Genomic DNA, 72,089 nt, shown 5'->3' with positions numbered 1-72,089 from the left:
CATTTCCAGCACATCCATCCTCCTGCGCACAACTCTATCCATAGCCCACGCCTCGCAACCATACAACATTGTTGGAACTACTATTCCTTCAAACATACCCATTTTTGCTTTCCGGGATAATGTTCTCGACTTCCACACATTTTTCAAGGCTCCCAAAATTTTCGCCCCCTCCCCCACCCTATGATCCACTTCCGCTTCCATGGTTCCATCCGCTGACAGATCCACTCCCAGATATCTAAAACACTTCACTTCCTCCAGTTTTTCTCCATTCAAACTCACCTCCCAATTGACTTGACCCTCAACCCTACTGTACCTAATAACCTTGCTCTTATTCACATTTAATCTTAACTTTCTTCTTCCACACACTTTACCAAACTCCGTCACCAGCTTCTGCAGTTTCTCACATGAATCCGCCACCAGCGCTGTATCATCAGCGAACAACAACTGACTCACTTCCCAAGCTCTCTCATCCCCAACAGACTTCATACTTGCCCCTCTTTCCAAGACTCTTGCATTTACCTCCCTAACAACCCCATCCATAAACAAATGACTCATGGTGAGGTGCCTGAGGATTGGCGGAATGCGTGCATAGTGCCATTGTACAAAGGCAAAGGGGATAAGAGTGAGTGCTCAAATTACAGAGGTATAAGTTTGTTGAGTATTCCTGGTAAATTATATGGGAGGGTATTGATTGAGAGGGTGAAGGCATGTACAGAGCATCAGATTGGGGAAGAGCAGTGTGGTTTCAGAAGTGGTAGAGGATGTGTGGATCAGGTGTTTGCTTTGAAGAATGTATGTGAGAAATACTTAGAAAAGCAAATGGATTTGTATGTAGCATTTATGGATCTGGAGAAGGCATATGATAGAGTTGATAGAGATGCTCTGTGGAAGGTATTAAGAATATATGGTGTGGGAGGCAAGTTGTTAGAAGCAGTGAAAAGTTTTTATCGAGGATGTAAGGCATGTGTACGTGTAGGAAGAGAGGAAAGTGATTGGTTCTCAGTGAATGTAGGTTTGCGGCAGGGGTGTGTGATGTCTCCATGGTTGTTTAATATATATATATATATATATATATATATATATTATATATATATATATATATATATATATATATATATATATATATATATAAGTACCTTCCATCAAATTTACTGTACAAAATGAAAATAATGGTATGTTACCATTTTTAGATTGCATGATCCATAGGCAAGGAAACAAGTTCAAGTTTAGACAGAAAAATTACCAGTGTATGCTCATATATATATGTTATTACTCATCTCAACATGACGGAGTTCAATCATCATCATTTTAATCTCTGTTCCTTAGGTCACTACGTATTTGCAGTCCAGTGTTCATTGATGATGAGTTTGAGAAGATATATTCTATTGGATCTAAGTTAAAATACCCTATATCTTTCATTGATAAATCCCTTAAGTTAGCAAAGAAATCATTTTATAGAGATGAGCCCAAACTTCCCATTAACACCAAGAATCTTTTAGTTCTCCCTTTTGATAATGATTTCACTTTACTTCCCATGTTGCTTAAATCCTTTCATGTAAATGTTGCCTTCAGCACCAATAATACTATAAAGAATATTTTAATCAGGAATTCACCAGAAAATTCTCTTGGATGCATCTATAACGTGCCTTGTGGAAATAGTCATTGATAAAATGTTGGTCAGACTGGTAAGGATCTTTCTGTTAGACTTTAGCAACATGAATATAGTATAAGAACGGGACACGAATCAAATGCCTTGTTTAACCACGTTAAAAACTTTGATCATTGTACTGACTGACGTAATGCCATCTCAGCTATTAACTCTAATTATATTGCCACGAGAAATATCATTGAATCTTCTATTATCAAATACACAAAGAATTAAAATCTTAATATTAGTGATGGTCTATACAATTTAGATAACCTTAAATTTGTAAAAATTTGTAAAATTATAGGTTTATGAACGCTCGTTGTCTATCTTGGACAATCGCATGTTTACCAAATGGCATCCTAGCTTCGTCTCTTCGATGTATATCAACTGACTCATATTTCTATCTTATGTCTCCCTTGATGATGTGATTATTACACGAAAGTGCACTTGGGAACCTGTCGTGTTTCATTTTCCCCGTGGACTCATAGGAATATATATATATATATATATATATATATATATATATATATATATATATATATATATATATATATATATATATATATATATATATATTTTTTTTTTTTTTTTTTTTTTTTCATACTATTCGCCATTTCCCGCGATAGCGAGGTAGCGTTAAGAACAGAGGACTGGGCCTTTGAGGGAATACCCTCACCTGGCCCCCTTCTCTGTTCCTTCTTTTGGAAAAAAAAAAAAACGAGAGGGGAGGATTTCCAGCCCCCCGCTCCCTTCCCTTTTAGTCGCCTTCTACGACACGCAGGGAATACGTGGGAAGTATTCTTTCTCCCCTATCCCCAGGGATAATATATATATATATATATATATATATATATATATATATATATATATATATATATATATATATTATCCCTGGGGATAGGGGATGAAGAATACTTCCCACGTATTCCCTGCGTGTCGTAGAAGGCGACTAAAAGGGGAGGGAGCAGGAGGCTGGAAATCCTCCCCTCTCGTTTTTTTTTTTCTTTTTTTTAATTTTCCAAAAGAAGGAACAGAGGGGGGCCAGGTGAGGATATTCCACAAACGCCCAGTCCTCTGTTCTTAACGCTACCTCGCTAATGCGGGAAATGGCGGATAGTTTAAAAGAAAGAAAAAATATATATATATGTATATATATATATATATATATATATATATATATATATATATATATATATATACATATATATGCATATATATATATATATATATATATATATATATATATATATATATATATATATATATATATATATATATATATATATATATGCATATATATATATATATATATATATATATATATATATATATATATATATATATATATATATATATATATATATATATATATATATATATATATGCATATATATATATATATATATATATATATATATATATATATATATATATATATATATATATATATATATATATATATATATATATATATATATATATACTTTGTCGCTGTCTCTTGCGTTTCCGAGGTAGCGCAAGGAAACAGACGAAAGAAATGGCCCAACCCACCTCCATACACATGTATATATATATACACGTCCACACACGCAAATATGCATACCTATACATCTCAATGTACACATATATATACACACACAGACATTTACATATATACACATGTGCATAATTCATACTGTCTGCCTTTATCTATTCCCATCGCCACCTCGCCACACATGGAATAACATCCCCCTCCCCCCTCATGTGTGCGAGGTAGCGCTAGCAAAAGACAACAAAGGCTCCATTCGTTCACACTCAATCTCTAGCTGTCATGTAATAACGCCCGAAACCACAGCTCCCTTTCCACATCCAGGCCCCACAGAACTTTCCATGGTTTATCCCAGACGCTTCACATGCCCTGATTCAATCCATTGACGTGCTAGCACGTCGACCCCGGTATACCACATCGATCCAATTCACTCTATTCCTTGCCCGCCCCTCACCCTCCTGCATGTTCAGGACCCGATCACTCAAAATCTTTTTCACTCCATCTTTCCACCTCCAGTTTGGTCTCCCACTTCTCCTCGTTCCCTCCACCTCTGACACATATATCCTCTTGGTCAATCTTTCCTCACTCATTCTTTCCATGTGCCCAAACCATTTCAAAACACCCTCTTCTGCTCTCTCAACCCACGCTCTTTTTATTTCCACACATCTCTCTTACTCTTACATCACTTATTCGATCAAACCACCTCACACCACATATTGTCCTCAAACATCTCATTTCCAGCACATCCACCCTCCTGCGTACAACTCTATCCATAGCCCACGCCTCGCAACCATACAACGTTGTTGGAACCACTATTCCTTCAAACATACCCATTTTTGCTTTCGGAGATAATGTTCTCGACTTCCACACATTCTTCAAGGCTCCCAGGATTTTCGCCCCCTCCCCCACCCTATGATTCACTTCCGCTTCCATGGTTCCATCCGCTGCCAGATCCACTCCCAGATATATATATATATATATATATATATATATATATATATATCATACAAACCTCCAACAGCCAGGATCGAACCCGGGACCCCTGTGTAAGAGGCGGGAATGCTAACCGCTGGGCTATGGGCCTGGCTAATAAGAAATAACTATTCGAATACCCTTCGTCTCACGTTGGTGAGCATAGGGGTCTACACCAGTCATTTCCCAACAGACGCACATAGCCAGTAGATAGCACTTTACCGAACCTAACCGTACAACGCGGAGGTATATGAATACGAACATAGTGTATAGAAACGCGCACCTTCATAGAACATACAATCCTCCAACAGCCAGGATCGAATCCTGGACCCCTGTGCGAGAGGCGGGAATGCTAACCGATAGGCTATGGGCCTGGCTAATAGGATATAAGTATGAGTGCCTGTTGGGAAATGACCGGTAAAGACCTCGTTGCTCACCGACGTGAAACGAAGGGTATTCGAGTACATAGTATTCGAATAGTTATTTCCTATTAGCCAGGCCCATAGCCTAGCGGTTACCATTCCCGCCTCTTGCACTGGGGTCCAGGGTTCGATCCTGGCTGTTGAAGGTTTGTATGTTCTATGATGGTGCGCTTTTCTATGCACTTTATTCGTGTATATATATATAAATATATATATATAGTATATCTTGTAATTATACTTTGACGCTCCCTCCCGCGTTAGCAAGGTAACGCAAGGAAACACGATAGAATGAACCAACCCACACACATACACATGTATATACATACACGTCCACACACGCACATATATACATATAAATTTCAAAGTATATATATATATATATATATATATATATATATATATATATATATATATTCATATATTTTCCTATGAGTCCACGGGGAAAATGAAACACGAATATCATAGGAATATCTTGATCACGCGCAAAATTGTGATATATATATATATATATATATATATATATATATATATATATATATATATATATATATATATATATATATATATATATATTATCCCTGGGGATAGGGGATTAAGAATACTTCCCACGTATTCCCTGCGTGTCGTAGAAGGCGACTAAAAGGGGAGGGAGCGGGGGGCTGGAAATCCTCCCCTCTCGTTTTTTTTTTTTTTTTTTTTTTTTTTTTTTTTTTTTTTTCAAAAGAAGGAACAGAGAATTGTGCCAGGTGAGGGTATTCCCTCAAAGGCCCAGTCCTCTGTTCTTAACGCTACCTCGCTAATGCGGGAAATGGCGAATAGTTTGAAAGAAAAGAGAAGAAATATATATATATATATATATATATATATATATATATATATATATATATATATATATATATATATGTCTAAATGTGTGTGGATGTAACCAAGATGTGAAAAAAGGAGAGATAGGTAGTATGTTTGAGGAAACGAACCTGGATGTTTTGGCTCTGAGTGAAACGAAGCTCAAGGGTAAAGGGGAAGAGTGGTTTGGGAATGTCTTGGGAGTAAAGTCAGGGGTTAATGAGAGGAGAAGAGCAAGGAAAGGAGTAGCAGTACTCCTGAAACAGGAGTTGTGGGAGTATGTGATAGAATGGTAGAAAGTAGATTCTCGATTAATATGGGTAAAACTGAAAGTTGATGGAGAGAGAGGGGTGATTATTGGTGCATATGAACCTGGGCATGAGAAGAAAGATCATGAGAGGCAAGTGTTTTGGGAGCAGCTGAATGAGTGTGTTAGTGGTTTGGATGCACAAGACCGGGTTATAGTGATGGGTGATTTGAATGCAAAGGTGAGTAATGTGGCAGTTGAGGGAATGATAGGTATACATGGAGTGTTCAGTGTTGTAAATGGAAATGGTGAAGAGCTTGTAGATCTATGTGCTGAAAAAGGACTGGTGATTGGGAATACCTGGTTTAAAAAGCGAGATATACATAAGTATACGTATGTAAGTAGGAGAGATGGCCAGAGAGCGTTATTGGATTACGTGTTAATTGACAGGCACGCGAAAGAGAGACTTTTGGATGTTAATGTGCTGAGAGATGCAACTGGAGGAATGTCTGATCATTACCTTGTGGAGGCTAAGGTGAAGATTTGTATGGGTTTTCAGAAAAGAAGAGTGAATGTTGGGGTGAGGAGGGTGGTTAGAGTAAGTGAGCTTGGGAAGGAGACTTGTGTGAGGAAGTACCAGCAGAGACTGAGTACAGAATGGAAAAAGGTGAGAACAATGGAAGTAAGGGGAGTGGGGGAGGAATGGGGTGTATTTAGGGAATCAGTGATGGAGTGCGCAAAAGATGCTTGTGGCATGAGAAGCGTGGGAGGTGGGTTGATTAGAAAGGGTAGTGAGTGGTGGGATGAAGAAGTAAGATTATTCGTGAAAGAGAAGAGAGAGGCATTTGGACGATTTTTGCAGGGAAAAAATGCAGTTGAGTCTGAGATGTATAAAAGAAAGAGACAGGAGGTCAAGAGAAAGATGCAAGAGGTGAAAAAGAGGGCAAATGAGAGTTGGGGTGAGAGAGTATCATTAAATTTCTGGGAGAATAAAAAGATGTTCTGGAAAGAGGTAAATAAAGTGCGTAAGACAAGGGAGCAAATGGGAACTTTAGTGAAGGGCGCTAATGGGAAGGTGATAACAAGTAGTGGTGATGTGAGAAGGAGATGGAGTGAGTATTTTGAAGGTTTGTTGAATGTGTTTGATGATAGAGTGGCAGATATAGGGTGTTTTGGTCGAGGTGGTGTGCAAAGTGAGAAGGTTAGGGAAAATGATTTGGTAAACAGAGAAGAGGTAGTAAAAGCTTTGCGGAAGATGAAAGCCGGCAAGGCAGCAGGTTTGGATGGTATTGCAGTGGAATTTATTAAAAAAGGGGGTGACTGTATTATTGACTGGTTGGTAAGGTTATTTAATGTATGTATGACTCATGGTGAGGTGCCTGAGGATTGGCGGATTGCGTGCATAGTGCCATTGTACAAAGGCAAAGGGGATAAGAGTGAGTGCTCAAATTACAGAGGTATAAGTTTGTTGAGTATTCCTGGTAAATTATATGGGAGGGTATTGATTGAGAGGGTGAAGGCATGTACAGAGCATCAGATTGGGGAAGAGGAGTGTGGTTTCAGAAGTGGTAGAGGATGTGTGGATCAGGTGTTTGCTTTGAAGAATGTATGTGAGAAATACTTAGAAAAGCAAATGGATTTGTATGTAGCATTTATGGATCTGGAGAAGGTATATGATAGAGTTGATAGAGATGCTCTGTGGAAGGTATTAAGAATGTATGGTGTGAGAGGCAAGTTGTTAGAAGCAGTGAAAAGTTTTTATCGAGGATGGAAGGCATGTGTACGTGTAGGAAGAGAGGAAAGTGATTGGTTCTCAGTGAATGTAGGTTTGCGGCAGGGGTGTGTGATGTCTCCATGGTTGTTTAATTTGTTTATGGATGGGGTTGTTAGGGAGGTGAATGCAAGAGTTTTGGAAAAAGGGGCAAGTATGAAGTCTGTTGTGGATGAGAGAGCTTGGGAAGTGAGTCAGTTGTTGTTCGCTGATGATACAGCGTTGGTGGCTGATTCATGTGAGAAACTGCAGAAGCTGGTGACTGAGTTTGGTAAAGTGTGTGAAAGAAGAAAGTTAAGAGTAAATGTGAATAAGAGCAAGGTTATTAGGTACAGCAGGGTTGGGGGTCAAGTCAACTGGGAGGTAAGTCTGAATGGAGAAAAACTGGAGGAAGTAAAGTGTTCTAGATATCTGCGAGTTGACCTGGCAGCGGGTGGAACCATGGAAACGGAAGTGAATCATAGGGTGGGGGAGGGGGCGAAAATCCTGGGAGCCTTGAAGAATGTGTGGAAGTCGAGAACATTATCTCGGAAAGCAAAAATGGGTATTTTTGAAGGAATAGTGGTTCCAACAATGTTGTATTGTTGCGAGGCGTGGGCTATGGATAGAGTTGTGCGCAAGAGGGTGGATGTGCTGGAAATGAGATGTTTGAGGACAATGTGTGGTGTGAATTGGTTTCATCGAGTAAGTAATGTAGGGGTAAGAGACATGTGTGGAAATAAAAAGAGTGTGGTTGAGAGAGCAGAAGAGGGTGTTATGAAATGGTTTGGGTACATGGAGAGAATGAGTGAGGAAAGATTGACCAAGAAGATATATGTGTCGGAGATGGAGGGAACGAGAAGTGGGAGACCAAATTGGAGGTGGAAAGATGGAGTGAAAACGATTTTGAGTGATCGGGGCCTGAACATGCAGGAGGGTGAAAGGCGGGCAAGGAATAGAGTGAATTGGATCGATGTGGTATACCGGGGTTGACGTGCTGTCAGTGGATTGAATCAGGGCATGTGAAGCGTCTGGGGTAAACCATGGAAAGTTCTGTGGAGCCTGGATGTGGAAAGAGAGCTGTGGTTTCGGGCATTATTGCATGACAGCTAGAGACTGAGTGTGAACGAATGGGGCCTTTGTTGTCTTTTCCTAGCGCTACATCGCACACATGAGGGGGGAGGGGGATGGTATTCCATGTGTGGCGAGGTGGCGATGGGAATGAATAAAGGTAGACAGTGTGAATTGTGTGCATGGGTATATATGTATGTGTCTGTGTGTGTATATATATGTGTACATTGAGATGTATAGATATGTATATTTGCGTGTGTGGACGTGTGTGTATATACATGTGTATGGGGGTGGGTTGGGCCATTTCTTTCGTCTGTTTCCTTTTTTTTTTTTTTTTTTTCAAAAGAAGGAACAGAGTGGGGCCGGGTGGGGATGTTCCAAAAAAGGCCCAGTCCTCTGTTCTTGGCGCTACCTCGCTAACGCGGGAAATGGCGAATAGTTTAAAAGAAAGAAAAAAAAAATATATATATATATATATATATATATATATATATATATATATATATATATATATATATATATATATATATATATATATATATCCCATTTTAGAAAGTTAATACAAGGAGGGGAGGATTTCTGGCCCCCCGCTCCCGTCCCCTCTAGTCGCTTTCTACGACACGCGAGGAATACGTGGGAAGTATTCTTTCACCCCTATCCCCAGGGATAATATACATATATATATACATACACACATACACACACACACACACACATACGCACATATACACACACACACATACATATATATACATATGAGAAATGTAAGAAACAATTTAGAAAAACTGAAACTTCTAGCTTGAAATGAATGAAAAAAAGAATGTCACATAATGGTTCAACCTCTGGCTATGGAAAAAAGGAAATGTATAATTTATTTACACAAACGTCAATAGCAGTTCTCATCAATTTAACCACTGTATCAATAAGCTTCAATGTCTAAGCTACATTTTTTCCAATTTCACTATTTTCCTTCACATTTTCAATTGTGTCTGAAGGTTCTACTTCAAGAGTGATTGTTTTTCCAGTAAGGGTCTTCACATCTTGGTTACATCCACACACATTTAGGCACCCCACTCTGAGCCTTCGAGGAGGATGCTTTACTTGTGGTGCTGACTTCCCTCTTTAAATTTGATCGCCGTTTCCCGCGTAGTTCACTTTCTGTAGATGATGTGTATGTCTTGGTAGGAATGTAGATGCAGCTGTAGAGGATGTACGCGCCACTTGTCCTCATCCTTTGACCTCCATGGTGACCTTAGCTGGCACCCCAGCCCAGGCCGAGGTCACCTGAGGCTCCCAGTGAGGTCCAGCGTTATCTTCGCTTTCATCAGTCGTCGACTTCACAACTCCAGCCTCTCCCACGGAGCGCACATCACTCTTCGCGTCCGCCACAGCCCTTATACTGCAGATAATATCTCAGCAGGAGGGTGAAAGGAGGGCAAGGAATAGAGTGAATTGGAGCGATGTGGTATACCGGGGTTGACGTGCTGTCAGTGGATTGAAGCAGGGCATGAGAAGCGTCTGGGGTAAACCATGGAAAGCTGTGTAGGTATGTATATTTGCGTGTGTGGACGTATGTATATACAAGTGTATGGGGGGGGGGGGGGGGTTGGGCCATTTCTTTCGTCTGTTTCCTTGCGCTACCTCGCAAACGCGGGAGACAGCGACAAAGTATAATAAAATAAAAAAAATATAATAATATATATATACATATATATATATATATATATATATATATATATATATATATATATATATATATATATATCTTTCTTTCTTTCATACTATTCGCCATTTCCCGCGTCAGCGAGTTAGCGTTAAGAACAGAGGACTGGGCCTCTGAGGAAACATCCTCATCCAGCCCCCTTCTCTGTTCCTTCCTTTGGAAAAAAGAAAAAAAAAACATATACATATATACATATGTACATATTCATACTTGCTGCCTTTATTCATTTTGTCGCCGCCAAGCCACACATGAGAAAACCCCCCTCCCCCTGCACGTGTGCGAGGTAGCGCTAGGAAGAGACAACAAAGGCCACATTCGTTCACACTCAGCCTCTAGTTGTCATGTATAATGCACCGAAATCACAGCTCACTTTCCACATTCAGGCTCTTCAAAACCTTCCATGGTTTATCCCAGACGCTTCACATGCCCTGGTTTAATCCATTGACAGCATGTCGACCCCGGTACACCACATCGTTTCAATTCACTCTATTCCTTGCACGCCTTTCACCCTCATGCATATTCAGGCCTCGATCACTGAAAATCCTTTTCACTACATCCTCCCACCTCCAATTTGGTCTCCCACTTCTCCTCGTTCCCTCTACGTTTGACACATATATCCTCTTTGTCAATCTTTCCTCACTCATTCTCTCTATGTGACCAAACCATTTCAATACACCCTCTTCTGCTCTCTCAACCACGCTCTTTTTATTACCACACATCTCTCTTACCTATTCATTACTTACTCGATCAAAACACCTTACACCACATATTGTCCTCAAACATCTCATTTCCAACACATCCACCCTCCTCCGAACAACCCTATATATAGTCCACGCCTCGCAACCATATAACATTGTTGGAACCACTATTCCTTCAAACATACCCATTTTTGCTTTCCGAGATAATGTTCTCACCTTCCACACATTCATCAACACTTCCAGAACCTTTATCCCCTTCCCCACCCTGTGACTCACTTCCGTTTGCATGGTTCCATCCGCTGCCAAATCCACTCCCAGATATCTAAAACACTTTACTTCCTCCAGTTTTTCTCCATTCTAACTACTGTACCTAATAACCTCCAATTTGGTCTCCCACTTCTCCTCGTTCCCTCCACGTTTGACACGTATATCCTCTTTGTCAATCTTTCCTCACTCATTCTCTCTATGTGACCAAACCATTTCAATACACTCTCTTCTGCTCTCTCAATCACACTCTTTTTATTACCACACATCTCTCTTACCTATTCATTACTTACTCGATCAAAACACCTTACACCACATATTGTCCTCAAACATCTCATTTCCAACACATCCACCCTCCTCCGAACAACCCTATATATAGTCCACGCCTCGCAACCATATAACATTGTTGGAACCACTATTCCTTCAAACATACCCATTTTTGCTTTCCGAGATAATGTTCTCGCCCTCCACACATTCTTCAACACTTCCAGAACCTTTATCCCCCTTCCCCACCCTGTGACTCACTTCCGTTTGCATGGTTCCATCCGCTGCCAAATCCACTCCCAGATATCTAAAACACTTTACTTCCTCCAGTTTTTCTCCATTCTAACTACTGTACCCAATAACCTTGCTCTTATTCACATTTACTCTCAGCTTTCTTCTTTCACACACTTTACCAAATTCAGTCACCAGCTTCTGCAGTTTCTCACACGAATCAGCCACCAGCACTTTATCATCAGCGAACAACAATTGACTCGCTTCTCAAGTCCTTTAATTCACAACAGACTGCATACTTGTCCCTCTCTTCAAAACTCTTGCATTCACCTCCCTAACAACCCCATTCACAAACAAATTAGAAAACCATGGAGATATCACGCACCCCTGCCGCAAACCGACATTCACTGGGAACCAATCACTTTCCTCTCTTCCTACTCGTACACATGCTTTACATCCTCGAGAAAAATTTTCAATGATTCTAGCAACTTGCCTCCCACACCATATACTCTTAATACCTTCCACAGAGCATCTCTATCAACTCTATCATATGCCTTCTCCAGATCCATAAATGATGCATACAAATCCATTTGCTTTTCTAAGTATTTCTCACATACATTCTTCAAAGCAAACACTTGATCCACACATCCTCTACCACTTCTGAAACCACACTGCTCTTTCCCAATCTGATGCTCTGTACATGCCTTCACCCTCTCAATCAATAACCTCCCATATAATCTCTCAAGAATACTCAACAAACTTATACCTCTGTAATTTTAATACTCACCTTTTTCCCTTTACTTTTGTACAGTGGCACTATGTATGCATTCCGCCAATCCTCATGCACTTCACCATGAGCTATACATACAATGAATATCCTCACCAACCGGTCAATAACACAGTCACCTCCTTTTTAATAAATTCCCCTGCAATACTATCCAAACCCGCCGATTTTCCGGCTTTCATCTTCCGCAAAGCTTTCACTACCTCTTCTCTGTTTACCAAACCATTCTCCTTGACCCTTCCACTTCGCACACCTCCTCGACCAAAGCACCCTATATCTGAACTCTATCATCTAACACATTCAACAAACCTTCAAAATAGTCACATCACCACTACTTGTTATTACCTACCCATTAGCCCCGTTCACTGAAGTTTCCATCTGCTCTCTTGTCTTGCGCTTTAATTTACCTCCTTCCAAAACATCTGTTTATTCTCCCTTAAATCTAATGATACTCTTTCACCCCAACTCTCATTTGCCTTCTTTTTCATCTCTTGCACCTTTCTCTTGACCTCCTGCCTCTTTCTTTTATACAACTCCTAGTCATTTGCACTATTTCCCTGCAGAAATCGCCCAAATGCCTCTCTCTTCTCTTTCACTAATAACATTACTTCTTCTTCCCACCACTCACTACCCTTTCTAATCTGCACACCTCCCACGCTTCTCATGCCACAAGCATCTTCTGCACAAGCCATCACTGCTTCCCTAAATACATCCCATTCCTCCGACACTCCCCTTGCGTCCCCTTTTCTCACTTTTTTCAATTATGCACTCAGTTCCTCCTGGAACTTCCTCACACAAATTTCCTTTCCTAGCTCACTTACTGTCACCATTCTCTTCACCCCAACATTCTCTCTTCTTTTCTGAAAATCTCTACTAATCTTCACCTTCGCCTCTATAAGATAATGATCAGACATCCCTCCAGTTGCGGTGTTTGAGGCTCCAGTCACGGACTAAAGTCTACTTCAAGATATGTGCACATATTTCATCCATACCAATGTTGTTCCTCGGTTACTTGAGAGGCATCATAACTTCGCTTTTTTGTTCTTCACCTGTTGCAAACTTCAATTACCATGTAATTTGTCAAATAATTCATTGTGTTACCCAAAACACATTGACACTTTTCTCACTATGTAACGTTAAATGTATTTCAGTCCTTGAGGCCCAGCCCTTGGACCTTTTGTGTTCTCTGTATCCTCATTATGCCACTGACCACAGGATAGGTAGAAGTGCATAATAGATTATCCGCTCTTGCATCAAAGTTCAAAATGAATAGTGCACCGAAACATTTCTTTTCTATGTTGATACCTTTTGTCACGTACAAAAGTCCACATCAAGGCCGGGCCTTAATTGAAAGATAGAGTGAATTATGAAATAGAAAAAGAAAAGACAGAGAAAGTAACTACGAATTTTTAAGAAAGTGAAAAACCTGTCTTCTGAAGTGTGCTTGGTCATAGTTATTGGGAAAGACATGAGTGGGTAGAGAGTTCCAAGGTTTCGACGTGTACTGAAAGGAGATATCAAAAGAGCCCACCCTTGAGTTGCTGATGGCTACATAATAATCAGGTGACGCAGCAGCATGCTGAGTATTGCGTGGTCTAGCTAGTGGTGTCGGCACACAAGTAGCCACCTCTAGGGAGAAAAAAAAACTAAAGTAATACCTATAGAAGAGGGAAAATGAACCAACATTTCAGCGGAGGGCAAAGGGATCATCAAGTTTGGAAGTTAGCCTGGGACAGCTTATATGGCGGATCGCTTTCGACTCAACTCTGTCAAGTAAGAACGCAGAGCTAGAACCACCCCAAATGTGAGAGCATTACTTCATAGAAGAACGAATCAGTCTCTCGTATAAACGGAGCAACTGTTCAGAAGATTTGACATCTAAACAGGACATCCAGTTTCTTAGAAGACAGACTTAGCCATTCGTGTAAAGTGGGGTTTCCAAGAAAGAGAGGATGTTACAATTATACCAACAATGTTCATTGAGTCAAGAGGTGGAATTACAGAACCGTCTAAGGAGAGAAGAGTGTTGTGAGGAGTTATCAATAGATATCACAGCCCCGCATCCACAAACAGGCCTCACGGTCCTACCCGTGGTTTCCCCTGGCCGCTTCACATGTCCTGGTTCAGTCCATTGACACATAGTGGTAGTTAAAGTTATTTCAACAAAGTCGTCATTGTGCTGTGGGTATGGTTTGCGGCTAAGGTGGGCGGAGCTTATGGGTTGTGGGTGAGTCGGGTTGGGTCGGGGGTGGGAGGGGAGGGGATAGATGACGCCGGGTCGGCCGGGACCACACTCGCCACAGTTTCACTTGTCTTGTCCGCGCACTACTGGCTCCTCTGTGTCGCCAACGGCTCCCAAAGCTACCCTGAGTTGCTGGGAGCTTCACTCAAACTCTCTCACGTTCAGTGTTCATAATTGTTCTGCAACGCGACCGAGGAAGATATTAAGATATGTTACCTACTTATGCCTTAGTCACATGTTTCATCCATACACAATATCACAGTTATTGGACTGGTAAACTGCGTTAAACAAACTGTGATCTTTTAGCCGAGTTTACAAACTCCTCAGAAAATCGTTGGAATTGTATGTGTGCCTTATAACCATTAATATTCGAATATAACAACTATGACCTTACATCGTGTGTTTGTGCTCATCTCAATGTGAAAAGAAAAAAATATGACAAAGTCAAAGATGGAATCAGAAAACGCTCTCCCGTGCCCAGACACTCCACTCCTCCCTGCTCAAGTCTCAGAATGTATCGTCCATCGTCCTGAAAATGTTTCTGATGTGAAATTGCACGCCAGTTTTTCAGATGTGGAAATGGAAGAAAACTGTGTGCAAGGAGAAAGTCGAGATATAGCCAGGGTAAATAATTCGGCTAAAGAAAATACAGAGGACGACAGTAAAGTCAAGAAAGACACAGAGGAATTAAAGCAAAATGGTGAAAAGAAGAGAGTTGGTCCGGACGGTGGCTGGGCATGGGCTGTCCTCCTAGGGTCGTTTGTTGTCATGGTGAGACATTCTTCTACTTTGTGCATGACGATGTTCACCGTGTGTGTTGCTGCTATGGTCCGTTGGTTCTAGTTTAGCATCGTTAGTTTAGTAACCAGTTACGCCTGTGATGTGTGAATAAAAACGATGTGCGCTTGATCATGGAGAGCTTTATCTAACCATGGCAGAGAAATTGATTATCGTAGATCGTTATGAAAGAACTTAATTGTATATCGCAGATGTTTAGTTTTGGGCAGATATACTAGACTGTTGAGCCTAACTTCCGACGAGAGCAGTGCATTCCCACTTTGCGGCTAGTTCAAAGTTCAATTGGGTACGTACCCGTGGTCCTACGAGACAAGTGTATTAACGAACGCAGTCCAACAAGACTTGAGTGGATGTCCAAGGTCTAGCAATACATTTCTATGCTCAGGGTCAAATAGGAAGTGCCATTGCATTATCATATTCAGTGGTGTTTGATGGTGTATTCAGGATCCAAACAGAAATATATATATATATATATATATATATATATATATATATATATATATATATATATATATATATATATATATATATATATTTATTTATTTATTTATCTATTTTTTATTTTGCTTTGTCGCTGTCTTCCGCGTTTGCGAGGTAGCGCAAGGAAACAGACGAAAGAAATGGCCCATCCCACCCCCATACACATGTATATACATACACGTCCACACACGCAAATATACATACCTATACATCTCAATGTACACATATATATACACACACAGACATATACATATATACACATGTACATAATTCATACTGTCTGCCTTTATTTATTCCCATCGCCACCTCGCCACACATGGAATAACATCCCCCTCGCCCCTCATGTGTGCGAGGTAGCGCTACGAAAAGACAACAAAGGCCCTATTCGTTCACACTCAGTCTCTAGCTGTCATGTAATAATGCCCGAAACCACAGCTCTCTTTCCACATCCAGGCCGCACAGAACTTTCCATGGTTTACCCCAGACGCTTCACATGCCCTGATTCAATCCATTGACAGCACGTCGACCCCGGTATATCACATCGATCCAATTCACTCTATTCCTTGCCCGCAAATTCCTTTCACCCTCCTGCATGTTCAGGCCCCGATCACTCAAAATCTTTTTCACTCCATCTTTCCACCTCCAATTTGGTCTCCCACTTCTCCTCGTCCCCTCCACCTCCAAGACATATATCCTCTTGGTCAATCTTTCCTCACTCATTCTTTCCATGTGCCCAAACCATTTCAAAACACCCTCTTCTGCTCTCTCAACCACGCTCTTTTTATTTCCACACATCTCTCTTACCTTAACATTACTTACTCGATCGAACCACCTCACACCACATATTGTCCTCAAACATCTCATTTCCAGCACATCCACCCTCCTGCGCACAACTCTATCCATAGCCCACGCCTCGCAACCATACAACATTGTTGGAACCACTATTCCTTCAAACATACCCATTTTTGCTTTCCGAGATAATGTTCTCGACTTCCACACATTCTCAAGGCTCCCAGGATTTTCGCAACCTCCCCCACCCTATGATTCACTTCCGCTTCCATGGTTCCATTCGCTGCCAGATCCACTCCCAGATATCTAAAACACTTTACTTCATCCAGTTTTTCTCCATTCAAACTTACCTCCCAATTGACTTGACCCTCAACCCTACTGTAGCTAATAACCTTGCTCTTATTCACGTTTACTCTTAAGTTTCTTCTTTCACACACTTTACCAAACTCAGTCACCAGCTCCTGCAGTTTCTCACATGAATCAGCCACCAGCGCTGTATCATCAGCGAACAACAACTGACTCACTTCCAAGCTCTCTCATCCACAACAGACTTCATACTTGCCCCTCTTTCCAAAACTCTTGCATTCATCTCCCTAACAACACCATCCATAAAAAAATTAAACAAACATGGAGACATCACACACCCCTGCCGCAAACCTACATTCACTGAGAACCAATCACTTTCCTCTCTTCCTACACGTACACATGCCTTACATCCTCGATAAAAACTTTTCACTGCTTCTAACAACTTGCCTCCCACACCATATATTCTTAATACCTTCCACAGAGCATCTCTATCAACTCTATCATATGCCTTCTCCAGATCCATAAATGCTACATACAAATCCATTTACTTTTCTAAGTATTTCTCACATACATTCTTCAAAGCAAACACCTGATCCACACATCCTCTACCACTTCTGAAACCACACTGCTCTTCCCCAATCTGATGCTCTGTACATGCCTTCACCCTCTCAATCAATACCCTCCCATATGATTTACCAGAAATACTCAGCAAACTTATACTTCTGTAATTTGAGCACTCACTCTTATCCCCTTTGCCTTTGTACAATGGCACTATGCACGCATTCCGCCAATCCTCAGGCACCTCACCATGAGTCATACATACATTAATAACCTTACCAACCAGTCAACAATACAGTCACCCCCTTTTTTAATAAATTCCACTGAAATACCATCCAAACCTGCTGCCTTGCCGGCTCTCATCTTCCGTAAAGCTTTTACTACCTCTTCTCTGTTTACCAAATCATTTTCCCTAACCCTCTCACTTTGCACACCACCTCGACCAAAACACCCTATATCTGCCACTCTATCATCAAACACATTCAACAAACCTTCAAAATACTCACTCCATCTCCTTCTCACATCATGACTACTTGTTATCACCTCCCCATTTGCGCCCTTCACTGAAGTTCCCATTTGCTCCCTTGTCTTACGCACTTTATTTACCTCCTTCCAGAACATCTTTTTATTCTCCCTAAAATTTAATGATACTCTCTCACCCCAACTCTCATTTGCCCTCTTTTTCACCTCTTGCACCTTTCTATTGACCTTCTGTCCCTTTCTTTTATAAATCTCCCACTCAATTGCATTTTTACCTGCAAAAATCGTCCAAATGCCTCTCTCTTCTCTTTCACTAATAATCTTACTTCTTCATCCCACCACTCACTACCCTTTCTAATCAACCCACCTCCCACTCTTCTCATGCCACAAGCATCTTTTGCGCAATCCATCACTGTTTCCCTAAATACATCCCATTCCTCCCCCACTCCCCTTACTTCCATTGTTCTCACCTTTTTCCATTCTGTACTCAGTCTCTCCTGGTACTTCCTCACACAAGTTTCCTTCCCAAGCTCACTTACTCTCACCACCCTCTTCACCCCAACATTCACTCTTCTTTTCTGAAAACCCATACAAATCTTCACCTTAGCCTCCACAAGATAATGATCAGACATCCCTCCAGTTGCACCTCTCAGCACATTAACATCCAAAAGTCTCTCTTTCGCGCGCCTGTCAATTAACACGTAATCCAATAACGCTCTCTGGCCATCTCTCCTACTTACATACGTATACTTATGTATATCTCGCTTTTTAAACCAGGTATTTCCAATCACCAGTCCTTTTTCAGCACATAAATCTACAAGCTCTTCACCATTTCCATTTACAACACTGAACACTCCATGTATACCAATTATTCCCTCAACTGCCACATTACTCACCTTTGCATTCAAATCACCCATCACTATAACCCGGTCTCGTACATCAAAACCACTAACACACTCATTCAGCTGCTCCCAAAACACTTGCCTCTCATGATCTTTCTTCTCATGCCCAGGTGCATATGCACCAATAATCACCCATCTCTCTCCATCAACTTTCAGTTTTACCCATATTAATCGAGAATTTACTTTCTTACATTCTATCACATACTCCCACAACTCCTGTTTCAGGAGTACTGCTACTCCTTCCCTTGCTCTTGTCCTCTCACTAACCCCTGACTTTACTCCCAAGACATTCCCAAACCACTCTTCCTCTTTACCCTTGAGCTTCGTTTCACTCAGAGCCAAAACATCCAGGTTCGTTTCCTCAAACATACTACCTATCTCTCCTTTTTTCACATCTTGGTTACATCCACACACATTTAGGCACCCCAATCTGAGCCTTCGAGGAGGATGAGCACTCCCCGCGTGACTCCTTCTTCTGTTTCCCATTTTAGAAAGATAAAAAGATACAAGGAGGGGAGGCTTTCTGGCCCCCCGCTCCCGTCCCCTCTAGTTGCTTTCTACGACACGCGAGGAATGCGTGGGAAGTATTATATTGTGTATATAATTGTATATATATATATATATATATATATATATATATATATATATATATATATATATATATATATATACATATAAGTATTTATATTTCTATTTATTATTTATTTACTTATTTTCCTTTGTCGCTGTCTCCCGCGTTTGCGAGGTAGCGCAAGGAAACAGAAGAAAGAAATGGCCCAACCCACCCCCATACACATGTATATACACCCACGTCCACACACGCAAATATACCTACCTATACATCTCAATGTACACATATATATACACACACAGACACATACATATATACCCATGCACACAATTCACACTGTCTGCCTTTATTCATTCCCATCGCCACCTCGCCACACATGGAATACCATCCCCCACCCCCCTCATGTGTGCGAGGTAGCGCTATGAAAAGACAACAAAGACCTCATTCATTCACACTCAGTCTCCAGCTGTTATGCAATAATGCCCGAAACCACAGCTCCCTTTCCACATCCAGGCCCCACACAACTTTCCGTGGTTTACCCCAGACGCTTCACATGCAACGATTCAATCCACTGACAGCACGTCAATATATATATATATATATATATATATATATATATATATATATATATATATATATATATATATATATATATATATATATATATATATATATCCAAACCTGCTGCCTTGCCGGCAAGGCAGCAAGTTTGGATGGTATTGCAGTGGAATTTATTAAAAAGGGGGTGACTGTATTGTTGACTGGTTGGTAAGTTTATTTAATGTATGTATGACTCATGGTGAGGTGCCTGAGCATTGGCGACATGCGTGCATAGTGCCATTGTACAAAGGCAAAGGGGATAAGAGTGAGTGCTCAAATTACAGAGGTATAAGTTTGTTGAGTATTCCTGGCAAATTATATGGGAGGGTATTGATTGAGAGGGTGAAGGCATGTACAGAGCATCAGATTGGGGAAGAGCAGTGTGGTTTCAGAAGTGGTAGAGGATGTGTGGATCAGGTGTTTGCTTTGAAGAATATATGTGAGAAATACTTAGAAAAACAAATGGATTTGTATGTAGCATTTATGGATCTGGAGAAGGCATATGATAGAGTTGATAGAGATGCTCTGTGGAAGGTATTAAAAGTATATGGTGTGGGAGGCAAGTTGTTAGAAGCAGTGAAAAGTTTTTATCGAGGATGTAAGGCATGTGTACGTGTAGGAAGAGAGGAAAGTGATTGGTTCTCAGTGAATGTAGGTTTACGGCAGGGGTGTGTGATGTCTCCATGGTTGTTTAATTTGTTTATGGATGGGGTTGTTAGGGAGGTGAATGCAAGAGTTTTGGAAAGAGGGGCAAGTATGAAGTCTGTTGGGGATGACAGAGCTTGGGAAGTGAGTCAGTTGTTGTTCGCTGATGATACAGCGCTGGTGGCTGATTCATGTGAGAAACTGCAGAAGCTGGTGACTGAGTTTGGTAAAGTGTGTGAAAGAAGAAAGTTAAGAGTAAATGTGAATAAGAGCAAGGTTATTAGGTACAGTAGGGTTGAGGGTCAAGTCAATTGGGAGGTGAGTTTGATTGGAGAAAAACTGGAGAAGTGAAGTGTTTTAGATATCTGGGAGTGGATCTGGCAGCGGATGGAACCATGGAAGCGGAAGTGGATCATAGGGTGGGGGAGGGGGCGAAAATTCTGGGAGCCTTGAAGAATGTGTGGAAGTCGAGAACATTATCTCGGAAAGCAAAAATGGGTATGTTTGAAGGAATAGTGTTTCCAACAATTTTGTATGGTTGCGAGGCGTGGGACTATGGATAGAGTTGTGCGCAGGAGGATGGATGTGCTGGAAATGAGATGTTTGAGGACAATGTGTGGTGTGAGGTGGTTTGATCGAGTAAGTAACGTAAGGGTAAGAGAGATGTGTGGAAATAAAAAGAGCGTGGTTGAGAGAGCAGAAGAGGGTGTTTTGAAATGGTTTGGTTACATGGAGAGAATGAGTGAGGAAAGATTGACCAAGAGGATATATGTGTCGGAGGTGGAGGGAACGAGGAGAAGAGGGAGACCAAATTGGAGGTGGAAAGATGGAGTGATAAAGATTTTGTGTGATCGGGGCCTGAACATGCAGGAGGGTGAAAGGAGGGCAAGGAATAGAGTGAATTGGAGCGATGTGGTATACCGGGGTTCACGTGCTGTCAGTGGATTGAATCAAGGCATGTGAAGCGTCTGGGGTAAACCATGGAAAGCTGTGTAGGTATGTATATTTGCGTGTGTGGACTTATGTATATACATGTGTATGTGGGTGGGTTGGGCCCTTTCTTTCGTCTGTTTCCTTGCGCTACCTCGCAAACGCGGGAGACAGCGACAAAGCAAAAAAGAAAAGATACATATAAATATATACATTTATTATTTATTTATTTTGCTTCATCGCTGTCTCCCGCGTTAGCGAGGTAGCGCAAGGAAACAGACGAAAGTAATGGCCTAACCCACCCACATACACATGTATATTAATACACGTCCACACACGCAAATATACATACCTATACATCTCAATGTATACATATATATAAACACACAGACATATACGTATAAACACATGTATATAATTCATACTGTCTGCCTTTATTCATTCCCATCGCCACCCCGCCACACATGAAATAACAACCCTCCTCCCCCCAAATGTGCGCGACGTAGCGCTAGGAAAAGACAACAAAGGCCACATTCGTTTACACTCAGTCTCTAGCTGTCATGTAATAATGCACCGAAACCAAGCTCCCGTTCCACATCCAGGCCCCTTAAAACTTTCCATGGCTTACCCCAGACGCTTCACATGCCCTTGTTCAATCCATTGACAGCACCTCGACCCCGGTATACCACATCGTTCCAATTCACTCTATTCCTTGCACGCCTTTCACCCTCCTGCATGTACACGCCCCGATCACTAAAAATCTTTTTCAATCCATCTTTCCACCTCCAATTTGGTCTCCCTCTTCTCCTCGTTCCCTGCACATTTGGCACATATATCTTTTGACACATATAATCTTTCCTCACCCATTCTCTCCATGTGACCAAACCATTTCAAAACACACTCTTCTGCTCTCTCAACCACGGTCTTTTTATTTCCACACATCTCTCTTACCCTAACATTACTTACTCGATCGAACCACCTCACACCACATATTGTCCTCAAACATCTCATTTCAGCACATCCACCCTCCTGCGCACAACTCTATCCATAGCCCACGCCTCGCAAAAATACAACATTTTTGGAACCACTATTCCTTCAAACATACCCATTTTTGCTTTCCGAGATAATGTTCTCGACTTCCACACATTCTTCAAGGCTCCCAGGATTTTCGCAACCTCCCCCACCCTATGATTCACTTCCGCTTCCATGGTTCCATTCGCTGCCAGATCCACTCACAGATATCTAAAACACTTTACTTCCTCCAGTTTTTCTCCATTCAAACTTACCTCCCAATTGACTTGACCCTCAACCCTACTGTAGCTAATAACCTTGCTCTTATTCACGTTTACTCTTAAGCTTTCTTCTTTCACACACTTTACCAAACTCAGTCACCAGCTCCTGCAGTTTCTCACATGAATCAGCCACCAGCGCTGTATCATCAGCGAACAACAACTGACTCACTTCCAAGCTCTCTCATCCACAACAGACTTCATACTTGCCCCTCTTTCCAAAACTCTTGCATTCATCTCCCTAACAACCCCATCCATAAAGAAATTAAACAAACATGGAGACATCACACACCCCTGCCGCAAACCTACATTCACTGAGAACCAATCACTTTCCTCTCTTCCTACACGTACACATGCCTTACATCCTCGATAAAAACTTTTCACTGCTTCTAACAACTTGCCTCCCACACCATATATTCTTAATACCTTCCACAGAGCATCTCTATCAACTCTATCATATGCCTTCTCCAGATCCATAAATGCTACATACAAATCCATTTACTTTTCTAAGTATTTCTCACATACATTCTTCAAAGCAAACACCTGATCCACACATCCTCTACCACTTCTGAAACCACACTGCTCTTCCCCAATCTGATGCTCTGTACATGCCTTCACCCTCTCAATCAATACCCTCCCATATGATTTACCAGAAATACTCAGCAAACTTATACCTCTGTAATTTGAGCACTCACTCTTATCCCCTTTGCCTTTGTACAATGGCACTATGCACGCATTCCGCCAATCCTCAGGCACCTCACCATGAGTCATACATACATTAAATAACCTTACCAACCAGTCAACAATACAGTCACCCCCTTTTTTAATAAATTCCACTGAAATACCATCCAAACCTGCTGCCTTGCCGGCTCTCATCTTCCGTAAAGCTTTTACTACCTCTTCTCTGTTTACCAAATCATTTTCCCTAACCCTCTCACTTTGCACACCACCTCGACCAAAACACCCTATATCTGCCACTCTATCATCAAACATATTCAACAAACCTTCAAAATACTCACTCCATCTCCTTCTCACATCATGACTACTTGTTATCACCTCCCCATTTGCGCCCTTCACTGAAGTTCCCATTTGCTCCCTTGTCTTACGCACTTTATTTACCTCCTTCTAGAACATCTTTTTATTCTCCCTAAAATTTAATGATACTCTCTCACCCCAACTCTCATTTGCCCTCTTTTTCACCTCTTGCACCTTTCTATTGACCTTCTGTCCATTTTTTTTTATAAATCTCCCACTCAGTTGCATTTTTTACCTGCAAAAATCGTCCAAATGCCTCTCTCTTCTCTTTCACTAATAATCTTACTTCTTCATCCCACCACTCACTACCCTTTCTAATCAACCCACCTCCCACTCTTCTCATGCCACAAGCATCTTTTGCGCAATCCATCACTGTTTCCCTAAATACATCCCATTCCTCCCCCACTCCCTTTACTTCCATTGTTCTCACCTTTTTCCATTCTGTACTCAGTCTCTCCTGGTACTTCCTCACACAAGTTTCCTTCCCAAGCTCACTTACTCTCACCACCCTCTTCACCCCAACATTCACTCTTCTTTTCTGAAAACCCATACAAATCTTCACCTTAGCCTCCACAAGATAATGATCAGACATCCCTCCAGTTGCACCTCTCAGCACATTAACATCCAAAAGTCTCTCTTTCGCGCGCCTGTCAATTAACACGTAATCCAATAACGCTCTCTGGCCATCTCTCCTACTTACATACGTATACTTATGTATATCTCGCTTTTTAAACCAGGTATTTCCAATCACCAGTCCTTTTTCAGCACATAAATCTACAAGCTCTTCACCATTTCCATTTACAACACTGAACACTCCATGTATACCAATTATTCCCTCAACTGCCACATTACTCACCTTTGCATTCAAATCACCCATCACTATAACCCGGTCTCGTTTATCAAAAACACTAACACACTCATTCAGCTGCTCCCAAAACACTTGCCTCTCATGATCTTTCTTCTCATGCCCAGGTGCATCTGCACCAATAATCACCCATCTCTCTCCATCAACTTTCAGTTTTACCCATATTAATCGAGAATTTACTTTCTTACATTCTATCACATACTCCCACAACTCCTGTTTCAGGAGTACTGCTACTCCTTCCCTTGCTCTTGTCCTCTCACTAACCCCTGACTTTACTCCCAAGATATTCCCAAACCACTCTTCCTCTTTACCCTTGAGCTTCGTTTCACTCAGAGCCAAAACATCCAGGTTCCTTTCCTCAAACATACTACCTATCTCTCCTTTTTTCACATCTTGGTTACATCCACACACATTTAGGCACCCCAATCTGAGCCTTCGAGGAGGATGAGCACTCCCCGCGTGACTCTTTCTTCTGTTTCCCATTTTAGAAAGATAAAAAGATACAAGGAGGGGAGGATTTCTGGCCCCCCGCTCCCGTCCCCTCTAGTTGCTTTCTACGACACGCGAGGAATGCGTGGGAAGTATTATATTGTGCATATAATTGTATATATATATATATATATATATATATATATATATATATATATATATATATATATATATACATGTAAGTATTTATATTTCTATTTATTATTTATTTACTTATTTTCCTTTGTTGCTGTCTCCCGCGTTTGCGAGGTAGCGCAAGGAAACAGAAGAAAGAAATGGCCCAACCCACCCCCATACACATGTATATACACCCACGTCCACACACGCAAATATACCTACCTATACATCTCAATGTACACATATATATACACACACAGACACATACATATATACCCATGCACACAATTCACACTGTCTGCCTTTATTCATTCCCATCGCCACCTCGCCACACATGGAATACCATCCCCCTCCCCCCTCATGTGTGCGAGGTAGCGCTATGAAAAGACAACAAAGGCCTCATTCATTCACACTCAGTCTCCAGCTGTTATGCAATAATGCCCGAAACCACAGCTCCCTTTCCACATCCAGGCCCCACACAACTTTCCGTGGTTTACCCCAGACGCTTCACATGCAACGATTCAATCCACTGACAGCACGTCAATATATATATATATATATATATATATATATATATATATATATATATATATATATATATATATATATATATATATATATATATATATATATCCAAACCTGCTGCCTTGCCGGCAAGGCAGCAATTTTGGATGGTATTGCAGTGGAATTTATTAAAAAAGGGGGTGACTGTATTGTTGACTGGTTGGTAAGTTTATTTAATGTATGTATTACTCATGGTGAGGTGCCTGAGCATTGGCGGAATGCGTGCATAGTGCCATTGTACAAAGGCAAAGGGGATAAGAGTGAGTGCTCAAATTACAGAGGTATAAGTTTGTTGAGTATTCCTGGCAAATTATATGGGAGGGTATTGATTGAGAGGGTGAAGGCATGTACAGAGCATCAGATTGGGGAAGAGCAGTGTGGTTTCAGAAGTGGTAGAGGATGTGTGGATCAGGTGTTTGCTTTGAAGAATATATGTGAGAAATACTTAGAAAAACAAATGGATTTGTATGTAGCATTTATGGATCTGGAGAAGGCATATGATAGAGTTGATAGAGATGCTCTGTGGAAGGTATTAAAAATATATGGTGTGGGAGGCAAGTTGTTAGAAGCAGTGAAAAGTTTTTATCGAGGATGTAAGACATGTGTACGTGTAGGAAGAGAGGAAAGTGATTGGTTCTCAGTGAATGTAGGTTTACGGCAGGGGTGTGTGATGTCTCCATGGTTGTTTAATTTGTTTATGGATGGGGTTGTTAGGGAGGTGAATGCAAAAGTTTTGGAAAGAGGGGCAAGTATGAAGTCTGTTGGGGATGAGAGAGCTTGGGAAGTGAGTCAGTTGTTGTTCGCTGATGATACAGCGCTGGTGGCTGATTCATGTGAGAAACTGCAGAAGCTGGTGACTGAGTTTGGTAAAGTGTGTGAAAGAAGAAAGTTAAGAGTAAATGTGAATAAGAGCAAGGTTATTAGGTACAGTAGGGTTGAGGGTCAAGTCAATTGGGAGGTGAGTTTGCTTGGAGAAAAACTGGAGAAAGTGAAGTGTTTTAGATATCTGGGAGTGGATCTGGCAGCGGATGGAACCATGGAAGCGGAAGTGGATCATAGGGTGGGGGAGGGGGCGAAAATTCTGGGAGCCTTGAAGAATGTGTGGAAGTCGAGAACATTATCTCGGAAAGCAAAAATGGGTATGTTTGAAGGAATAGTGTTTCCAACAATTTTGTATGGTTGCGAGGCGTGGACTATGGATAGAGTTGTGCGCAGGAGGATGGATGTGCTGGAAATGAGATGTTTGAGGACAATGTGTGGTGTGAGGTGGTTTGATCGAGTAAGTAACGTAAGGGTAAGAGAGATGTGTGGAAATAAAAAGAGCGTGGTTGAGAGAGCAGTAGAGGGTGTTTTGAAATGGTTTGGTCACATGGAGAGAATGAGTGAGGAAAGATTGACCAAGAGAATATATGTGTCGAAGGTGGAGGGAACGAGGAGAAGAGGGAGACCAAATTGGAGGTGGAAAGATGGAGTGAAAAAGATTTTGTGTGATCGGGGCCTGAACATGCAGGAGGGTGAAAGGAGGGCAAGGAATAGAGTGAATTGGAGCGATGTGGTATACCGGGGTTGACGTGCTGTCAGTGGATTGAATCAAGGCATGTGAAGCGTCTGGGGTAAACCATGGAAAGCTGTGTAGGTATGTATATTTGCGTGTGTGGACTTATGTATATACATGTGTATGGGGGTGGGTTGGGCCCTTTCTTTCGTCTGTTTCCTTGCGCTACCTCGCAAACGCGGGAGATAGCGACAAAGCAAAAAAGAAAAGATACATATAAATATATACATTTATTATTTATTTATTTTGCTTCATCGCTGTCTCCCGCGTTAGCGAGGTAGCGCAAGGAAACAGACGAAAGAAATGGCCTAACCCACCCACATACACATGTATATTAATACACGTCCACACACGCAAATATACATACCTATACATCTCAATGTATCTATATATATAAACACACAGACATATACATATAAACACATGTATATAATTCATACTGTCTGCCTTTATTCATTCCCATCGCCACCCCGCCACACATGAAATAACAACCCTCCTCCCCCCAAATGTGCGCGAGGTAGCGCTAGGAAAAGACAACAAAGGCCACATTCGTTTACACTCAGTCTCTAGCTGTCATGTAATAATGCACCGAAACCAAGCTCCCGTTCCACATCCAGGCCCCTTAAAACTTTCCATGGCTTACACCAGACGCTTCACATGCCCTTGTTCAATCCATTGACAGCACCTCGACCCCGGTATACCACATCGTTCCAATTCACTCTATTCCTTGCACGCCTTTCACCCTCCTGCATGTACACGCCCCGATCACTAAAAATCTTTTTCAATCCATCTTTCCACCTCCAATTTGGTCTCCCTCTTCTCCTCGTTCCCTGCACATTTGGCACATATATCTTTTGACACATATAATCTTTCCTCACCCATTCTCTCCATGTGACCAAACCATTTCAAAACACACTCTTCTACTCTCTCAACCACGCTCTTTTTATTACCACACATCTCTCTTACCCTATTATTACTTACTCGATCAAACCATCTCACACCACATATTGTCCTTAAACATCTCATTTTCAGCACATCCACACTCCTCCGCACAGCTCTATCCATAGTCCAAGCCTCGCAACAATATAACATTGCTGGAACCACTATTCCTTCAAATATACCCATTTTTGCTTTCCAAGATAATGTTCTCGACTTCCACACATTCTTCAAGGATCCCAGAACTTTCGCCCCCTCCCCCACCCAATGATGCACTTCCGCTTCCATGGTTCCATCCGCTGCCAAATCCACTCACAGATATCTAAAACACTTCACTTCCTCCAGTTTTTCTCCATTCAAACTTACCTCCCAATTGACTTGTCCCTCATCCCTACTGTACCTAAAAACCTTGCGCTTATTCACATTTGCTCTCAGCTTTCTTCTTTCACACACTTTACCAAACTCAATCACCAGCTCCAGCAGTTTCTCACACAAATCAGCCACCAGCGCTGTATCATCAGTGAACACCAACAGACTCAATCCCCACGCTCTCTCATCCACAACAGACTGTATACTTGCCCCTCTTTCCAAAACTCTTGCATTCACCTCCCTAACAACCCCAACCATAAACCAATTATACAACCATGGAGACATTACACACCCCCTCCGCAAACCTACATTCACTGAGAATCAATCACTTTCCTCTCTTCCTACACGTACACATGCCTTACATTCTCGATAAAAACTCTTCACTGCTTGTAACAACTTGCCTCCCACACCATATATTCTTAATACCCTCCATAGAGCATCTCTATCAACTCCATCATATGCCTTCTCCAGATCCATAAATACTACATACAAATCCATTTGCTTTTCTAAGGATTTCTTACGTATATTCTTCAAAGCAAACACCTGATCCAAACATCTTCTACCACTTTTGAAACTACACTGCTCTTCCCCAATCTGATGCTCTGTACATGTCTTCACCCTCTCAATCAATACCCTCCCATATAATTTCCTAGGAATACTCAACAAACTTATACATCTGTAATATAAGCACTCCCTTTTATACCCTTTGCCTTTGTACAATGGCACTATGCAAGTATTCCGCCAATCCTCTGGCACCTCACCATGAGACATACATACATTAAATAACCTTACAACCAGTCAACAATAGAGTCACCACCTTTTTTAATAAATTCTACTGCAATACCATTCAAAACCGCTGCCTTGCCGGCTTTCATCTTCCGCAAAACTTTTTCTACCTCTTCTCTCTTAACCAAATCATTTTCCCCAACCCTCACACTTTGCACACCATCTCGACCAAAACACCCTATATCTGCCACTCTATCATCAAACACATTGAAGAAACCTTCAAAATACTCACTCCATCTCCTTCTCACATCACCACTGTTTGTTATCACCTCCGCATTTGCCCCCTTCACTGAAGTTCCCGTTTGTTCCCTTGTCTTACGCACTTTATTTACTTCCCTCCAAAACATCTTTTTCGTCTCCCTAAAATTTAATGATACTCTCTAACCCCAACTCTCATTTGCCCCCTTTTTCACCTCTTACACCTTTCTCTTGACCTCTTGCCTCTTTCTTTTATACATCTCCCAGTGATTTGCATTATTTCTCTGCAAAAATCGTCCAAATGCCTCTCTCTTCTCTTTTACTAATAATCTTACTTCTTCATCCCACCACTCACTACCCTTTCTAATCTGTCCACCTCCCATGCTTCTCATGCCACAACTATCTTTAACGCAAGCCATCACTGCTTCCCTAAATACATCCAATTCCTCCGTCATTCCCCTTATGTCCTTAGTTCTCATCTTTTTCCATTCTGTACTCAGTCTCTCATGGTACTTCCTCACAAAAGTCTCCTTCCCAAGCTCACTTACTCTCACCGCTCTTTTCACCCCAACATTCCCTCTTCTTTTCTGAAAACCTCTACAAATCTTCACTTTCGCCTCCACTAGATAATGATTAGACATCCCTCCAGTTGCATCTCTCAGCACATTAACATCCAAAAGTCTCTCTTTCGCGCGCCTATCAATTAACACGTATTCCAATAACGTTCTCTGGCCACCTCTCTTAGTTACGTACGTATATTTATGTATATCTCTCTTTTTAAACCAGGTATTCCCAGTCACCAGTCCTTTTTCAGCACATAAATCTTCAAGCTCTTCACCATTTCCATTTACAACACTGAACACCCCATGTACATCAATTATTCCCTCAACTGCCACATTACTCATATTTACATTCAAATCACCCATCAGTATAACACGGTCTCGTGCATCAAAACTACTAACACATTCACTCAGCTGCTCCCAAAACACTTGCCTCTCATGATCTTTCTTCTCATGCCCGGGTGCATATGCACCAATAACCACCCATCTCTCTCCATCCACATTTAGTTTTACCCATATCAATCTAGAGTTTTCTTTCTTACACTCTATCACATACTACCACCACTCCTGTTTCAGGAGTAGTGCTACTCCTTTCCTTGCTCTTGTCCTCTCACTGACCCCTGACTTTACTCCCAAAACATTCCCATTTCACTCAGAGCCAAAACATCCAGGTTCCTCTCCTCAAACATACTACCTATCTCTCTTTTTTTCCTCATCTTGGTTGATGAGAAAGGACTGGTGATTGAGAGTACCTGGTTTGAAAAGAGAGATATACATAAGTATACGTATGTAAGTACGGGAGATGGCCAGAGAGCGTTATTGGATTACCTGTTAAATGATAGACGCGCGAAAGAAAAACTATTGGATGTTAATGTGCTGACAGGTGCAACTGAAGGGATGTTTGATCATTATCTTGTAGAGGCGAAGGTGAAGATTTGTACAGGTTTTCAGAAAAGAAGAGGGAATGTTGCGGTGAAGAGAGTGGTGAGAGTAAGTGAGCGTGGAAGGGAGACTTGTGTGAGGAAGCACCAGGAGAAACTGAGTGCATAATGGAAAAAGGTGAGAGCAAAGGACGTAAGGCGAGTGGGGGGAGGAATGGGATGTAGTTAGGGAAGCAGTGATGGCTTGCGCAAAAGATGCTTGTGGAATGAGAAGCGTGGGAGGTGGACAGATTAGAAAGAGTAGTGAGTGGTGGGATGAAGAAGTAAGATTATTAGTGAAAGAGAAGAGAGAGGCGTTTCGATGATTTTTGCAGGGAAATAGTGCAAATGACTGGGAGTTGTATAAAAGAAAGAGGCAGGAGGTCAAGAAAAAGGTGCAAGAGGTGAAAAAGAGGGCAAATGAGAGTTGGCGTGAGAGAGTATCATTAGATTTTAGGGATGATCAAAAGATGTTTGGGAAGGAGATAGAATAAAGTTCGTAAGACAAGAGAACAAATGGGAACATCGGTGAAGGAGGCTAATAGGGAGGTAATGACAATTATTGGTGATGTGAGAAGGAGATGGAGTGAGTATTTTAAAGGTTTGTTGAATGTCTTAGAACACAGATTGGCAGATATAGGGTGTTTTGGTCGAGGTGGTGTGCGAAGTGAGAGGGTTAGGGAGAATGATTTGGTAAACAGAGATGTAGTAAAAGCTTTGCGGAGGATGAAAGTCGGCAAGGCAGCGAGTTTTGATGGTACTGCAGTGGAATTTATTAAAAAAAGGGGTGACTGTGTTGTTGACTGGTTGGTAAGGATATTTAATGTATGTATGACTCATGGTGAGGGGTGTGGGGACTGGCGGAATGCATGCCTAGTGCCATTGTACAAAGGCAAAAGGGATAAAGGTGAGTGCTCAAATTTCAGAGGTATAAGTTTGTTTAGTATTCTTGGGAAATTATGTGGGAGGGTATTGATTGAGAGGGTGAAAGCGTGTACAAAGCAACAGATTGGGAAAGAGCAGTGTGGTTTCAGAAGTGGTAGAGGATGTGTGGATCATGTGTTTGCTTTGAAGAATGCATGTGAGAATTACTTGGAAAAGGAAATGGATTTGTATGTAGCTTCTATGGATCTGGAGAAGGCATATGATAGAGTTGATAGAGATGCTCTGTGGAAGGTATTAAGAATATATGGTATGGGAGGTAAGTTGTTCTCAGCGAATGTTGGTTTGCGGCATGGGTGCGTGATGTGTCCATGGTCATTTAATTTGTTTATGGTTGGGGTTGTTAGGGAGGTGAATGCAAGAGTTTTAGAAAGAGGGGCAAGTATTCAGTCTGTTGTGGACGAGAGAGCTTGGGAAGTGAGTCAGTTGTTGTTGGCTGATGATAGAGCGCTGGTGGCTGATTCGGGTGAGAAACTGCAGAAGCTGGTGACTGATTTTGGGAAAGTGTGTGAAAGAAGAAAGCTGAGAGTAAATGTGAATAAGAGCAAGGTAATTAGGTACAGTAGGGTTGAGGGACAAGTCAACGGGGAGGTAAGTTTGAATGGAGAAAAACTGGAGGAAGTGAATATATCTGGGAGTGGATTTGTCAGAGGATGGAAGCGGAAGTCAATCATAGGGTGGGGGAGGGGGCGAAAGTTCTGGGAGCGTTGAAGAATGTGTGGAAGTCGAGAACATTATCGCGGAAAGCAAAAATGGGTATGTTTGAAGGAATAGTGGTTGCAACTATGCTATATGGTTGCGAGGCTTAGGCTATGGAAAGAATTGTGCGGAGGAGGGTGGATGTGCTGGAAATGAGATGTTTGAGGACAATATGTCAGATAAAGTGGTTTGATCGAGTAAGTAATGAAAGGGTAAGGGAGATGTGTGGTAATAAAAAGAGTGTGGTTGATAGAGCAGAAGAGGGTGTTTTGAAATTATTTGGTCACATGGAGAGATTGAGTGAGGAAAGATTGACAAAGAGGATATATGTGTCAGAGGTGGAGGGAACGAGAAGTGGGAACCCAATTTGGAGATGGAAAGATGGAGTGAAAAAGATTTTGAGTGATCGAGGCCTGAGCATGCAGGAGGGTGAAAGGCTTGCAAGGAATAGAATGAATTGGAACCATGTGGTATACCGGGGTCGACGTGCTGTCATTGGATTGAACCAGGGCATGTGAAGGGTCTGGGGTAAACCATGGAAAGTTCTGTGGGGCCTGGATATGGAAAGGGAGCTGTGGTTTCGGTGCATCATACATTACAGCTAGAGACTGAGTGAACGAATGTGGCCTTTGTTGCCTTTTCCTAGGGCTCCCTAGCGCACATGCGGGGGGAGGGGTTTGTTATTTCATGTGTGGCGGGGTGGCGATGGGAATCAATAAAGGCAGACAGTATGAATTATGTATATGTGTATATACGTATATGTCTGTGTGTATATATACGTATGCGTTGAGATGTATAGGTATGTATATTTGCGAGTGTGGCCGTGTATATATATACATGTGTATGTGGGTGGGTTTGGCCATTCTTTCGTCTTTCTCCTTGCGCTACCTCGCTAACGCTGGAGACATCGACAAAGTAGAATAGATTGATCAGTAAATAAGTAAATAAATATATATATATATATATATATATATATATATATATATATATATATATATATATATATATATATATATATATATATATATATATATATATATATATATATATATATTTATATATATATATATATGTGGGGATGAACAACGTCAAGTGGGAGCCACCGGTGGACCCCCGGAAGGTGATGATGCCACGACTGCACATCAAATTAGGCCTTATGAAACAATATGTCACAGCTCAAGATAAGGAGTCTGCAGCCTTCAAGTACCTTCAAGACATCTAGAGTGCAGCGAAGCTCATTAGGAAGGTAAAAGCAGTTGGTACAGCTTTGCCGCAGTGGTTCGGGGTTTCCTGGGCGACCACAAGGCCGAAAACTTTGTGGAGCTGGTTGAGACTATGGTGAAAAATTATGGCAAAATGAGCAACATAATTTCCTTCAAAGTCCATATCCTTGACTCTCATTTTGATGAATTTCAGAACATTGGAGCGTATTCGGAGGAGCAAGGCAAGCGCTTCCACCAGGATATATTGGACTTTGAACGCCGTTGTTAAGGAGCATGTAACGAGAACGTGATGGGAGATTATATTTGGGGTCTGATTCGTGAGAGTGCTTTACGGTACAATCGTAAATCTCGAGAAAAACTACTTACTTCTAAATCTTTTGTATCACTTTTTCTTAACATAACTGTAAATACATGTTTATCTTAATTCATGTGTTCGTTTTTCTGACTTTATGTGAATACAAATCTGCAAATTCGCCTGTTGTCTAATTGGAAATAGGTAAATTTCAAAATATCACTGTCCTGGTCACAACACCAAAGTTTGAAAGGAATAATAGCTTTTTTTTTTTCCACTTTTTACGCATAAGCAGTTAGGGAATAGCACTTGCTACCCAGGAACAAAAATTGTGTTATGCAGTACAATCAAAACTCGTTTGCAGAAAGAAGCATTTGGAAAATCTGAGTTTGAAGTTTGCATTTTTGAGTTACAGAGAAACTCGCTCAAGACTCTTAGAATGAGATGGAATGTCTGGAGACCTGACAATTATATGATCAAGATAAACCGCTACATCTTTGCCCAGCATGTGACGAAAAATGTTAGTCATTAACCTCGAGAAGGTGATCACCGGTGAAGAATGAAGACCGAAAGGTTTGCTTATGAATTGCCAATGATCATCTGGTGTACTGGACGCAGTCAGAGGCCAGCTTTCCTCTGACAGTGATGGTATCTGCCAAAACCAGCACAATAAATCTAAAGTGGAAAATACCTTATTGTTACCGAGGCTATGAAAAAGCTCTGATACCATTGGCAATGGAAAACGATCTTTCAATGTGACCTTGTGGAGTTTCCTAAATCTATGATTAGCCTAAAAGTTCCGTCCTTTCTCGGAAGGAGCAAAAGTGGTGAATTCCATGGTGACCGTAATTCTTCTATAACAGTGTCCTACAACATATCCTGAAGCAGTTTATTCGCAATCTCTGTGCGCGTGTAACAGATGATAGGCTGGGACGTAAATGGAATGTGTGCTCTTCTTTAAGTTAATAGTGTGAGCATCCAAATGAGTTCTACCGAGTGGTTCTCCTGATAAGGCAATAGTAGATCTATACTGGTGTAGTAAGTCTGTTAAATGGTCAGCATGCTTGGTTAGTCCTACTTTAGAAATCTCGAACCATGCACTGTTGAGCCAGAGGTAGGAGCAGTAGGTGTTGGAGGGTTAATTGAATCTTAGGCTAGACTGATGTTAAACCCATGCAACTCCTCGTCTTGAATTTCGGACTTCAGAATGGAGAATTCCACAAGCTTAGTACCTCTGCGGAGACGGACAGGAGTGTGTCCCGTATTGGCAATATATGGCGACCTCTCCATCTGCGGCCTCATGAACAGAGGCGTCCATCGATAGTCCTGACAGTTAGTTAGTAAGGAGGGTTCCGCAACCACTCAAAGTGCAAGATTACCCTGACTATGCCTGAGTCCATGGTTGTGCATCCATGTTCGAGAAAATGAGAGAGGAACCTTCGTCAACGTGCCGCCATGCAAAGTCATGTTTCTTTTCAGTTTTCCTGGACAATGAGTTGAAGAGTACATAGGATGGGTATTGTCGGCCGTCGAGCACGGTGTGGGAGCAGACGTATTAATGACTGACTGAGTGAGAACTCTCCTCTGACAATGGGAAGAACGTATTATCAATACAGACTACATTATCATGATAGATGGGATATATCCTATGTTGTGCCACGGAGTGGCGTCGTAGTATCAAGTGTGAAGGAAAAGTTACGCCACGAACAATGTAAGGGGTTATGGTAGCCACCGAGTTGCCTATGAGAATGTTCAATTCAATAGTGCTTCTTACACTGAGTTTCATTCGAGATACTTTTAATGGATGGGTAAAAGTCTGAGTACTGAACAAGGTGAGTGCGCCTTAGTGGCTGAATAACATTGTAATGAATGATATCTGCTTCCGCGCCACCGTCTAAAAAAATAGCGATAGGCTGATCATGGAAAGAACCCACGAAATCAAAACTTTTAATTTGAGATGTTGCCATAGAACGAATATGTCTCAATAGTTCTTTATGAGATGGAGTCCTGTCATGAGAGGGAGATTGTTATTACTGATGATACGATGATATACCTGTGTCAAATGACTTCTGTTTAGCTAAGGCTCAGCATTCCGCTGAAGTGTTTAGCGTTCTTATGATATGAGCACATTTATGAGCTGCATATCTCTCATGGTAGTGGTGTTGGGCGCGAACGGTTGAAGGTCGGCTTGTCTGACGGACGGAAATTATGGCTCGGTCAGCTGAATTGTGGAAACTGAGGTCGTGCCGCTATGGGTGGGCGACTACGTGTATGGTGATCAAGGCGTGAGAACGTGCCCGTTATGTAAGGACACACATTCGCCTTACGTCCTGATTGGTAACAACGGAAACACGTGACTGTATCTGAGGGTTTGTCATCATTGATTTGCTTTCTTTGACCGCGAGACGTAAGGTCAGTGGCATCCTTTGGTTGCTGATTAGAATTAGTGTGTTGACTGCGAGAATGTTTCGCCACACTTTGGGAAGCCAACACAGTCCCCAGTGTCTTGGTGCTACATAACCGCCGCCTCCCATCTGGGGCAAGATCCTCAAGGATGAAGGTAATGTGCAACAGTCTCATGAGAGTTTGTTGTGTGTTTCTGGGTTCATCATTGCTGATTTCCAAGCTGAGGTTTCGTAGGCCTTCCCAACTAATTTCATTCTTCCATGTAACGTATTCCAATGATCAGGAAATGATGTATCCTCCATGCATGTTGTGGTAAGGGCACGTAAGAGAACGTGTAGTGAACTATCTGAAAATGATTCCTCACAACCTAATCTAAACAATGGTTTGAACTTTTCCCAAGATGTACAGTTTTGAATATCATCTGAGTCATAATCTACCTCAGCATAATTGTTAGTCTTATTGAAATTGATTAGGTTTTTAGCTGCAGACATGAAAGTTTTATCATTTCCCGAATTGCCACTTTGTTCAACAATGTCCTCCGCATTTCTAATCCACCGATCATAATTCGCCAGCTTACCATCAAATAATTCACTTGATTCCCTAGTGTGTTTTGATGTATGAAGGAATCGTCTGTCCCGATTTCCCGTGATATGGGCAGGGTGGTGGGGAAACAGGTGGCTTAGGGTGAGATATCGTGCACGTAGATTCCTGTAGGTCGTCTGTGTGGTACATACCATCACCAGAATCTGTCAAAGTAACATCGAGTCACGTAGCCGTGTTAGAAGTGTGGGTTCGAATCTCTTTTTTGCCACCACTTTTAAGGCTGGGTTAATTCTTCTTTGTTTCCGTGATACTTAATGAAGATCCGGTGGCCTCTTACAGTTTTATTAGAAAAATAGATATGTACATTTATGGCACTCCGGGTTCTAGTCTTAAGACACATATCGACACACACAAGTGATTCGTTTGGCGTGGCTGGGCCAGACCAGCCCTAATTTTGTTGATGTCAGCTTTACGTGATTAACACAAGTCAACAACAGTGAACAATAGATCAGCTCTACGTGTTCAAACATCCTGATTAAAAGAATAAGCAGTGAGCCAGTGGAAAAAGTGAGCCAGTGGGAACATTCTGTGTGATGCAACTAAATATAAGTAACTCACAATGAAGTAATAGCAACAAATAGGTGATGAAAAATTTATGGCATGCGTAAGTGTGTCTTACATGGCATCGTTGCTTCAGTATTTCACACTAGAGCATGGTTGCCTCGCATTTCATAGCGCAGCATAGTTGCCTCAGCATTTCACGGCAGAGCATAGATGCTTCAGCATTTAACATCATAGCATAGTTGCCCTATGATCTCAAAGAAAAAAGAGAAAATCTGTTAATATTTTCAAATTTCTTTTGTTTCTGTAGACGCTGGTGTCGGCGGTGGGTCCCTGCTTCAGCCTGGTGTTCTCACGTCTGCTACTGAGCCTGGGGTCCTCGTCCACCACAGTGGCCTGGATCTTCAATACCTTCAGTCTAGTGTGGAACGTGGAGGGTCCGCTGGTGGGCCCGCTCACGGCGGAGTTCGGACATCGCCCGGTGGCCATGGTGGGTTCCCTTCTCACTGCTATCGCCATCATGGCCTCGGCCTTCGTCACCTCCGCCTGGAGTCTGTTCCTCTGCTTCTCTCTTGTCGGAGGTGAGCAGACACTCGCCGGCCACTGAGCCATGGGCATAAGGATACCGCGAAAGAACCCGTCATCTCTAAGACAGATACTGTAATACAACAGTATCATTTCTCCCTCCTTAGATTAGATGTTTTCTCTCTTACCAATAATTCCAATTCGTTAACAATCTATAATAAGGAAAGCATCCCAGTAGGAGGCTATTCCATGATAGTTGTGTGTATACAGCACAAAAGAACAATATAGTTGTGTAGTGAGATACGATGGGCATCAGAATTTCTCACGTAACGTATCTCAAAAAAATATCTCGAATATGTTATATCATATATGACAGAAATCTTAGTATAACTAAACAAATATTTTATGAATCCTGTATTATGCTTCTTGCTACTCAGTAACTACAATTTCCCACACACACAGACACACACACACACACACACACACACACACAATGGTATAGCTTTTTCAAAATCGAGGAAATATGTTTTATAGGTCAAGCACTATGATTTCTTGAAACTGAAAATAAATATAGAAGAAATAAGGAGTAAATAGAAAATTGCAAAAATATGAAAAATTCCTGTTCCGTAAATAGGACTAATTCAATAAACAGCTTATAATAATTATATATTATAAGGTTACTAATCTGGACACCATTATCCATTGCTTTTTAATGATAATATTATGAATCTTATTCGAAAGGTGACAAACATCTGACCAAAAATTAAAGACATTTTGCCAGAGTTCTATTTTCTGTCGTTCTCACAATGAATTATGATAATGACAAACATAGTATTGTGTACATTATGAATTATGTACATGTAAATCTTACGAAAATTATGGTTAATATCTGAAGTGTAAAAGGTAATACTTGTTACTAAATATCAGATGTGTCACATCGTCAGATTCCGTTTAATTCTGGGCGGTTTTGACTTAGCACATTATCAAGACGTCGCTTGTATGCAGGAACTGGTGAAACTCAGCTGGTTGACGGAAGCAGATCAGTTGCTTCCGTCTCCTCATCACTCAACTCTACCAGTGAAACATCATGATCATCACTCAACTCTACCAGTGAAACATCATGATCATCACCCAACTCTACCAGTGAAACATCATGATCATCACCCAACTCTACCAGTGAAACATCATGATCATCACTCAACTCTACCAGTGAAACATCATGATCATCACCCAACTCTACCAGTGAAACATCATGATCATCACCCAACTCTACCAGTGAAACATCATGATCAACACTCAACTCTACCAGTGAAACATCATGATCATCACTCAACTCTACCAGTGAAACATCATGATCAACACCCAACTCTACCAGTGAAACATCATGATCATCACTCAACTCTACCAGTGAAACATCATGATCATCACTCAACTCTACCAGTGAAACATCATGATCATCACCCAACTCTACCAGTGAAACATCATGATCATCACCCAACTCTACCAGTGAAACATCATGATTATCACCCAACTCTACCAGTGAAACATCATGATCATCACTCAACTCTACCAGTGAAACATCATGATCATCACTCAACTCTACCAGTGAAACATCATGATCATCACTCAACTCTACCAGTGAAACATCATGATCAACACTCATCAGCGTCTTCAAACACAGTCCTACCCTCAAGCTATGCCGGAAATGGTATCAGTTTCTGCATCAGTTGACGTCTTGTTATTCTTTCTTCTCATGATCGCCATGAGAAAACAAAACAAGTTTGGAAATAATAACTACAAACATGAGAACACTATTAAGCAACATATTCTATAATCTTTGTCCTACATCAGAATAAAAAGTATAATAGTCACATAGCAGTTACTAGATATTCGACAAATCAGTAATATCAATACCAAAATACGAGAGTAAAACAAAGTGATAGTTAAACGGCTACTCATCCACCTCGTAATCAGTCACATGATCGAACGTAAATAAGCTACGCTGCTTATGCTCTCCATAACGTCTGGCTCATAAGTGCTCACATGAAGATTAAAAACAGGATACCACATACCGCAGGATGATATTCAGTCTGTAACTTGCAAGTAAAAATAGTTCCAACATCGTACGTGTGGACTAGGAGCAAAAAGTTTAAAGTTTAGATAATGACATATCTAGGCATGTTAGCAGCTTATCATTACAGAACAATATGCATATGATAGAATATTAAAGTATAGATACTTTAATGATAAACGTATCTATAAGATATGATATACAACATTCGATAACAAGTCAATTAAATCAGTCTCAAAACAGGGAAAGTGAGATATTCTTTAAGAAGGACTAAATAGATCTACAGGCGGGAAAAGAAAAGACATGCATAAAAGATTGTCACAGCTGAGAAGTGTAGCTCGTCATTAATCTCTTTGAGTGTAGAGAAATCAGATGTATCAGATTTCAAGTGGTTTCTTATTCAAGTATGTGTCATTACAGTTTTGTATATATTTCTGCTATAATTATTGATGCACAGATGTTTAGTATGTACTGAAAGTATTTACTGATAGCATGTGCTGATACTATGTGCTGATAGTGTGTGCTCATAGTATGTACTGATAGTTTGCAATGATAGTATGTAATGATAGTATGTACCGATAGTATGTATTGATAGTATGTACTGATACAATATGCTGATAGTATGTACTAATAGTATGTACTGATAGTATGTCCTGATAGTGTGCTCATAGTATGTACTGATAGTGTGTACCGATAGTATGTATTGATAGTATGTACTGATACCATATGCTGATAGTATGTACTGATAGTATAAGTTGATAGTATGTACTGATAGTATGTACTGATAGTGTGTACTGGTAGTATGTGCTAACAGTATGCAATGATGATATGTATTGATGGTATGTGCTAACAGTTTGCACTGATAGTATGTAGCATATGCTGATAGCATTGTATTGAGTGGATGCACTGCTAGGATGTGCTGATATTATATGCTGATAGTATGTACTGATAGCATGTGGTGACAGTGCGTACTGATAGTATGTACTGACAGTATGTGCTGATAGTATGTAGTAATAGTATGTACTGATAGTATGTGCTGGCTGTGTGTACTGATAGTATGTACTGATAGCATGTGTTGACAGTGTGTACTGATCGTGTGTACTGATAGTATGTACCATAGTATGTATTAATAGTGTGTACTGAAAGTATGTACTGATAGTATGTACTGATAGTGTGTGCTGATAGTATGTACAGAGAGAATGTACTGATAGTATGTGCTGATGGTATGTGCTGATAGTACGTACTAATAGTGTGTACTGATAGCGTGTGCTTATAGTGTGTACTGATAGTATGTATTGATAGTGTGTACTGATAGTGTTTACAAATAGTATGTACTGATAGTGTGTACTGAGTGTTTACTGATAGCTTGTAATGATAGTATGTACTGATAGTGTGTACTAATAGTATGTACAGATAGTATGTACTGATAGTGTGTACTAATAGTGTGTACTAATAGTATGTACTGATAGTGTGTACTGGTAGCATATACTGATAGTATGTACTGATAGTATGTACTGATAGTATGTACTGATAGTGTGCACTGATAGTATGTACCGATAGTATGTACTGATAGTATGTACCGATAGTATGTGATGAGAGTGTGTACTGATAGTATGTACTGATAGTATGTACTGATAGTATGTACTGATATTATGTGCTGATAGTATGTGATGGTGGTATGTGCTGATAGTTTGCACTGATAGTATGTAATGAGAGTATTTACCGATAGTATGTACTGATAGTATACTGTATGCTGATAGTATGTACTGATAGTGTGTACTGATATTATATGCCGACAGTAAGTACTAATACTGTGTACTGATAGTATATGCTGATAGTATGTACTGATAGTGTGAACTGATAGTGTGTACTGATAGTATATGCTAATAGTGTGTACTGATAGTGTGTACCGATAGTGTGTAATGATAGTATATGCTGATAGTGTGAACAGATAGTGTGTACTAATAGTATGTACTGGTAGCGTGTATTGATAATATGTACTGATAGTGTGCACTGATAGTGTGTACTGCTAGTGTGTTCTGATAGTATGTGGTGATAGTGTGTACTGATAGTGTGTGCTGATAGTGGGTACTGACAGCGGGTACTGATAGTATTTACTGATAGTGTGTACTGATAGCGTGTACTGATAGTATGTACTGATTGTGTGTACTGATAGTGTGTACTGATAGTATGTACATATAGTATGTGCTGATAGTGTGTACTGATAGTATAAACTAATAGTATGTACTGATAGTTTGAACTAATAGTGTGTACTTATAGTGTGTACTGATAGTGTGTACTTATCGTGTGTACTGATAGCGTGTAGTGATAGTATGTGCTGATAGTGTGTACTGATAGTATGTCGTGATAGTATGTAATGATAGTGTGTACTGATTGTATGTACTGATAGTGTGTACTGATAGTGTGTACTTATAGCTTGTACTGAAAGTGTGTGCTGATGGTGTGTACTGATATTATATACTGATAGTATGTGCTCATAGTGTGTACTGATAGTATGTACTGATAGTATGTACTGATAGTATGTACTGATAGGGTGCTGATAATATGTGCTGATAGTGTGTACTGACAGTATGTACTGATAGTATGTACTGATAGTGTGTAATGATTGTGTGTGCTGATAGTGTGTACCGATAGTGTGTACTGATATTGTATACTGATAGTATGTGCTGATAGTGTGTGCTGATAGTATGTGCTGATAGTATGTACTGATATTATATACTGATAGCGTGTACTGATAGTATGTGCTGATAGTGTGTACTGATAGTATGTACTGATAGTATGTACTGGTAGTGTGTACTGATAGTATGTACTGATATTGTGTACTGACAGTGTGTACTTATAGCTTGTACTGATAGTGTGTGCTGATAGTGTGTACTGATATTATATACTAATAGTATGTGCTGATTGTGTGTACTGATAGTATGTTCTGATAGTGTATACTGATAGTATGTACTGATAGTATACAATGATAGCATATGCTGACAGTGTTTACTGCTAGTATGTACTGATAGTGTATACTGACAGTGTGTACTGCTAGTATGTACTGGTAGTATGTACTGATAGTATGTACCGATAATGCGTACTGATAGCGTGCACTGATAGTATGTGCTGATAGTGTGTACTGATATTATGTACTGATAGTATTTACTGATTCCTTGCCCTCCTTTCACCCTCCTGCATGTTCAGGCCCCGATCACACAAAATCTTTTTCACTCCATCTTTCCACCTCCAATTTGGTCTCCCACTTCTCCTCGTTCCCTCCACCTCCGACACATATATACTCTTGGTCAATCTTTCCTCACTCATTCTCTCCATGTGCCCAAACCATTTCAAAACACCCTCTTCTGCTCTCTCAACCACGCTCTTTTTATTTCCACACATCTCTCTTACCCTTACATTACTTACTCGATCAAACCACCTCACACCACACATTGTCCTCAAACATCTCATTTCCAGCACATCCACCCTCCTGCGCACAACTCTATCCATAGCCCACGCCTCGCAACCATACAACATTGTTGGAACCACTATTCCTTCAAACATACCCATTTTTGCTTTCCGAGATAATGTTCTCGACTTCCACACATTCTTCAAGGCTTCCAGGATTTTCGCCCCCTCCCCCACCCTATGATTCACTTCCGCTTCCATGGTTCCATCCGCTGCCAGATCCACTCCCAGATATCTAAAACACTTCACTTCCTCCAGTTTTTCTCCATTCAAACTTACCTCCCAATTGACTTGACCCTCAACCCTACTGTACCTAATAACCTTGCTCTTATTCACATTTACTCTTAACTTTCTTCTTTCACACACTTTACCGAACTCAGTCACCAGCTTCTGCAGTTTGTCACATGAATCAGCCACCAGCGCTGTATCATCAGCGAACAACAACTGACTCACTTCTCAAGCTCTCTCATCCCCAACAGACTTCATACTTGCCCGTCTTTCCAAAACTCTTGCATTCACCTCCCTAACAACCCCATCCATAAACAAATTAAACAACCATGGAGACATCACACACCCCTGCCGCAAACCTACATTCACTGAGAACCAATCACTTTCCTCTCTTCCTACACGTACACATGCCTTACATCCTCGATAAAAACTTTTCACTGCTTCTAACAACTTGCCTCCCACACCATATATTCTTAATACCTTCCACAGAGCATCTCTATCAACTCTATTTTATGCTTTCTCCAGATCCATAAATGCTACATACAAATCCATTTGCTTTTCTAAGGAATAGAGTGAATTGGATCGATGTGGTATACCGGGGTTGACGTGCTGTCAGTGGATTGAATCAGGGCATGTGAAGCGTCTGGGGTAAACCATGGAAAGTTGTGTGGGGCCTGGATGTGGAAAGGGAGCTGTGGTTTCGGGCATTATTGCATGACAGTTAGAGACTGAGTGTGAACGAATCGGGCCTTTGTTGTCTTTTCCTAGTGCTACCTCGCACACATGAGGGGGGAGGGGGATGGTATTCCATGTGTGGCGAGGTGGCGATGGGAATGAATAAAGGCAGACAGTGTGAATTGTGTGCATGGGTATACATGTATGTGTCTGTGTGTGTATATATATGTGTACATTGAGATGTATAGGTATGTATATTTGCGTGTGTGGACGTGTATGTATATACATTGTGTATGGGGGTGGGTTGGGCCATTTCTTTCGCCTGTTTCCTTGCGCTACCTCGCAAACGCGGGAGACAGCGACAAAGCAAAATGATAAATAGTATTTACTGATAGTGTGTACAGACAGTATGTACTGATAGTATGTACTGATAGTGTGTACTGATAGTATGTACTGATAGTATGTACTGATAGTGTGTACTGATAGTATGTACTGATAGTATGAACTGATAGTGTATACTGATAGTATGTGCTGGTAGTGTGTACTGATAGTATGTACTGGTATTGCGTACTAATAGCTTGTACTGATAGTATGTGCTGATAGTGTGTACTGATATCATATACTGATAGTATGTGCTGATAGTGTGTACTGATGATATGTACTGATAGCATTTACTGATAGTGTGTATAGATAGTATGTATCGATAGTGTGTACTGATAGTATGTACCGATAGTATGTACTTATAGTGTGTACTGATAGTATTAACTGATAGTATGTACTGATAGTGTGTACTGATAGTGTGCACTAGTAGTGTGTACTGATAGTATGTACTGATATTGTGAACTGATAGCTTGTACTGATAGTGTGTACTTATAGTGTGTACTGATAGCGTGTACTGATAGCGTCTACTGATAGTATGTACTGATACTTTGTACTGATATTTTTTGCTGTTAGTGTGTACTGACAGTGTGTACTGATAGTGTGTACTGAAAGTGTGTACTGATAGCGTGTACTGATAGTATGTACTGATACTTTGTACTGATAGTATGTACTGATATATTTTGCTGTTAGTGTGTACTGATAGTGTGTACTGAAAGTGTGTACTGATAGCGTGTACTGATAGTATGTACTGATAGTGTGTATTGATAGTATGTGCTGATATTGTGTAATGATAATGTGTACTGATAGCGTGTACTGATAGTATGTACTGATAGTTTGTACTGATAGTGTGTACCGATGTTTTGTGCTGATAGTGTGTACTGACAGTATGTACTGATAGTGTGTACTGATAGTGTGTACTGATAGTGTGTACCGATAGTGTGTACTGATAGTATATACTGATAGATTGTATTGATAGTATGTACTGATAGTGTGTACTGATAGTGTGTACTCATAGTATGTAGTGATAGTATGTACTGATAGTATGTACTGATAGTATGTACTGATAGTTTGTACTGAAAGTGTGTACTGATAGCGTGTACTGATAGTACGTACTGATGGTTTGTCCTGATTGTATGTGCTGATATTGTGTACTGATAATGTGTACTGATAGTATGTACTGATAGTATGTACTGATAGTGTGTACTGATAATGTGTACTGATAGTATGTACTGATAGTATGTATTGATATTTTGTGCTGATAGTGTGTACTGATAGTATGTAGTGATAGTGTGTACTGATAGTGTGGACTGATAGTGTGTACTGATAGTATATATTGATAGATTGTATTGATAGTATATACTGATAGTGTGTACTGATAGTGTGTACTGATAGTATGTACTGATAGTATGTACTGATAGTGTGTATTGATAGTGTATACTGATAGATTGTATTGATAGTGTGTACTGATAGTGTGTACTGATAGTATGTACTGATAGTATGTACTGATAGCGTGTACTGATAGTATGTACTGATAGTTGTGTACTGATGTTTTGTGCTGATAGTGTGTACTGACAGTATGTACTGATAGTGTGTACTGATAGTGTGTACTGATAGTGTGTACCGATAGTGTGTACTGATAGTATATACTGATAGATTGTATTGATAGTATGTACTGATAGTATGTACTGATATTGTGTACTGATATTGTGTACTGATAGCTTGTACTGATTGTGTGTTTACTGTGGCAGGTGTCGGGGCGGGGCTCGTGGTTACCACCAGCGTCCTCATCATCCCACTGTACTTCACTCGTCGTCTCGGCCGAGCTAATGGTATCCTCATGGCCGGCACCAGCGTGGGCCAATTCGTAGCGCCCCACCTCATCACTCACCTGCAGGAGGAGTATACCTTCATGGGCGCCACATTCATTCTGGGTGCCATCGTCCTGAACACCTGCGTGGCCGTCGCGACCTTCCATCCTGTTGAGTGGCACACACGCCACTCTGGTCGTCATGTTGCAGGATCACACAGGCAGAAAACTTCGGTACATGAACCTGCACCGACATCACGGGCCAAATGTGATACATCACTGAGATTATTAAAGATTACTCCTCAGCCTGGGAGCCAGCAGCAAGAGCTCAGTGAGGAGGGTACGTCCAGCAGTAGATTGAGAAGAATTCATGGACTCTTGGTCCGTGTTGCTCGGTCAACAGGGCGAGACCTTTGCATCCTGATGTCTCCTCCAGCGCTGATCATTGGAGTCAGCAGTACTCTAGTCATCAACGGTTACCTGAACTTTATAATGATGGTCCCTTTCATGGTACAGGCGGCCGGCCACCCTCTTCAGGCTTCGGCTTGGTGTGTTTCTGTGTCAGGGATGTGCAACCTGCTGACTCGTGTGGTTGTGTCTGCCCTCACAGATTGTTCTTGCTTCAACATGTTTGCCTGCTTCGTTGTGAGCATCTTCGCCATTGCTGCCTCTAGTTTAGGTACGTCACCTTATATTCTTCCTATCTTAAAAATGCTGGTCTTAAGAATATACGGAGTGGCAGGTAGGCTGCTAGAAGCAGTGATTTTTTTTTTTTTATCAAAGGTGTTAGGCATGTGTACGAATAGGAAGAGAAGAGAGTTAATGGTTCCAGTGAAGACTGGTCTGCGGCAGGGGTGTGTGATGTCACCATGGTTTAAACAACCATGATTTAAACAACCATGGTTTAAACAACCATTGTGACATCACACACCTCTGCCACAGAATAATCTTCATTGGAACCATTTACTTTCCTCTCTTCCTATTGCAGAAATATATATATATATATATATATATATATATATATATATATATATATATATATATATATATATATATATATATATATATATATATATATATATATATATGTTTGTGTGTGTGCGTGTGTGTGTGTGTGTGTGTGTGTGGAACAATAGTAACGCTAGGAAAAGACAACGAAGGCCACATTCCTTCACAAGCATTCTCTAGCTGTCATGTAACAATGCACCGAAACCACAGCTCCCTTTCCACATCCAGGCCCCACAAAACTTTCCTTGGTTTACCCCAGATGCTTCACATGCCCTGGTTCAATCCATTGTCATCACGTCGACCCCGGTACACCACATCGTTCCAATTCGCTCTATTCCTTGCACGCCTTTTACCCTCCTGCATGTTTAGGCCCGGATCGCTCAACATCTTTTTCATTCCATCCTTCCACCTCCAATTTGGTCTCCCACTTCTCGTTTCCTCCACCTTTGACACATATATCCTCTTTGTCAATCTTTCCTCACCTATTCTCTATATGTGACCAAACCATTTCAATACACCCTCTTCTACTCTCTTAATCACACTCATTCTATTACCACACATCTCCCTGACACTTTCATTACTTACTCGATCAAACCACCTCACACCACATATTGTCCTTTAACATCTCATTTCCAACACATACACCCTCCTCCGCACATCTTTATCTATAGCCCGTGCCTCACAACCATATAGCATTGTTGGAACCACTATTCCTTCAAACATACCCATTTTTGCTCTCTAAGATAACGTTCTCGCCTTCCACACATTCTTCAACGCTCCTAGAATTTTTGTCCCCTCCCCACCCTGTGACTCACTGCCTCTTCCATGGTTCCATCCGCTGTTAAGCCCACTCCCAGATATCTAAAACACTTTACTTCCTCCAGTTTTTCTCTATTCAAACTTACCTCCCAATCTACTTGTTCCTCAAATATACTGTACCTAATAACCTTGCTCTTATTGACATCTACTTTCAACTTTCTTCTTTCAGACACTTTACCGAACTCAGTCACCAATTTCTGCAGTTTCTCACCCGAATCTGCCACAAGCGCTGTATCATCAGCAAAACAATAGCTGACTTACTTCCCAAGCCCTCTCATCCACAACAAACTGCATACTTGACCCTCTGTCCAAAACTCTTATATTTATCTCCTTAACCACCCCATCCATGAACAAATTAGACAGCCATGGACACATCATGCACCCCTGCTGTAAACCGACATTCACTGGGAACCAGTTATATTCCTCTCTTCCACTCATACACATGACTTATGTACTTGGAAAAACTTTCCACTGCCTCTCGAAACTTACCTCACACACCATATGCTCTTAGAACCTTCCACAAAGCATCTCTATCAACCCTATCATATGCCTTCTCAAGATCCATAAATGGTACATACAAATCCATCCGTTTATCTAAGTATTTCTCACATACATTCTTCAAAGGAAACACCTGATCCACACATCCTCTACCATTTCAGGAAACCATACTGCCCTTCTCCAATCTGATGCTCTATACATGCGTTTACCCTCTCAATATATATATATATATATATATATATATATATATATATATATATATATATATATATATATATATATATATATATATATATATATATATATATATATAAAGCAAAAAAAAAAATATATATATATATATATATATATATATATATATATATATTCATACTATTCGCTATTTCCCGCGTTAGCGAGGTAGCGTTAAGAACAGATAACTGGGCCTTTGAGGGAACATCCTCACTTGGCCCCTTTCTCTGTCCCTTCTTTTGGAAAATTAAAAACGAGAGGGGAGGATTTCCAGCCCCCCGCTCCCTCCCCTTTCAGTCGCCTCCTACGACACGCAGGGAATACGTGGGAAGTATTCTTTCTCCCCTACCCCCAGGATATATATATATATCTGTTGGGGATGAGAGAGCTTGGGAAGTGAGTCAGTTGTTGTTCGCTGATGATACAGCGCTGGTGGCTGATTCATGTGAGAAACTGCAGAAGCTGGTGACTGAGTTTGGAAAAGTGTGTGGAAGAAGAAAGTTAAGAGTAAATGTGAATAAGAGCAAGGTTATTAGGTACGGTAGGGTTGAGGGTCAAGTCAACTGGGAGGTAAGTTTGAATGGAGAAAAACTGGAGGAAGTAAAGTGTTTTAGATATCTGGGAGTGGATCTGGAAGCGGATGGAACCATGGAAGCGGAAGTGGATCATAGGGTGGGGGAGGGGCGAAAATCCTGGGAGCCTTGAAGAATGTGTGGAAGTCGAGAACATTATCTCGGAAAGCAAAAATGGGTATGTTTGAAGGAATAGTGGTTCCAACAATGTTGAATGGTTGCGAGGCGTGGGCTATGGATAGAGCTGTGCGCAGGAGGATGGATGTGCTGGAAATGAGATGTTTGAGGACAATGTGTGGTGTGAGGTGGTTTTATCGAGTAAGTAACGCAAGGGTAAGAGAGATGTGTGGAAATAAAAAGAGCGTGGTTGAGAGAGCAGAAGAGTGTGTTTTGAAATGGTTTGGGCACATGGAGAGAATGAGTGAGGAAAGATCGACCAAGAGGATATATTGTATATTGAATCAGATGTAATTGGTAAACCATGAAATTGTAGTATGTATATTTGTGTATGAGTATTATAAACATGTATGTTTACTCTTTCTTCGTCCCTTTCCGCGCAAACTCGCAACACGGAGACAGCGCTCGTGGTCAGAAGAAACCAAAGAAAACATACAAAAAAGTACATTCGTTAATATCTATACTGTATGTAATGAGAACATAAATTAGTTATCTATATCCATCAACGGTCTTTCCCTATTGTTCCCATGTTTCCATGCGAGGTTAGTCTGAAGAACATACGACTCCTTTAGGGCATACCACCTCGTCCCATTCACTCTATTCTCAGCCTCTTTTTGCATATCTAAGGGCTCGATTTAGATCTCTCACCCACTCCTTCCACCTATTAGTGCCTTCTACGACTTTTCCTGATCCCTCACTTGGACATATTCTTTTGTCATCTTTCCCATATTTCTATATTAAACATTTTACACATTTTCATTTCACCACATTTTATATATATATATATATGAACATATACACATATACATACATAAACATACACACACACACACACATATATATATATATATATATATATATATATATATATATATATATATATATATATATATATATATATATATATATATATATATATACCCCCCATACACATGTATATACATACATCCACACACGCAAATATACATACCTACACAGCTTTCCATGGTTTACCCCAGACGATTCACATGCCTTGATTCAATCCACTGACAGCACGTCAACCCCGGTATACCACATCGCTCCAATTCACTCTATTCATTGCCCTCCTTTCACCCTCCTGCATGTTCAGGCCCCGATCACACAAAATCTTTTTCACTCCATCTTTCCACCTCCAATTTGGTCTCCCTCTTCTCCTTGTTCCCTCCACCTCCGACACATATATCTTCTTGGTCAATCTTTCCTGACTCATCCTCTCCATGTGCCCAAACCACTTCAAAACACCCTCTTCTGCTCTCTCAACCACGCTCTTTTTATTTCCACACATCTCTCTTACCCTTACGTTACTCACTCGATCAAACCACCTCACACCACACATTGTCCTCAAACATCTCATTTACAGCACATCCATCCTCCTGCGCACAACTCTATCCATAGCCCACGCCTCGCAACCATACAACATTGTTGGAACCACTATTCCTTCAAACATACCCATTTTTGCTTTCCGAGATAATGTTCTCGACTTCCACACATTCTTCAAGGCCCCCAGGATTTTCGCCCCCTCCCCCACCCTATGATCCACTTCCGCTTCCATGGTTCCATCCGCTGCCAGATCCACTCCCAGATATCTAAAACACTTCACTTCCTCCAGTTTTTCTCCATTCAAACTCACCTCCCAATTGACTTGACCCTCAACCCTACTGTACCTAATAACCTTGCTCTTATTCACATTTACTCTTAACTTTCTTCTTCCACACACTTTTCCAAACTCAGTCACCAGCTTCTGCAGTTTCTCACATGAATCAGCCACCAGCGCTGTATCATCAGCGAACAACAACTGACTCACTTCCCAAGCTCTGTCATCCCCAACAGACTTCATACTTGCCCCTCTTTCCAAAACTCTTGCATTTACCTCCCTAACAACTCCATCCATAAACAAATTAAACAACCATGGAGACATCACACACCCCTGCCGCAAACCTACATTCACTGAGAACCAATCACTTTTCTCTCTTCCTACACGTACACATGCCTTACATCCTCGATAAAAACTTTTCACTGCTTCTAACAACTTTCCTCCCACACCATATATATATATATAAAACCATGTACATATACTCTCTTGCCTTCATCCATTTTCGGCGCCAAACTGCCCCACAGGAAACAGCATAGCCTTCCCGTGCGTCAGCGAAGTATCTCCAAGAAAACAGACAAAAAAGGTCACATTCGTTCACACTCAGTCTCTAGCTGTCATGTGGAATGCACCGAAACCAAAATTCAGTTATCCATATCCAGGTCCAACGGATCTTTCCATTGTTCACCTATGACGTTTCACATGCCCAAGGTTAGTCCATCGACAGAACATCGATCCATGCATACCACATCGTTCCAATTCACTCTATTCTTAGCACGCCTCTCATCCTTCTGCATTCTCGGGCCTCGATCACTATAGATCTTTCTCACTCCATCCTTCCACCACCAATATGGTCTCTCGCTTTTCCTTGTTCCCTCCACCTCTGACACATATATCCTCTTTGTCAATCTTTCCTCAATAATTTTCTCCATATGTCCAAACCATTTCTACACACTCTCTTCAGTTTTCTCACCCACACTTTTTTTACCATCACACAGCATTCTTACTCTTTCATTACTTACTCGATCAAACCACATATTGTCCTCAAACATTTCATTTCCAACACATCCACCCTCAGTACAACCATACCTATAGCCCATGCCTCGCAACCATTTAATATTGTTGGAACTACTATTCCTCTCCGAGATAACGTTCTCTCTTACCAAACATTCTTAATCGCTCCCAGAACCTTCGTCCCCTCCCCAACCCTATGACTCACTTCCACTTCCATGGTTCCATTCGCTGTAATGTCCTTTCAAACTCATATCTCAACTAACTTGTCCCTCACCCCTGCTAGACCTGATATCCTTGCTCTTATTCACAGTTACTCTCAACTTTCTCCTTTCACACACTTTCCAAACTCAGTCACCAACTTCTGCACTTTTTCACTCGAATCAGCCTCCACTGTTGCAACATCGGCAACTGACTCACTTCTCAAGCCCTCTCCTCCCCAGCAGACTGCATACTCACCCCTCTCTTCAAAAGTCGTGCATTTATCTCCTTAGTCACCCTATCCATAACCTAATCAAACAACCAGGGAACATCAAACACCCCTGTCGCAGACCAGCCTTCGCTGGGAACCAGTCACTTTCTTCTTACTCGTACACATGCCTTAGACCCTTGATAAATATTCTCACTGATTCTATCAGCTTACCTCCCACATCGTACACTCTTAAGACCTTCCTCAGAACATCTCTATCCACCCTTTCATTTGCCTTCTCCAGATCCATAAATGCTACATACAAATCCATCTGTTTCTCTAAGAATTTCTCACACACATTCGTCAAAGCAAACACCTAATCCACACATCCTCTATGACTGCTAAGAACACACTGCTCCTTCCAATTTTCTAGAAATTCTCAAAAGACTTATGTTTCTGTAGTTTGAACACTCATCTTTATCCCCTTTGCCTTCGCATTATGGCACTATACATGCATTCCGCCAATCCTCAGGCACTTCATCATGATCCATACATACAGTGAATACCCTTACCAACCAATCAACAACACAGTCACCCCCTTTTTTAACAAATTCAATCGCAGTACCATCTAAACCTGCCGCCTTGCCGGTTTCATCATCCGCAAGGATTTCACTACCTCTTCTCTCACCAAACTACTCTCCTTGACTGTTTCACTTCGTACACCACCCAGACCAAAACACCCTACATCTGCCATTCAATCATCAAACACATTCAACAAACCTTCAAAATACTCACTCCATCTCCTCCACACTTCATTGTTACCTGTTAACACTTTCCCCCTTGCCCCTAAAGTTTAATGGTACTCTCTCATCCCAACTCTCATTTGCCCTTTTTATCAACTCTTTCACCTTCCTCTTGACCTCTAGCCGCTTTCTCTTGTACATTCCTGGTCATTTGCACTCCCTCCTTTTAAGTATCGTTCAAACGACTCTTTCACTAACAACTTTACTTTTTCATCTCTACACTCATTACTCTTTCTAATCTGCCCACCTCCCACCTTCTCCATGCCACATGCATCTCTTATACATGCCATCACTGCTTCCCTAAATACTTCCCATACCTCACCCACTTCCCCCACGTCATTTGTTCTCACCCATTTGCCATTCTTCACTCAATCTCTCCTTGTACATCCTCACACATGTCTCCTTACCAAGCTCACTTACTCTCACCACTCTGTTCTCCACGACATTCTCTCATCTTTTTTGAACACCTCTACAAATCTTCACCTTCGTCTCCACAAGATAGTGATCAGACATCCTACCAGCTGCCCCTCTCAGCACATTAACATCCAAAAGTCTCTCTTTTACACGCCAATCAATAAACACGTAATCTAATAATGCCCTTTGGCAATTTTTTCTACTCACATGCATATAGTTGTGCATATCTCTCTTTTTAAACCAGGTATTTCCAATCACCATTGTTTTTTCTGCACACAAATCCACAAGCTCTTCACCATTTCCATTCACAACACTGAATACCCCAAGTACACCAATTATACCCTCAACCGCCACATTACTCACCTTCGCATTTAAATCACTCATCACTAATACCCGGTCTTGTGCACCAAAACTAGTGAGACACTCACTTAACTGTTCCCAAAATACTTGCCTCTCAAAATCTTTCTTCTCAGGACCAAGTGCATAACCATCAATAATCACCTTATCTCGCTCTCCATCCACTTTCCATTTTACCCACATCATATTAGAGTTTACTTCTTTACACTATATCACACACTCCCACAGGTCCTGCTTTCGGGTATCGCTACTCCTTCCTGACTTTACTCCCAAGGCTTTTCCAAACCATTCTTTCCGTTCACCCATGAACTTTGTTTCACTCAGAGCCAGAACATCCAGGTGTCTTTCCTCACACTTACTACCTATCTCTCCTTTCTTCTTATCTTGGTTACTTACACACACACAATCACCCTAATCTGAGCGTTCGAGAGGATGAGCACTCGCCGCTTGACTCCTTCATGTATTTTTTCTTGTGTTTCCTCTTTTAGAAATTGAAATACAAGATGGGAAGTATGTCTATCCCCCTCCCACTCCGTCCCCCATTTTGTCGCTTTCTACGGCACACGGGGAATACGTGGGAAGTATTCTTTCTCCCCTAACCTAGCCTGAGCTAGGTACCCATTTTTATCGACCATCCCCTAATCCCTAGGGGTTTGACTGCGGACCAACTGCCGCAACCAGGATTCGAACCTATGCGCCCGACCCTGGGCGGCATGTGAATGCTCTCGGTCAGGAACACTGACCACTACAGCGATTTCTTAAGCTTATCGAGTTTATTTTTACGCTGTATAGCTCTTGTAATATCTTAAGAGTACCATTCAGGCTTGTTGTTAGTTTTATTGTTTCTGTCGTGCACTAGAATGACTGTGACTTGGTTCATAAACTGACGCTTTAACTGGCCCATAATTTTCTCTGTATGAACCAATAAGGGTGTGAATCTGTAATGGATAGATAGATAGACAGGGAGGCAGATACCCCACTGTCCTATCTCTTCATAACGCCAGTTTAGTAATGAATTAACCTATTCATATGTATATGTTAGATATATCAATGAAGACAGTCTTCTACTTTCATTAATTCCATATATTTCTAATAATCTCTCACGTTTACTCTCAGCGTTTACTTTCCTGACGGAAATGACGTGGCTGATGGTGATCATGGGAGTGTGGGGGTGTAGTGTGGGCGTCTTCATGGGTCTGTACAACCTGGTCATGATACAGTACATGGGAGTCCACAACTTGCCATCCATGTTCGGCGCTGCCTGTCTCCTCAACGGCCTGGGCTTCATCTCTCTGGGCCCTCTCCTGGGTAGGTCATACATTCAACTTGAGTGTGGATAAAGAACGTACGATGATAGACGAACATTACATTCCCTATTTATCAGTTTTGAAATGCCATCAAATACCTACACACCTACACTGATTTTATTTGTCGATACGTTTAAACACTCTCATTGCCTATTCAAACCAACTCCCAACACTTGTAAACCTAAACACCTAAGGCTCACAAGGTAATCTTTCCCTCTCGTAAAGTTTAACATAAGATTTCCACCTCAGTCATCTTAAAGGGCACAAGCTCCTCCACTAATGCAGTAATCTCCTATCTATCACTTTTAATCTCACTGTTTGGTGTTCTCTTCCTATTTTGTAAAATATAGTCTCTCTTACGTCATCTTGTCCCTCAAAGTTTAATACTGTCCTGTCATAACCCCCAGTCTGATGTTCGCAGGAACTGCATGAGTTCCACATAACAATGACAATAGTAATACAACTACTACTATTACTACGGCTACTGCTGCTACTACCAATACTACTGCTAATAGTAATGATGATGATGATAATGATGATGATAATAATAATAATAATAATAATAATAATAATAATAATGATAATAATAATAATAATAATAATGATAATGATATTAATAATAATACTAATGAGAATAATAATAATAGTAATTATAATAATAATAATAATAATAATAATAATAATAATAATAATAATAATAATAATGATAATAATAATAATAATAGTGATAATGATAATGATAATAATAACAATAATATTAGTGACAATATTAATAATAATAATGATGATGATAATAATAATGATATTGATAATGGGAGCTGGGGGGGGGGGGGGTAGAAACCCTCCCCTCCTTGTATTTTAACTTTATAAACGGAGAAACAGAAGAAGGAGTTACGCGAAGGATGCTCATCCTCCTCGAAGGCTCAGAATGGGGTGGCTAAATGTGAGTGGATGTAACCAAGATGAAAAAAAAGGAGAGATAGGCAGTATGTTTGAGGAAAGGAACCTGGATGTTTTGGCTCTGAGTGAAACGAAGCTCAAGGGTAAAGGGGAAGAGTGGTTTGGGAATGTCTTGGGAGTAAAGTCAGGGATTAGTGAGAGGATAAGAGCAAGGGAAGGAGTAGCACTACTCCTGAAACAGGAGTGGGGGAGCATGCGATAGACTGTAAGAAAGAAAACTCTAGATTGATATGGGAAAAACTTAAAGTGGATGGAGAGAGATGGGTGATTATTAGTGCATATGCACCTGGGCATCAAAAGAAAGATCACGGGAGGCAAGTGTTTTGGGAGCAGCTGAGTGTGTGTGTTAGTAGTTTTGATGCACGAGTCCGGGTTATAGTGATAGGTGATTTGAATGCAAAGGTGAGTAATGTGGCAGTTGAGGGAATGATTGGTGTACATGGGATGTTCAGTGTTGTAAATGGAAATAGTGAAGAGCTTCTAGATTTATGTGCTGGAAAAAGGATTAGTGATTGGGAATACCTGGTTTAAAAAGAGAGATATACATAAGTATACGTATGTAAGTAGGAAAGATGGCCAGAGAGCGTTATTGGATTACGTGTTAATTGATAGGCGCGCGAAAGAGAGACTTTTGGATGTTAATGTACTGAGAGGTGCAACTGGAGGGATGTCTGATCATTATCTTGTGGAGGCGAAGGTGAAGATTTGTAGAGGTTTTCAGAAAGGAAGAGAGAATGTTGGAGTGAAGAGAGTGGTGAGAGTAAGTGAGCTTGGGAAGGAGACTTGTGTGAGGAAGTACCAGGAGAGACCGAGTACATAATGGAAAAAGAAGAAAGGACGTAAGGGGAGTGGGGGAGGAATGGGATGTCTTTAGGGAAGCAGTGATGGCTTGTGCAAAAGATGCTTCTGGTATAAGAAACGTGGGAGATGGCAGATTAGAAAGGGTAGCGAGTGGTGGGATGAAGAAGTAAGATTATTAGTGAAGGAGAAGAGAGAGGCATTTGGACGATTTTTGCAGGGAAATAATGCAAATGAATGGGAAATGTATAAAAGAAAGAGGCAGGAGGTCAAGAGAAAGGTGCAAGAGGCGAAAAAAGAGGGCGAATGAGAGTTGGGGTGAGAGAGTATCACTGAATTTTAGGGAGAATAAAGAGATGTTTTGGAAGGAGGTAAATAAAGTGTGCAAGACAAGGGAACAAATGGGAACATCAGTGATGGGGGCTAATGGGGAGGTGATAACAAGTAGTGGTGATGTGAGGAGATGGAGTGAGTATTTTGAAGGTTTGTTGAATGTGTTTGATGATAGAGTGGCAGATGTAGGATGTTTTGGTCGAGGCGGGGTGCAAAGTGAGAGGGTTAGGGAGAATGATTTGGTAAACAGAGAAGAGGTAGTGAAAGCTTTGCGGAAGATGAAAGCCGGCAAGTCAGCGGGTTTGGACGGTATTGCAGTGGAATTTCTTAAAACAGGAGGTAATTATATTGTTGACTGGTTGGTAAGGTTATTCGATGTATATATGACTCATGGTGAAGTGCCTGAGGATTGGCGGAACGCTTGCATAGTGCCATTGTACAAAGGCAAGGGGATAAGACTGAGTGCTCAAATGACAGAAATATAAGTTTGTTGAGTATTCCTTGGAAATTATATGGAAGGGTGTTGATTGAGAGGGTGAAGGCATGTACAGAGTATCAGATTGGGTAAGAGCAGTGTGGTTTCAGAAGTGGTAGAGGATGTGTGGATCAGGTGGTTGATTTGAAAAATGTAATGTGAAATACTTAGAAAAGCAAGTGGATTTGTATGTAGCATTTATGGATCTGGAGAAGGTATATGATAGAGGTGATAGAGATGCTCTGTGGAAGGTATTAAGAATATATGGTGTGGGGGGTAAGATGTTAAAAGCAGTGAAAAGTTTTTATCGAGGATGTAAGGCATGTGTACGTGTAGGAAGAGAGGAAAGTTATTGGTTCTCAGTGAATGTTCGTTTGCGGCAGGGGTGCGTGATGTCTCCATGGTTGTTTAATTTGTTTATGGATGGGGTTGTTAGGGAGATGAATGCAAGAGTTTTGGAAAGAGGGGCAAGTATGCAGTCTGTTGTGGATGAGAGAGCTTGGGAAGTGAGTCAGTTGCTGTTCGCTGATGATACAGCGCTTGTGGCTGATTCGGGTGCGAAACTGCAGAAGCTGGTGACTGAGTTTGGTAAAGTTTGTGAAAGAAGAAAGCTGAGAGTAAATGTGAAGAAGAGCAAGGTTATTAGGTACAGTAGGGTTGAGGGACAAGTCAATTGGGAGGTAAATTTGAATGGAGAAAAACTGGAGGAAGTGAAATGTTTTAGATATCTGGGAGTGGATTTGCAGCAGATGGAACCATGGAAGCGGAAGTGAATCATAGGGTGGGGGAGGAGGCGAAAGTTTTGCGAGCGTTGAAGAATGTGTGGAAGTCGAGAACGTTATCTTGGAAAGCAAAAATGGTTATGTTTGAAGGATTAGTGGTTCCAACAATGTTATATGGTTGCGAGGCGTGGGCTATGGATAGAGTTGTGCGGAGGAGGGTGGATGTGCTGGAAATGAGATGTTTGAGGACAATATGTGGAGTGAGGTGGTTTGATCGAGTAAGTAATAATAGGGTAAGAGAGATGTGTGGTAATAAGAAGAGTGTGCTTGAGAGAGTAGAAGAGGGTGTTTCGAAATGGTTTGGTCACACGGAGAGAATGAATGAGGAAAGATTGACCAAGAGGATATATGTGTCAGACGTGGAGGGAGCGAGAAGTGGGAGACCAAACTGGAGGTGGAAAGATGGAGTGAGAAAGATTTTGAGTGATCGGGGCCTGAACATGCAGGGGGGGGGGGGGGTGAAAGGCGTGCAAGGAATAGAGTGAAATGGAACGATGTGGTATACCGGGGTCGACGTGCTGTCATTAGATTGAACCAGGGTATGTGAAGCGTCTGGGGTAAACCATGGAATGTTTTGTGGGGCCTGGATGTGGAAAGGGAGCTGTGGTTTCGGTGCATTATACATGACAGCTAGAGACTGAGTGTGAACGAATGGGGCCTTTGTTGTCTTTTCCTAGCGCGACTTCGCGCACATTTGGGGGGAGGTGGTTGTTATTTCATGTGTGGCGGGGTTGCGATGGGAATGAATAAAGGCAGACAGTATGAATTATGTACATGTGTATATATGTATATGTCTGTGTGTGTATATATATGTATACGTTGAGATGTATAGGTATGTATATGTGCTGTGTGTGGACGTGTCTATATATACATGTGTATGTGGTGGGGTTGGACTATTTTTTTGTCTGTGTCCTTGCACTACCTCGCTAACGCGGGAGACAGCGACAAAGTATAGTAATGATAAAAGAAATGATAATGATGATAATAATGATAATAATAATAATAATATTGATAATAATAATAGTAATAATGATTATAAAAATGATAATAATAACGATAATAATAATAATAATAATAATAATAATGATAATTATATAATAATAATGATAGTAATAATAATAATAATAATGATAATGATAATAATAATAATAATAATAATATAATAATAATAGTAATAATGATAATAATAATGATAATGATAATAAAATGATAAAACAATAATGATAGTAATGATAAGAATAATGATAATGATAATAATATTCATTACAATTTTTTCATTATACTTAATCTTTGTTTCCCGCGTCAGGGAGGTAGCGCCAGGAAACAGACAAAGAATGGTTTATCCACTCATTTACACATATACATACATAAACGCCCATACACGCACATATACATACATATACATGTACATATACACATATACATACACGTACATACGCATATAGACATATATATATGTACACATGTATATATTCTTACCTGCGTGCCTTCATATTTTCCTGGCACGCAGGGAATACATGCAAGGTATTTTTTCTCCCCTATCCCCAGGGATGATAATAATAATAATGATAATGATAATGATAATGATATTAATGATATTGATAACAATAATGATAATAATAATAATAATAATAATAATAATAATAATAATAATAATAATAATAATAATAGTAATGATAATAATGATAATAATAATAATAATAATAATAATGATAATAATGATAATAATAGTAATAGTAATGATAATAATAGTAATAATAATAATAATGATAATAATAATGATGATGATAATAATAATAATAATAATAATAATAATAATAATAATAATAATAATAATAATAATAATAATGTTAATGGTAATGATAATGATAATGATACTGATAATGATAATGATGATGATAATGATAGTATTAATGATGATATTGATAATATAATGATAATAATGATGATAATGATAATAATGATAATGATGATAATAACGATACTAATAAGGATTATAACAATAATATAGCAATAATAACAACAACAACAACAACAACAACAACAATAATGAAGATAGTAATAATAATGATAATAATAATGATGATAATAATAATAATGATAATGTTAATGATGATAATAATAACAATAGTAATGATAATGATAATAGTAATAATGATAATGATAATAGCAATGATAATGATATAATTGATGATAATGCTAGTGATTTTGGTAGTTATAATGATATTATCAACGGAAACAATAATGATAAGGATAATCTTTAATGTATACTGCATAATGAAGGGCTCCGTAACTCAGCGCCTTCCCAAAAATGTGAACACTCATGATTACTGGACGTTGAAGGTTTTCTCCCATAACCGAATATGGTTGATAATCCATCAACTGTTGCAGGTGTGGTGCGTGATGTGACCGGGAGCTACGCCATCAGTATCTGGATCCTGAGCGGCACTGAGTTCCTGTGTGTGATCCTGTGGCTCTTCATGCCCGCAGCCGTCGCCCGGGAGGAGAGGGGAAGGGCCTCACGAAGGGCCTCACGGAGTAACCACACAACTGACTGATGAAAATTTTTGGGCCAGTAAGCCTAGTTTTGTGCTTACAGCCTGGAGACTCCGGTCTGATCCAGAGAAGAGTAACAGGTTATCGGAACCGTAGCCGCTAACCCCATGTTGATAGAGACGGCATCAATGACCCTCTGAAGTCCTGTTTGCTGATGACATATGAATATAAGCCAGAAAAATCAGGACTGCTGTATACGGAGACACTCTGATGCAAGATTAGTCGTTCGAGGAGAACAATTTCTTTTTCAAAGAAAGAAAATCCTGGAAATTTAAGGAGACCAGGCCATGTAGGGTTAAATGATCGTAGAGGTCAAGCGATCTTCATCATGAAAAACAGCTGCTTGAAGAGGTGACGAATTCTAGGTAGAAAATACGTAGAAAGTCTGTTTTGTGCGTTGCATATATTTTATATATGACGATATCTTTATGAAGAGAAATGACTCTATTTTTTCTATGAAATAAAGAATATATTATTCCTTGCCAGTGTTTTATTACCATGCTGAACTACAGGAAACTCTACTTTCATTATATGTCATTACCCTCAGCTACTTACTTGTTGAAACATATGCATTTTTTTTGTATCTATCTGTTTTTCTTACAAACATGAAGTGATTGATATTCATAGAAAATGGAAAATAGATAAAGATTTCGTTTAATGTAAGTCCGATAGCTTTCTTTACATATGTGGTCGAAGATCTTACATAAACAACGTTGTGTAAAAATCTAATTTGTCTTTACGATCATGTAAACTGTTACAGTCAGAAGACATAATACAATGCTATTTTGTTTATCAGTTCCTGAGATCGTCACCCACCGCCTCCACTACCTGTGGAGTAAGACAGATACAACCTGTTAACACAGCATAAGAGGCAACTCACTGTATCAGTTAATGATCCACGAAAACGTGATACACCTACGACTTGACTTTTCAGCAATAATTTCAGACTAGGACAAGACCATAACCCAGACATCACCCTTGCCAACAGACACCATCATTTAAATCTAATAGCAATAGGGAGCAAGGAGCGATCAGCTCCCCGTGACAGCAACATTGTCAACATTACTTCAGAACCCTTACCCAGCCCAGCCTGAACTTCAACCGCCCAACTTGGAAAGGTTTTAATGCTATGATTCAAGACTCATCCTATGACATCCTCAGTGATAATGATATAACCACATACACGCAACGGTCAATGACGACCTTCACGCCACATTGATGAAAAACTGTATAACAACATCACAGGATTCAACATCCTTAACTAACAGAGGATATTAAGATTCCACAAACCAAACCTATAATCTATCACAGCTATTTCACAGAATGGATGGAGTGACGTACACAAGCTTCTGCTTAGAGTAATATGATAAAATTTATTACAGCCTTTAAGAAAATATAAAAATGTTCTGTCCTGGCCCCTACACTTTTCCTCCTTTTTTTTCAACGATTTTCTCTCCTCAAATAATTCAATGCACTCATACTCTGAAGACTCAACACTGCGTTAATCCACATCCTTCAATTGCTCCCTTTTCTCTTACTTGATCTGCATCTCGTCTTGGCACAGTTTCCCCGGTAAAGTCAGACTTGAATAGGATAACTCAGTGTGGTACACAAACTCTTAAGATTAATGCCTCCAAGACCCGGTTTCTATCCCTCTATCTATCATAACTCTCGTCTCTCGTTTGTCGGTTCTGAAATTCCGCCTCTTAACTCAGTGAACATACTTGATATTACTCTTCTCACGTTGAAGGCTCCAGTCACGAACAAAAGTCCACATCAAGGCCGGGCCTTAATTGAAATATAGAAAGAATTATGAAACGGGAAAAGAAAAGACAAGGGAAAGTACTTACGATTTTATGAGAAAGTGAAATACCTGTCTCTTGAAATGTGCCAGCCCATGATTATTGGAAAAGACATCAGAAGGTAAAAAGTTCCAAAGCTTCGGCGAGTAGGGAAAGAAGCAGGTATCAAAACAGCCCACCCTTGAGTTGCCGATGGCCACACAATAATCATGCGACACAACAGCTTCCCGAGTATTGCATGGTCTAGCTAGTGGTGTGGCACACAAGCAGCCAGCTCTCGGGAGCATAAACCAAAGTAATACCTGTAGATGAGGAAAAGTGAACCAACATTGTGGCGTAAGGCAAGGGGGGTCAAGTTTGGAAGTTAGCCTAGGACAGTTAAAAGTCGGACTGCTTTCGACTCAACTCTGTCAAGTAAAGAATTGTGAGAACAATACTTCATACAATGACGAATCAATCTCTTCTATAAACGGAGCATCTGTCCAGAAGAGAAGTTTCTACATCTAAACAGGACACCTAGTTTCTTAGAGGCAGAGTTAGCTATTTCCGTAATTTGGGATTTCCAAGAAAGAGTGGAGGTTACAGTAATAACAAGTAATTCATTAAGTCAAGATATGAATAACAGAACCGTCAAAGGATAGACGATATTGTGAGGAGTTTCCCATAGAGAGATGGGTAGAAATTGGGTCTTGGAGGCATTAAACTTAGCAAGATTTTGTGTGCCCCACTGAAATATCCTGTCCTAGTCTGAGTTTATTGAGGAAGCTGTGTCAAGACGAGATGCAGATCGAGTGAAAGAAAAGGGAGCAGAGTCATCAGCGTATGAGCGCATTGGATTATTTGTAGAAGAGAGGAAATCGGTTGAAACAAGGGAAGTAAAAGTGTAGGGGACAAGACAGAACCTTGAGGGACACCGCTGTTGATGAAGAAAAAGGGGAGAGACTGATTCATTAACAATCACAGAGTTAGATGTGCCAGAGAGGAAGCTAGATATGAAGGAGCAAAGTATGAGATGGAAGCCAAAAGAGGAGAGTTTAGAGACGAGACCCCAGTGCCACACCCTGTCAAAAGCCTTAGATATATCAAGGGCAACTATATATGATTTCCGAAAATCTTTCAGGGGTGATGAACAAACTTTAGTAAGATATAAAAGAATATCACCAGTGGATCTCGCCTTACGGCAGCCATACTGGTGATCAGAGAGAAGACTGTGATTTTCGTGGTGTTTAAGGATATGGGAGTTTAGGAGGAATTCAAAGACTTTGGAGATGGTAAATGCCAAAGCAATAGGACGATAGATATAGGGGTCATAACGATCATCCTTCTAAGGGTTGGGATGTCTCAAAGCATCTTTCCAAGATGAAGGAAAAGTTTTGGTTTTCAAACAGAAACGGAACAGCTGAGCAAGCACAGGTGCAAGTTCAGAGGCACACTCTTTCAGTAGACGAGATGGATGCCATCAGGACCATAAACCTTGCTTGTGTCCAAAGAAAGAGGCTCTTTTCGGACAGTCCAAAAAGAGATTATGGAAAGAGGCATAAGAATAGTAAGAGGAGCCTCAGGGGGCGAAGGAAAGTTAGAGTTATCCAAGGTGGAGTTAGATGAGAAACGGGAGCCAAAGAGAGTTGCTTTGTCAACGGAGAAGATGGCTATAGTGCCATCAGAACGGAAAAGTGAAGGAAAGGTAGAGTGACAGAAGTTAGAGATGCCCCACACTACAGGAATAGCTAAGTCTGCCTCCAAGAAACTGGGATTCCTGTTTGGATGTCGAAACTTCTCTTCCTAGCATTTGCTCCGTTTATACAAGGGATTGATTCGTCCTTGTATGGAGTACTGCTCTCACATTTGGGATGGTTCTAGTTATGTATCCTTACTTAAAAGAGTTGCAACGAAAACGGTCCGCTATATAAACTGTCCCAGGCTAACTTTCAAACTTGACCTACTTGCTCAATGCTGCAATGTTGGTTCACTTCCTCTCTGCTCTAGGTATTACTTTGTTTTTTGCTCCCAAGAGCTGGCTGCTTGTGTGCCCACATCACTAACTAGACCACGCAATACTCAGGGAGCTGCTGCGTCAAATGATTATTATTTGGCCATCAGCAGCTCAAGGGTGGGCTGTTCTGATACCTGCTTCTTTCCTACACGTCGAAGCTTTGGAACTCTTTGCCTTTTCAGGTCTTTGCCAATAACTATGACCTGGCACATTTTAAAAGACAGGTTTTTCACTTTCTCAAAAAGATCGTAAATACTTTTCCTCGTCTTTTCTTTTTTCCGTTACATAATTCTCTCTATATATCACTTAGGCCTACCCTTGATGTGGACATTTGTCGTTGACAGAAGCCTTCAATCTAAAGAAAACAATATCTTGCGGGACATATCTCAAAAATTTCAACATTCAGCCAAAACTGATCTCTGCAAGATATCCTACAGTTCATAACTAACCATATCTGTTAGCACTGAAGACATATTCATAGTGATCAAAGCCTTCAAACACTAGGCGCCAGGACTTAGTAAAATTGATAAAACTTTACCAAGAAAAAGATCCAGAAATATGATGGATCACTTCACGTACGTACGTCCTAAACGCATTACTAGCCTCAGGCAGGATTCTTTCTATCTAGATTGAAGATGACTCCGATCACGCTCATACTCAAAGCAACAAAACCTTTTACACTCAAAGCAACCTACAAGCCAAGATATCTCTTAGAAACCCTTGGAGAATATTCGAGAAAATAATGAAACAAAGGACTTTCTGACGATCAGAAATAAGAAAGAACATTAAACTTAAGACAACATGGATTTGGGAGAAATAAAGGAACAGTGTACCAACTACTCTCTCGTATGAACAAACAGCAAATAGCAATGCAGGCACAGAACAGCGTAATATCATTCTCCGAAATGTAACGATAGCATTTGACACTGTATGGCACGAAAGATTAGAACCTATAATAATGGAGTTCCTCATGCAGCATCCTATTCTACGTCCTTGTTATAACATTTTCAAAGAACATTCACAGGATAATTCCAGCAGAGAGAAATCATGGCAACAGTTTCAACAGGAAAGTGGAGTTCCTCAAAGAAGCTTCTTATTACCAACATTAAATTCTGTTCAACCTCAGCATATCGAAAACAATTATGTACGCTCATGACGTTGTTCAAATAGTCCATTATATAGTTAGATCAAAACTATTGAAAGATTGATGGATGATGGAAACTTTTGAAGACATTGAAAAATATGAAAAAATGAAAAATTCAGAAAGGTTCATAAAAGAACCTTGTACTTCCGTGGTGTAGCGGTTAGCATACCCGACCATCAAGCATCCACATGCCGCTCAAGCTCAGTCGCAGGAGTTCGCATCCTATTTGCGGCAGTCAGTCCACATTCAATTGAACCCTGCTGTTCATCCAACCCAAGGGGTTAGTTAATAAAATGGGTACCTGGCTTAGGCTACAAAAAAAAAGAATATATATATATATATATATATATATATATATATATATATATATATATATATATATTAGTGTTTTGGGAGCAGCTGAATGAGTGTGTTAGTGGTTTTGATGCAAAAGACCGGGTTATGGTGATGGATGATTTGAATGCAAAGGTAAGTAATATGGCAGTTGAGGGAATAATTGGTATACATGGGGTGTTCAGTGTTGTAAATGGAAATGGTGAAGAGCTTGTAGATTTATGTGCTGAAAAAGGACTGGTGATTGGGAATACCTGGTTTAAAAAGCGAGATATACAAAAGTATACGTATGTAAGTAGGAGAGATGGCCAGAGAGCGTTATTGGATTACGTGTTAATTGACAGGCGCGCGAAAGAGAGACTTTTGGATGTTGATGTGCTGAGAGGTGCAACTGGAAAGATGTCTCATCATTATCTTGGGGAGGCGAAGGTATGGGTTTTCAGAAAAGAAGAGAGAATGTTGGGGTGAAGAGGGTGGTGAGAGTAAGTGAGCTTGAGAAGGATTTGTGTGAGGAAGTACCAGGAGAGACTGAGTAGAGAATGGAAAAAGGTGAGAACAAAGGAGGTAAGGGGAGTGGGGGAGGAATGGGATGTATTTAGGGAAGCGGTGATGGCTTGCGCAGAAGATGCTTGTGGCATGAGAAGCGTGGGAGGTGGGTTGATTAGAAAGGGTAGTGAGTGGTGGGATAAAGAAGTAAGATTATTAGTGAAAGAGAAGAGAGAGGCATTTGGACGATTTTTGCAGGGAAAAAATGTAAATGAGTGGGAGATGTATAAAAGAAAGAGACAGGAGGTCAAGAGAAAGGTGCAAGAGGTGAAAAAGAGGGCAAATGAGAGTTGGGGTGAGAGAGTATCATTAAATTTTAGGGAGAATAAAAAGATGTTTTGGAAGGAGGTAAATAAAGTGCGTAAGACAAGGGAGCAAATGGGAACTTCAGTGAAGGGGGCAAATGGGGAGGTTATAACAAGTAGTGGTAATGTGAGAAGGAGATGGAGCGAGTATTTTGAAGGTTTGTCAAATGTGTTTGATGATAGAGTGGCAGATACAGGGTGTTTTGGTCGAGGTGGTTTGCAAAGTGAGAGGGTTAGGGAAAATGATTTGGTAAAGAGAGAAGAGGTAATAAAAGCGTTGCGGAAGATGAAAGCCGGCAAGGCAGCAGGTTTGGATGGTATTGCAGTGGAATTTATTAAAAAAGGGGGTGACTGTATTGTTGACTGATTGGTAAGGTTATTTAATGTATGTATGATTCATGGTGAGGTGCTTGAGGATTGGCGGAATGCTTGCAATAGTGCCATTGTACAAAGGCGAAGGGGATAAGAGTGAGTGTTCAAATTACAGAGGTATAAGTTTGTTGAGTATTCCTGGTAAATTATATGGGATGGTATTGATTGAGAGGGTGAAGGCATGTACAGGGTATCAGATTGGGGAAGAGCAGTGTGGTTTCATAAGTGGTAGAGGATGTGTGGATCAGGTGTTTGCTTTGAAGAATGTATGTGAGAAATACTTAGAAAAGCAAATGGATTTGTATGTAGCATTTATGGATCTGGAGAAGGCATATGATATAGTTGATAGAGATGCTCTGTGGAAGGTACTAAGAATATATGGTGTGAAGCGTCTGGGGTAAACCATGGAAAGTTTTGTGGGGCCTGGATGTGGAAAGGGAGCTGTGGTTTCTGGCATTATTGCATGACAGCTGGAGACTGAGTGTGAACGAATGGGGCCTTTGTTGTCTTCTCCTGGCGCTGCCTCGCGCACATGAGGGGGGAGGGGGATGTTATTCCGTGTGTGGTGGGGTGGCGATGGGGGTGAGTAGGAGCAGACAGTGTGAATTGTGTGCATGTGTCTATATGTGTGTGTCTGTTTGTGTATATATGTGTGTACGTTAGGATGTGTGGGTGTGTATATTTGCGTGTGTGGACGTGTGTGTGTATGTGCACGTGTGTGGGGATGGGTTGGGCCATTTCTTTCGTCTGTTTACTTGCGCTACCTCGCAGGCGCGGGAGACAGCGACAAAGGAAATATATATATATATATATATATATATATATATATATATATATATATATATATATATATATATATATATATATATATATATATATATGGTAGAGGATGTGTGGATCAGGTGTTTGCTTTGAAGAATGTATGTGAGAAGTACTTAGAAAAGCAAATGGATTTGTATGTAGCATTTATGGATCTGGAGAAGGCATATGATAGAGTTGATAGAGATGCTCTGTGGAAGGTATTAAGAATATATGGGGTGGGAGGCAAGTTGTTAGAAGCAGTGAAAAGTTTTTATCGAGGATGTAAGGCATGTGTACGTGTAGGAAGAGAGGAAAGTGATTGGTTCTCAGTGAATGTAGGTTTGCGGCAGGGGTGTGTGATGTCTCCATGGTTGTTTAATTTGTTTATGGATGGGGTTGTAAAGGAGGTAAATGCAAGAGTCCTGGAAAGAGGGGCAAGTATGAAGTCTGTTGGGGATGAGAGAGCTTGGGAAGTGAGTCAATTGTTGTTCGCTGATGATACAGCGCTGGTGGCTGATTCATGTGAGAAACTGCAGAAGCTGGTGACTGAGTTTGGTAAAGTGTGTGGAAGAAGAAAGTTGAGAGTAAATGTGAATAAGAGCAAGGTTATTAGGTACAGTAGGGGTGAGGGTCAAGTCAATTGGGAGGTGAGTTTGAATGGAGAAAAACTGGAGGAAGTGAAGTGTTTTAGATATCTGGGAGTGGATCTGTCAGCGGATGGAACCATGGAAGCGGAAGTGGATCATAGGGTGGGGGAGGGGGCGAAAATTTTGGGAGCCTTGAAAAATGTGTGGAAGTCGAGAACATTATCTCGGAAAGCAAAAATGGGTATGTTTGAGGGAATAGTGGTTCCAACAATGCTGTATGGTTGCGAGGCGTGGGCTATGGATAGAGATGTGCGCAGGAGGATGGATGTGCTGGAAATGAGATGTTTGAGGACAATGTGTGGTGTGAGGTGGTTTGATCGAGTAAGTAACGTAAGGGTAAGAGAGATGTGTGGAAATAAAAAGAGCGTGGTCGAGAGAGCAGAAGAGGGTGTTTTGAAATGGTTTGGGCACATGGAGAGAATGAGTGAGGAGAGATTGACCAAGAGGATATATGTGTCGGAGGTGGAGGGAACGAGGAGAAGAGGGAGACCAAATTGGAGGTGGAAAGATGGAGTGAAAAAGATTTTGTGTGATCGGGGCCTGAACATGCAGGAGGGTGAAAGGAGGGCAAGAAATAGAGTGAATTGGAGTCATGTGGTATACAGGGGTTGACGTGCTGTCAGTGGATTGAAGCAAGGCATGTGAAGCGTCTGGGGTAAACCATGGAAAGCTGTGTAGGTATGTATATTTGCGTGTGTGGACGTGTGTATGTACATGTGTATGGGGGGGGGGGGGTTGGGCCATTTCTTTCGTCTGTTTCCTTGCGCTACCTCGCAAACGCGGGAGACAGCGACAAAGTATAAAAAAAAAAAAAAAAAAAAAAAAAAAATATATATATATATTTATATATTGGTCTTGGATAATGGCATTTTTACCAAATGGAGTCCTAGCTGCGTCTTTTCGTTGTATATCAACTGACTGTTATAATTCTCTCTTGTGTCTCCGCTGATGTTGTGATTATTACACGAAAGTGCACTTGGGAACTTATCGTGTTCCATTTTCCCCATGGACTCATAGGAATATATATATATATATATATATATATATATATATATATATATATATATATATATATATATCTTTTCTTTTCTTTCATACTATTCGCCATTTCCCGCATTAGCGAGGTAGCGTTGAGAACAGAGGACTGGGCCCTTGAGGGAATATCCTCACCTGGGCCCCTTCTCTGTTCCCTCTTTTGGAAAATTAAAAAAAAAAAAAAAAGTGAGAGGGGAGGATTTCCAGCCCCCAGCTCCCTCCCCTTTTAGTCGCCTTCTACGACACGCAGGGAATACGTGGGAAGTATTCATATATATATATATATATATATATATATATATATATATATATATATATATATATATATATATATATATATATATATATGTATATATATATATATGTATATATATATATATATATATATATATATATATATATATATATATATATATATATATATATATATATATATATATATATATATATATATATATATATATATATATATATATATACATATATATATATATATATATATATATATATATATATATATATATATATATATATATATATATATATATATATATATATATACATATATATATATATATATATATATATATATATATATATATATATATATATATATATATATATATATATACATATATATATATATATATATATATATATATATATATATATATATATATATATATATATATATATATATATATTTTTTTTTTTTTTTTTTATTTGCTTTGTCGCTGTCTCC

General features: G+C 40.5%; 1 protein-coding gene across 1 annotated transcript; it reads left to right on the top strand.

Moving 5' to 3' along the window:
• Window positions 1–14,734: 14,734 nt before the first annotated feature.
• On the top strand, window positions 14,735–62,849 carry LOC139752019 (monocarboxylate transporter 12-B-like). Its single transcript, XM_071667796.1, has 6 exons — window positions 14,735–15,458; window positions 38,406–38,676; window positions 47,192–47,929; window positions 56,275–56,466; window positions 62,205–62,367; window positions 62,432–62,849. The coding sequence occupies exons 1-6, from the start codon at window positions 15,123–15,125 to the stop codon at window positions 62,463–62,465; spliced, it is 1,734 nt and encodes a 577-aa protein (XP_071523897.1). The 5' UTR covers window positions 14,735–15,122; the 3' UTR covers window positions 62,466–62,849.
• The last annotated feature ends 9,240 nt before the right edge of the window (window positions 62,850–72,089 follow it).

The sequence above is a fragment of the Panulirus ornatus genome, chromosome 12 (assembly GCF_036320965.1).
Source record: "Panulirus ornatus isolate Po-2019 chromosome 12, ASM3632096v1, whole genome shotgun sequence".
In the NCBI taxonomy this organism is placed as follows: domain Eukaryota; kingdom Metazoa; phylum Arthropoda; class Malacostraca; order Decapoda; family Palinuridae; genus Panulirus; species Panulirus ornatus.
Note: the sequence above shows the minus strand (reverse complement) of the source record. Positions and strands in the feature narration are given on the sequence as shown.

Coding starts and splice junctions, on each gene's coding strand:
- LOC139752019 (XM_071667796.1), top strand. CDS start 15,123: ATGACAAAGTCAAAGATGGAATCAGAAAACGCTCTCCCGTGCCCAGAC. Junction 15,459..38,405: donor TAGGGTCGTTTGTTGTCATG/GTGAGACATTCT, acceptor TTGTTTCTGTAG/ACGCTGGTGTCGGCGGTGGG. Junction 38,677..47,191: donor CTGCTTCTCTCTTGTCGGAG/GTGAGCAGACAC, acceptor TTACTGTGGCAG/GTGTCGGGGCGGGGCTCGTG.